This window comes from Gordionus sp. m RMFG-2023, chromosome 3, assembly GCF_954871325.1.
Source record: "Gordionus sp. m RMFG-2023 chromosome 3, tfGorSpeb1-WG-v2, whole genome shotgun sequence".
Taxonomy (NCBI): domain Eukaryota; kingdom Metazoa; phylum Nematomorpha; class Gordioida; order Chordodea; family Parachordodidae; genus Gordionus; species Gordionus sp. m RMFG-2023.
Window position 1 is genome coordinate 51,767,274 of NC_088777.1, and position 72,089 is coordinate 51,839,362.

General features: G+C 28.0%; 3 protein-coding genes across 4 annotated transcripts; all 3 read left to right on the plus strand.

The window, feature by feature from the left end:
* Window positions 1-16,590: 16,590 nt before the first annotated feature.
* LOC135927697 (cytochrome P450 10-like) lies at window positions 16,591-26,185 on the plus strand. The gene is made up of 10 exons (XM_065463863.1): window positions 16,591-16,735; window positions 19,093-19,491; window positions 21,343-21,539; window positions 22,129-22,319; window positions 22,894-23,114; window positions 23,202-23,333; window positions 23,389-23,555; window positions 24,296-24,374; window positions 24,658-24,909; window positions 25,107-26,185. The coding sequence occupies exons 1-10, from the start codon at window positions 16,730-16,732 to the stop codon at window positions 25,212-25,214; spliced, it is 1,752 nt and encodes a 583-aa protein (XP_065319935.1). The 5' UTR covers window positions 16,591-16,729; the 3' UTR covers window positions 25,215-26,185.
* Window positions 26,186-30,142: 3,957 nt separating this feature from the next.
* On the plus strand, window positions 30,143-43,222 carry LOC135927097 (cytochrome P450 10-like). The gene is made up of 7 exons (XM_065463033.1): window positions 30,143-30,253; window positions 37,730-38,137; window positions 38,941-39,137; window positions 39,535-39,725; window positions 42,054-42,274; window positions 42,384-42,509; window positions 43,121-43,222. The coding sequence occupies exons 1-7, from the start codon at window positions 30,248-30,250 to the stop codon at window positions 43,220-43,222; spliced, it is 1,251 nt and encodes a 416-aa protein (XP_065319105.1). The 5' UTR covers window positions 30,143-30,247.
* Window positions 43,159-44,992, plus strand: LOC135927194 (cytochrome P450 10-like). Of its 2 annotated transcripts, XM_065463148.1 has the most exons (4): window positions 43,159-43,288; window positions 43,370-43,448; window positions 44,173-44,424; window positions 44,725-44,992. In XM_065463148.1, exons 2-4 carry the CDS (start codon window positions 43,404-43,406, stop codon window positions 44,836-44,838), a joined length of 411 nt encoding a protein of 136 aa, XP_065319220.1. In that variant the 5' UTR covers window positions 43,159-43,288; window positions 43,370-43,403; the 3' UTR covers window positions 44,839-44,992. The 2 variants fall into 2 exon arrangements, with proteins under 2 accessions (XP_065319220.1, XP_065319218.1); XM_065463146.1 differs by lacking the exons at window positions 43,159-43,288; window positions 43,370-43,448 and adding an exon at window positions 43,984-44,073.
* Window positions 44,993-72,089: the final 27,097 nt, after the last annotated feature.

A 72,089-nucleotide genomic window follows, 5' to 3' on the forward strand; every position in this document is an offset into this window, starting at 1 on the left:
TTTTTTTTGCGGAAAAATTTAGCGTTCTTCGAACGGCCCGGTTTGAGCCGATATTTAAAAACGTAAGCCTCCATATTTCGATATTATATATATCTAGACCTTTGTTCCTTCTATGAGCAAAATCTTCAAGCTTGCGTTATATTTTTCTGGATGAAATATTGAGTTAGAGACTAAAAATCGCCTCAAAACGAGGCGTTTAACGACACTCGAAAAATTTAGATTCTTCCCCCCCCCCCCACTAATTTATCCTATATTATTAATTTTAATATAAATCAGAAAACCCATTTAAATCTTTTTCCCTGCCATTTTGTAAAAAAAAAAAATTTTTAATAAAAAAAAAAAGTAATAAGCTATTCTCAAACGACAATTTCTATGAGCTGGAATCTAAATCGTTTTAGCATACCATACTTTTTACAGTTGGTGTTATGACACGTTAATTTCTCATTAACCATATTTTGTATGCAGCAGATTCTTTAGGGTCTGAACCCCTGGTCTATGCACGTAGTTCGTGCTCAGAGCTGTTTTAGTAGATTTTTAGACCCAAACTCCCCAATCAATTAACAACACTTACCTTGACATCTAATTTATTTAATAAATATTTTATTTTTTTTAAAAAAATATTTATATACGAAACAATTTTATTCTTACTCTTATAATAATAATTTATACCTCACTCATTTTAAGCATTCAAAAAAAAAAAAACTAGCCCCAATGTGGCGCTGAGTTATAATAGATAATTTCGCCAATGAGTTATGAATTGAAAACCTGGCGATTATTCGTAACAGTTAAGTTAACAATAATTGTAAAAAATATTGTTTCAATTCAAATTCATATTTTAACTTTTGTTAAATAAAAAAAATAATATATATTCCCATAACAAAATTTTTATTTATTTATTACCTCTATAATATAACGTATAATAAAAAAAAAAGGAATTTTAAACTTAAATCCAAAGTAGGCTTTTATAAAATAATAAAAATATATATAAAATGGTTATAAAAATTTTATATAATTTTTAATATATATAATATATGCACTACACACATTAAAGATTAAATTTGTATCATATTTGTACTGTTGTGTCCGTTTATATTTTGCCTTTACATCATGTTATATTACATATATAATAACAATGACATAATATATATATAAAGAGATAATAAATACAAATTTTCCACTGTATTTCCCCTTTGAAAACAATTTTTTTTTTATTGTTAAAAGCTATAGTTTTGTTAAAAATATTATATATATAACTATTATGTAAAGGTGGCATAATAACGGCAATTTAAGTTTCTCTGAGGAGAGTAAGAAAAAAGGAATTTGGCGAATGTTTAGTTGTCAAATTTTAAAATCGTTTATATTTTATATAAAAATAGAATTGACAAAAAGAAATACTCCAGTTATATCTTATATATTGTAGTATACTTATGTTTACACTTCAAAAGACTTCCACTGTTGTTTGTCGATTTATAATTTTATAACAAGATTGAATTCATATGTTTGAAAAAATTATAATGATGACAATTAAAATGAATATATAATGATGATTTAGTTTTATAAAATGAAACTTCAAAAGTATCTTGGCTAGCTTTGAAAAGTATCGAAATTATTGTTATCATTATAGATTTACACAAATTTTTTAGCTAAATTTTAAATATTCTGTAATTTCTCAATTTTAGATATCAACGAATGCAAAAACAGTCCCTGCCATAACATGGCATTTTGTACAAACACCTTAGGCAGCTTTTACTGCACTTGCTTACCAGGATTTACGGGGAATGGTTTTGAATGCAAAGGTTTAAAAAAAAACATATAAATTATTATATGAATTTGCCAGTTTACTTTAAAAATTTATTTTATATTAGAAATAAACTATTAAACTGTTATTCATAGTTACTAGAGTTGTTAAACTCTCAATTTGAGCAGATTTTTAAAAACTATATATATTTCATAATGATTTCATATTCCATTCAAATGATTGTTTCTTGTTTTCTAATATAATATATCTTATCATTTTTAAAATTTCAATAAGCTTAAAAACACTGCCATTTAAACCATATTTTTTTTATTTGTTCAATTAGTTTAATCTTTTTATTTAAGATAATTATTAGCTGAGTAAAATCCTCACTATTATTAATATAATATCAGAATTTTAATAAGTTACTTTTGAGGGGTTATAAATCGTATATTGTTTTATAAAAAAATTTTGATCAAATATTAAAAAAAAATGACAATCGCATTTGATGTAAAATAATCAACCATGTTTTACAAGATTTTCAAGATCACAGAATTTCTAGATTCCTTCATGATAACTCTAAAATTTAATATTTTGTTTTCGAACCGATTAGAGATTTGTTCCTTAATAAATTAATTCTTATTTTGTGAAATATGTTAGAGTCATTAAAAGAATGAGTTGATGGTCTGTGACCGAAACGTTCTAGATGAAAGATGAGATTTTTGACTGCGGACATCTGATAATGATCGATTCATGAATCGTAAAAAAAACCGTCATTTGTTTATCGTATTAGTTTTTTTCTAAGCAAGAGGGACAGATTTTTTGGGTTCAAAAAGAAATATCCATTATTTTTGAATATAATGCCGCGATAACGAATCTTTCTTTCTTTCTTTCTTTCTTTCTTTCTTTCTTTCTTTCTTTCTTTCTTTCTTTCTTTCTTTCTTTCTTTCTTTCTTTCTTTCTTTCTTTTCAAAAACGGATACAAAACGAAAAAAAAATCCGAAACGTTTGTGAGCGAATAAAGTTGAGTATGAGAAGTAGTTTTGTTAAAACGGCTCGATTTTAGCCGATTTTTAAAAAACGGCTAATTCAATATGCTAGCCAAAAAAAAATATTAGCCAAGCCCCGAGATCTAATAGATGTTCAACCTTTGTATCATCTATGGGAAACAGAGAAGAGAAGAGAAGAGAAGAGAAGAGAAGAGAAGAGAAGAGAAGAGAAGAGAAGAGAAGAGAAGAGAAGAGAAGAAAAGATCTTCAAGCTTGCGTAATATTCTTCTCGATAAACTTTTTAAAAAATCGGCCTAAAATATGGGCCCTTTAATAACACCAGTGAGAAAAGCCATGTTTTTATATTTTTGCGCCGATCAATTAATCAAAATCTATGGGTCGCTAATCCAAGCTGGCAAATTGCTTTTTTGAATTATTAATTGTAAATTTACAGATTGCATTTAAAAATTAACTTTGACAAATGAAGAAAAACGAAAAACCTTGAACTTGTATTATTTAGCGGGGAAATAAATAAAAATAACCGGAAGGGCGCTTAAAACGAATAAAATCGGAAACTGATGCGGAAAAACAAATTATCCGAAATCGAGAATATTTAATTTTTGCGTTAATTAAACCGGAAAAAAAATTAAAATGGCGCGATATTTAATTTAGCATTCAAAAAATAAATAAATAGCGGTAGTTAATATAGCTTTTAAATTGTTTAAAATTAACGGTAGGTGGGGGGGGGGTGGGTGGTTTGATACAACAAAATGAACTTTAAAATTATATTATATATTAAATTTTTTTTTCTTCTTTCCTATTTTTAGTATTTTTAGGAGTGGTTAGAGCTATTTTAAGTAATTTCCTTCCCTTTTATAATTGCTCGTACAACTTGACATTTTTTTTACATGTTATTGACATTTGATTCATGGAGCTCATTGAAGCTTTAAGCCGATCTCTCTTCCGTTTACCAATCACTAGTGTTGTTAAACGGCTTCTTTTTAGCAGCGATTTTTAAAAACGGTGAATTCAATATATATTTAGTAAGAAAAAGGTTGCCTAAGCCTCAAGATTTTGCTAATAGATGTCCAAACCATTGTTCCTTCTACAAGCAAATTAGGTTCGCGTAGTATTATTCTAGATGAAATATTGAATTAGTCGTTTTGAAAAAATTGGCTTAAAACGAGCCGTTTAACAACATTACACATCACTACCCAAAACCTTTAACTTTGTTTTTGGGATATAGTTTTTTGGGGTCTTCTTATCCATACCATCTTAGTGCGTATACAAAATTTATGTTTTTTTGGAAAAAAAAATGGTATTTAATATGTATTTTTTTTTTTTTTACTATTTTACAGATCATTAAATATATCTAGATTTTTTTTAAAAAAAATAATGCTAAAAAAAAAATAAACGATATATTTAATAACCCTCTCTCCTCCCAAAAAAAACTGAAAAGATATTGACGAATGTAATAACCCCATAACGGAAAAGGATGTTCAGCATCATTCTTCCAACATCAAAAGACACCACAGAAATTTTCTGACTCAGGGTTCAGTTTCTTCCCATAACTCCATCATGAATCGACATGTTTTCTTGAAGGATAATGTAAACAAAGTGGATAACTCCAATCTATCCCAGCTGTTTTCCGATCCCGTCCCCACCAAAGCATGCGCGCAAAACGGCAAATGTTACAACGTGCCCGGTTCGTATTACTGTGAGTGCAATCCGGGATTCGAAGGAAACGGATACATAAGTTGTACCGGTATGAGAATATTACTATTAAGTTATTCGCTTATATTTTATATTGAAAAACCTAATTACCTTGGGTTCAAATAATACAAGATGGGAAATGCTATTCATAGCCATAGATTTGTTTATAAAATATTTCTAGAAACTCCATGAATTAAAAAAAAAAAAATTTTCTACATACATAAAAATATTGTCGTTTTAGATTTAAATGAATGCGATAATCCCATCACTTGCATGTCCATCAACTATTCGAGGTGCTTAAATACCATTGGAAGTTACAGGTGCGAATGTCTACGCGGTTTCACCAATCAGAACGGAGTATGTAGAGGTTATTCGTAAAATAAATGCTTTTCTTTTTTTTTATTTAAAGTAATTTTTTAAAATATTTAAATAAATTGTCATTGTAATAATCCTTTTAATTTATTTATCATACCGATTAAGACGTAGACGAATGCAGCGCTTCCCTAGGTAAATGTCAGCCTAAAGCGCGGTGCGTCAATATACCTGGATCCTTTCAATGCAGATGCAAGAAGGGATTCGTGGGATTTGGAAAGTTATGCCAGGGTAATATTTTATTTAAATTATTCTTATTTTTTAAATGACATAACCATTTTTCATAATTTTCATTTCCAATTTTGAGTATAATTAATTAGAAGTAGATTAGATTAGATTTTCGATAACTAACATTAGTTTGAGCCCCCCTTAAAACTTAAAGGTTTATTAAGCTTAAGTTATAAATGTATAATGTGATTATTCAGATATCGACGAATGCAAAGAACCGAGCTTAAACAGCTGCGACATCAATTCCGAGTGCTTAAACACCGAAGGAAGCTTCATATGCTACTGTCATGCCGGGTTCAGATCCGTGGGGGAATTTTGCCAAGGTAATTTTATAATAATAATAACTTGTTGAGGGAACGTAAGGAGAGAGATAGGGTTTGTAAACATGTTAAATTAAAATTTCAGTGAAAGTGTATACTACTGACTATCATCTGTTATATCCTAGAATGCTAAAAATTTTATATTCAAAACTCTGATTCACGTTTGTACGTTTGTTCAAAGAAAGCAAGGATTTTTATTTTTAAAAGGTAGCATAGTTCTTTTAATATTATGTTATGTTGTGTAGTGTTGTTTGATCACCTGACTTTCACCAATTCCAAAATGACTTTGTCAAGTTTTTATCCTAAAAAATTAGTTCCAATATTAAGGTTTTGGTTTAACTTAGAGATTTCAGTCTATTCTTAATTGGAATTGGCTTAAATCATACATGAGATGAGACACAACAACACTAATGATATGGCATGAGATTAAAATTGAAATTTTGAATGATATATATATTACAGACATAAACGAGTGTGAAGAAGTTGTTAATGCGACCACGGGGATAAATTATTGCCAGCATAACGCGAAGTGCGTCAATAATCCCCTAGGCGGTTATACGTGTATGTGCCCTAGCGGGTATTTTGGGAACGGCGTATCTAGCTGTGATGGTAAACAGTATATAATGATAAATAAAATATTGCCAATAAAACTTAAACTGCACACCTTTGAACCTTTATCATATACAATCACATAAGACATTTGAAATATTTAAATATCACTTTCGTTTATCAAAAAAAAATAAGCACTATTGAATGATGTATACAATCATTGGATTTAAAATGATTTTTTTAAACAATCCAACTTTTATAGATATAGATGAATGCTTATTATCTTCTCACAATTGTACGTCCCCCGCTTCGTGTGTCAACACGGAAGGTTCTTTTAATTGCGTTTGTCCGTCAGGATCTATCTCTTCAGAAGATGGGTGCAGGGGTAAACCAAATATTAGATATCTTAAAATGACATATCTTATGATTTAGTTGATACATTTAATTCATAAAAAATAATTACTACATCCTATTCTACCTTGGTAAACTAAATTTTGAAAAATAATGATTAGAAGTTATTAATAAAACATCTGCTTGGTGGCCATTTAATCGTTAAAACAAACCTTTTAATGTGCACTTCGTTCTTGATCATGTGTCAACTGCTTTTTATGTTGTGATGGCTCATTCTCTACACTAAAGAGAGTTCTAATCGAGAATTAGAGAATAGAAATAGACTTAAACAAAATTTAGTACTAATGGCTAATGGAAAAATAAGGAGGGAAGTAAGGAAGAGAATTTAGCTTTTTAATTAATTTATTTTAAAAAAAATTCTTCATTTGAAAATTTTGGTATAAAAACAAAACCTATTATTCATATTGCTGATAACATGCAAATTTAGAATTGTATTATATTTTTAATTACCGGAAATAAAACACCAAAAATTTTTTTTACTAAGACATAATTTTTACCAATTCTAAAATGACTCTGACAAGGTTTTATCCTAAAGAATTAGTTCTAATATTTAAGTTTTGGATCAACTTAGAGATTCCAATCTATTTTTTTAGGCTAAAAGCTTAGCTAGGCTTTATTAGAATTGGCTAAAGTTTTGCGACAATAACAACACTACTAAGGTATACATTAAAATTAAAAATGGAGTAGTTAAAAATTGCAATGATGGCGTTTTCTAAAAAGATTTAAATTTACTATTTAATCATATATTTCAGCCGATGATCAATGCGATCCCAGCAATTTAGGAAGCAATGTATGTAGCCTTAACTCAGAATGCACTTTGATCGATGGAACATTCAAATGCATATGCAATAAAGGTTTTGATGGCAATGGAACTTTTTGTTACGGTAAACAAATAATACACTATAATATTAAAAATTAATATTTTAAACCTTGCTATATATATATATTAGTAAAGTACATTTTACGCATTAGAATAAAAAATTAATTATAAATTTAACAATGAAATTTTCAACTACTCTTTCTTAATTTATATATGTAAGGATTTTTCATAAATTAAAAAAATATACAAAATGCATGATGATATTGTCCGAAATTTATATTGGGTAAACACAGATCGGGTAAAATTAGATATTTTTTTGGCCTAAGTTAGCTTATTTAAAATTGGGAGATTTCTAATTCTCACTTGAGGATTTGGGTTAATTCGTTATTCCCAGATATATGTACGGTGTGATAAAATGTTGATTTATATAAAAAAAAAAGATGGACTCAACAAGAATCAAAACATTTTATTTAATCTATATTCCGTTAAACTTTCTTTAAGATAATTTACCCCCCCCCCCAACCCTTAACTAAGCTGCTCACAGTTATTAATTCTGCACCATCTTTTTAGCTCTAATTCCTAAGTTAGAGCGGAAATTGGAAAAACTAATAAATACATCAGCATTCCCTAATATTGCTCTAACCCCCATTATTTCTGGCACAATCGGGGCTTTTGAGCCCCAGAGCAAAGGCTTTTTTTCGAGGCACTCGTCCAAAAATTAGCTCTTAATTTTGGGTGATTCCCAGGAAGGTGTTTTTTTTAACCTACTTGAACGAATTTCAATTTGAAATTTCTAGGTCTCTTAGTATGTCAATCCACTGTGCCATAAACCTAGATGTCCCTCCTCATGTTTTTTTATTTATTTTAATACATTACATTATTTTATTATACCCTTTTTCTTTTAAATAAATTATATATATAATAATAACATTTCCATACCGTCAATCCCAAGTTAGAGAGACGATAAGAAAGTATTGTATATATAATCGCTCATTAATTTCAAAAAAATCATCTATAAGGTGGTGTTTTTGATCAGGCGAGGGTGAGTCTAAAATTATAACAGTGATAGTTAGAATAAAAATTATATAGGGGATAAGTGGCATAAATAACCATGTTTGATATTTGGCCAATGCATCACCCTTTAACCTTTATACATATTGGAATAAAATGAAATAATTAAGATATTGATGAATGCATCCAAACTCCGTCATTATGTCACCCCGAACGTTGTGTGAATTCGATTGGAGGATATTTTTGTTCAAGTATAATAAATATAATGCAGTCTTATATATAATATAATATAATATGTTTACAAATGCCAAATCTATATTAACAGTTCAAGGCAAATTCAAATATGAAAAATATAAAATTTATGAATAGTATTTTTGTTAAAAATTAATTTTTTTTATAGCAAATAAATCAGGAGATCAGCCAAGAAATTTCTTTTGAAATCTCTGCCCCAATTCCTACTTATTTAAAAAAAAATTATATCATTTGGTATTATAAATCCAATAAAATAAGCTTTTCTCAAATTAAAAGAAAAAAAATGTGTTTAATCTATACCCTATAATAAAAAGAACAAGAAAGAAACGATAATTTGATCAACGAAGTGGCCCGGCCTATGAATATGACGTCTCACAGGTTTGATGGCGCTGAGACAGATTCCTTGATTCAAAGATTAGAAAATAGCGATAGCATAATGGCACAAGATTTAACGCAATACAAAGGCCTGCACAGGACATTGGACATCAACCCTAATGACATGATTCAAAGTAAAAGGCCAACTTTGCATCAGAGGCAACGGCCGTTAAATTTTTTAAAATTTATTTAGAAGGAAGCTCTGAGCTCTATCTGCAGTATTTGTCAAATATATTTTTTTAAAAAAATTTTAAAATATAGTAGGGGGTAGTGGAGTGGAGTAATATTTAAGGGCAATAAGTATACCCCCTATTTGACATATATGGATTATATGTTCATCTTTAATTTTATTTTTTTGGGGGGAGTACATCTAGAAAAAAAAATAATTTTTTACAAAGTTTTTATTGGCTAAAAATACCTAATAACATCATAAGCTATGACATCGCTGAGGAAAAGCCAAGGCGTGCTTCTAACATACATAAATAAATTTTAAAAAAAAATCACTTCAAAAGGCTTAATTATTCAGATATTGTTAGCTCTTCTCAAAGAAAGAAGAAAAGAAAAAAGAAAGAATTAGACGCTATATTATTATAATATGTTGCAATGAGTAAATTTTGATTTAAATATATTATCCTCATTTTTTCTGCGTAAAATTTATTTTTATATGTTACTACAAACTTTACACATAAAGTTCTCATAAATATTTTATATTTGAGACATAATTTGTTGTATTTCTAAATTCAAATCCTTCATGAAGGTAGGGTGGTTGGAAGGAAGGGCTAATAAAATCAGTGTTCTTTCCACTGGTAATCCTTACTCCGTATTGCTAACCAATACGCGTTTGCCTTTTTTTTTTAGAAAGAAAGTATAGGGATACTACAAATATGTATTTTAATGTAATGATTAGTTACTTGCAAGGCCAACGGTATCGATATGAGAATGGACTTTTCCAAATTCAATCCAAATAAAGCCTTCAACGGAATCATGTACGTCAAAGGAAATTTCAAGATTAATCAATGCCGAAAAGTGATTACCGGAAATAGGGACAATTTTCGTGTCAGCAATTTTTACGTGAAATACGGCGATTGTTCATTCGACATCAACTTAGTTTTAAAACAAAACAAAAAAACAACATAAAATATTTGTTTCATAAATGATTTCTATGATATTTTTTTTATCCTAAAGAAGAGTTTTACTCCCTCCAGAAATCCTTAGAGATTTTATCTTTCTAATTTTTAGAGATTTATACTCTCCTCCATACGGTGATTTACAAATCCTTTTTTCTTTAAGTTAATTTCCTGATATTATTTTTTAAAATAATTTTTGCAACATATATTTTTTAGGGCTTCATGAACATGTCTATGTATATTTTTTTATAAAATTATTAAAATACAAAACCATTAAACTCACAAAGGTTTAAGAGTTTGAGTGACAATTTTTTTTTATGCCAGATTGACATGTTGAGAGGTGTTCTTATTTAAAAGATTCTGTATTCTCCCTCCCTAACCTACACTACTAATATGATTTGCCGTTAAACCATTTCATAAATTTTTGACAACTTTTCTCTAAAATTATTAAGCTTGATGTAATGTAATTGTTATTGTTTCTTTTCCTTCAAATTATATCAACCAATTACGGCAGGTTAAACAATCTTACAAGAAAACTGTTAAAAATATATTGAAATCTGTTACAAACTAATCATATTAAAGTTAGTATTATATAGTAGTAATTGTGACTATATTTTTTTTTATAACGCGATTTCTTCTATTGTGTTAACAAGTTTTCTAAATTTATCATATTACCCTTAGGCTATGAACGAATACAGCACGATAATTGTATTGCAACCACATTTGACCTTGCTGACTTACGATGCGAAGGCATACAAGGTGTATTGCTATTACCAAGAAACCGAAAGAATGATATCAAATGACCTGAACGTTAGGTAATGAATGTTTATCATTAACAAATCAAATAAAATAAAGAGAAAGAAAGAAAGGAAATATAAGGAGTATCGTTTCTACTTTCTGAAATATAAACAAATAGAGAAAAATAATTAATATGTTGATAATGCTTTGATATCCCTCCAAAACGCAATATATAGGGCTATATTAAAGCTCTTCTATTTATAAAGAGTAGTTCCAAATTTTAATAGTCGATGAAGTTATATAACGAACAAATAGAAAACACTAGCCATCTATAGTTGGTAAATTTTTTATGATTTAGCAACCCGACCTGGAATTTCTCTTGGGTTCGTGTCTGTTTTATTGTTTATTTTATGTTCCGCACTAGTTTACGTTATCACCTAAGTCTTATTTTGTACAGTCATAACTTGAGATACCGGATATGGAGACTTTTACCGGATATTTAATTAAACTTTATTTTGGGGAAAAAAAAACAATTGATAGCACGATCGAGCCTAATCAAATCTTGAAAGCGACAGGAGGGCCCCCTCCTTGTCAAATGGAAATTCTTGATTCTCTAGGCCATCCCATTACAACCACCGATTTAGGCACCAAATTACAATTAAAGATCAGCTTAGCTTCCAGTCGTAAGTTGCCCATTTTATCTATTAAGATTTAATATGTTAAAAAAATAATTAGTGTTGTTTATTCCTAAAAACGGCGAACTCAATATTTTATCCAGGAAAATATTACTCAAGCCTGAAGATTTTGCTCAAAGATGGCACAAAGGTCTAGACATCTACAAGCGAAATCTGAAGTCTTAGGCAATATTTCCTTTAGCTAAAAATATTGAGTCAGCCGTTTTTAAAAATAGGCTCAAAATCGAGCCTTTTAAAAACACTAAAAATGTATAGTTAAAACAAGCGCTATTTTATTTTTCGAGGTATTTTTAAACGCATATTTTAAAAAAAAACAATATAAAAAGCTAAAACCAATAACTACGGGCTAATGGCTAAAAACTGTATAGCTAAAACGATAACCGAAGATTGGGAATACGCCCTGATAGATTCTAGAGGTTGTTCGACGGACGATAAGTTATTCGAAAATTTCCAAGTTAATTCTGATCGCAGCATCTCAGCCTTTTTCAGCGCTTTCAAGTTTCCTAATTCGGTGTACATGCGTTTTAAATGCGAAGTCAAAATCTGTTTTGGCTCTTGTGAGCCGGTAAGCTAATCTAGCTCAATTTTTCATCATCATTATTATTTTATTTTTTAAAAACCATTGTATACTTATTTTGCATTACGTTCATAGGCTATGTGCAATGGTTCTAACATCCCACAAAGACTGTATAAGCGAGATATTCAGCCTAACACAAATAAATCTAACATGGTCATAGAAAAAGTTGAGAGCCGTTTAATGAAAATTAAAGTGAGATCTGACGAAGACTACGATTACTTTGAAGACATTGGTAAATTTCTTTTTTTTAAAAAAGGTCTAATTAAGATATCAGGATGCATTTAGTGTTCTTAAGCGACTCGTTTTGAGCCGATTTAACTCAATATTTTATCAGGAAAAATGTTATGCAAAACCTTAAGATTTTGCTCATAGGTGTCACAAAGGTTTGAACATCTATTAACGAAATCTCGAGGTGTAGACAATATTTTTATGGCTAAAATATTGAGTTAGCCGTTTAACAACACTAGATGTATTGGTTGTTTTAAAAAAACCATCTCTTTATTTAAAATATAAATACCTTATCGTAGAGGAAGATGATATATACGTTTACGAGGAAAATGGATACCACAAAACTGATCAGGAATTAAGGGGTCAAATGTCCAACACAATACCCAATTTAAAAGAATATACTGGAGGTAACCTTAAGGCAATAAACAAATTGCGTAAATCGCATATCTACAACAATCCAACGGACCACAGTCTTAACCCTGTAAGACCTTTAACCTGCGTTTCTAAAGTAGGATTAGCCACGGGGTTATCTTTAACGCTAGTACTGACCATGCTAGGAGCTTCGATATTAGCAGTTTCGGTCAAAAGGCAGGTCCGTTCCTATCCGCAATCCACCATCATGGTCTCGCCCACCCTTATATCAACGATGCAATCCCCTCTGGGCAGCTGTGGAAGCAGTAATACAAGCTACATCTGTACACCTTCTCAAATTATCCGTCAGAATAAACTGGATAGCAAACTAATGAAATTGAAAGCAAAATCTTTTCATCAATCGTTAGAGGCCGAAGATGATTGCGAGAAAAACATTAATTTTTATCGAAGGGGACACTTGCCAGAGAATGGAACGTCTTTTAACACCGATTCCTTTTCATCCAACATAACTTACACTTCTACATCTATCGAGCCATGTACAGACTATGGATCCTCAAGAAACGAAGCCATAGTAGAAAGAGATCACGGCATTAGATCCTTTTACAATAACGCCTTCGAAAATTGAAATTTATTATCCAACGGGGAAGGGATCCAGAAAATAGAATACAGAATTTTCTCTGGCAAAATTTAGAATGATATTTCTTCGCTATTTAAATTTTATTTCGTAAAAAAAATAAGATTTTTAAATAAAGTTTAAATATAAAATAAAAAACACGTACGATCTGTTTTTTATATTTATTTATTTTTATAGTCCTTAAAATTTAATACTATAAATTGTCATATATTTTTTTAATCGTAAACTCTATAACTTAAAAAATGTAAAAGTAAAGCAAAATGTTACAATTTAGATGTTTTTCCAATATTACTATATAATTATACAAAAAATATCCCCGTTATTAACAACAAAAAAATGAAAATTTAGACCCTAAGTAAATAATTAGACAATTCAAAATTAATTAAATAATTTTTTATTTTTTTGTAATATTATATGATATAGACCGAATTTTTTATTTATTTCTTATGTAATTTGGGTATGAAAAAAGTGTATGATTAATAATTATTTATATTTGACTCGAAAGAATAAATTAATGTTTAACGAAAAAAAAACATATTTTATTATTATTATAAGCGTTATGTTGGTTAATTATTTTGATTTCTTTCTGTTCTAAACACAACTAGTGTTTGTTAAACCGTACGATCGATTTTTAACAACGGCTAAATTTAATATTTTAGCCCCAAGAGAATATTGTTCTAAGCCTAGAGATTTCGTTAATAGATGTACCAAAACTTTTGTGTCATCCAAGCAAAATCGTTAGGGTTTGCATAATATTCTGAATAAAATACTGAGTTAGCCGTTTAAAAATACTCATTTTGAGCCATTTGACACCACTAGGTAATTATTTTGATTTCTCTATCTAACAACCTTCTCTGAAGTAAAGGATGATTTTTAAATTGCTACATTTTAAATAAATCAATTTGCTATGATCAATGTTTTCTATTTAAATTAAATAATTGCTGTCTTTAATTTTTTTTTAAAAAAATATATATATTTCTTAACTTAGAATGTGATATGCTTTAAGTGCGTATTTGATATGAGGATATTTTCATAACAGTTCATATCAAGGTAATTACATTTATTAACAATCTATCACCACTTTCACCTTTTCCAGCTAGCTAGATCAGTTCAAAATAGCGAAGAATGAAATAGGGTGATGATTTATTCATTATTTTCGATATAAGCATAGGTGAATTAAGTGGTTTTCCAAGATGTAATTCTATCTCATGTAGTGGAGATTATTAGGGTAAACTCTCCATTTAATATCAATTAGGGGAAAAAGATTAAACATAATAATAAATGCAATCGATCCAATTTTACTATCTGAAACGGACAATGACTGACCATAGCAATCAAACTTAGGACTAACTATAGTCTACCAGTTATTTTTTAGCTCATACCTAGTTACGGTAATACATAATATTTGGTTTAAGCTCCATTAAAAACCATTTGTGTTTTATAGAAGCATAGAAATTTATTTTAAACTTTAGAAAATCAAATTAATTCCATTAAAATTTACAATTTGATAGTAGTATAATAGCTGTTATATTTATCTAACGAAAATAAAAGAAATTACCGAAAAAGTCAAGTAATAATCGTGTTACGGATTTTCGATGTCCGAAATAAGACTATGATGTGTGCTGTATTGAATGACTCTCATTTGAGTATAATAGACAAGCAAAAATTTTCCAGGGTGAAACACTTTGTGGACGTTTTCCTTTAAATATTATTTGGAAAGATTTATCCGCACTTCTTTGAAGGCATTTGGAGTGGTTTAGGCTATAAAATTTCAAAAAAAAAAAATTCAATATCTTACGATATCACATTCATTAACTAACTATCCCCCTCTCCCATTCAATTCCGATGAAGATCTTGCAATCATACCCTACTCCCCTCTCCAATTCATTTTCTATGGTAGAAATCTCTGTGCAGCTTTAGAACACTTACTAGTCTGGCGTGGATAAATTTCATATATATATATATATCAGTTTAGTTAGGTTTAAGTCTGGTGGGATTTCTTCGTGCAAATTCATCACCCACCAGGAGTTCGAGTGAGCATGTATCTTCACATAATATATATAACCTACACATGACGTCTACCCGTTTTACTATAGCGGACGGTACCACTATGTAGGTACCACTATGTAGTCAGTTAACATAGTAATGGAAGAGGAGTGAATGAGTCGTCGGTCGAGGTATTATATATGTCATTGAACACAACACATCCACCATTTTATATAACATTATAAATTATAGATTTTTGTATAATTTTAATCATTTTTAAATTTGTCATTTAAAATTGTTTAATTCCTCAACATCATTCCACAAATTTCTCAATTTTTGAGTATAACATGTGATGTGCCGATAAAATAACTGTTTTTTTTACCAATCTTCAGGAAGGAAATATGAAGGTAAAAATATTAAGGGATTTTAAGAAATTCATAAATATTTTGGTGTGGCATTTTATTTTTAACCTTTTATTTTTCAAAAATTTAATTTTTTTTACTAAAGACCAACTCTAACTTTACAAGATATAATTTTTTGAAAATTAGGGGAATATAAATTACAATTAATTCGTGGAATAATCTAAATTTTATCTCCATTTAAATTTATGATCATTATACATACCATAAACAGCATCATAAGAACTAATGATTGGCATGAAGCCTAATTTTTCAAGCCCAGCCCGGCCCAAACCCGAAATTTTTTTTAAGAAAGTTTACGGCCCCGGCTTGGACCGAACTTATTTAAATATAAAATTAATTTTTTTTATAATTACTAAAAATAAATGACATATGTTATATGGCATCTAGTTCTATAAATAAAATGAAAATATTTTTATTTTACATAAAAAAATTGATATATAAAATTGATAAATTTAAATATATATTTAAAAAAATTTCCAAAGCCAGACCTGGCCCGAATTTTATTTAAAAATATTACCCGAACCGGCCCGAATCAGATATTTTTAAAGTTCGGGCTGGGTCGGGCTGGGTGTGGATCGGAGCTACTTTGCAGAATTTTTTAATAAGAACATCTACCATCATTTTTTAAAGGTTTCGATTGGATAATTAACAACCTTGGATTTAAAAAAAAAATATATATATATTTCAAATATACTTTTATTCAATCTATCTTTCATTTTTAAAATATTTTATCTTTTATAAAATTAAGACAAACACTATTTAAGTTAAATAAATAATTGTATAAAAGCAAAGGAGAAAAAAAATATATTTAAAAATCTTATACTAACCTTGAAGCCGAGGTATAATTATCATTGGCTAAAAAATCTTTTATTTTTCATTTAATTTTATTAATTATCGTTTTTTTAATTGTTTTTACCATTGGCTTATTTTTTTATCTTAAAGATAAATTACATATGCATTATCCTTTATTTTCAATTATAATATACTATATATATTAAAAAATTTTAATTTTTCTTTAGATAACAATATATATATATAAAGAATTATTTAAAATAATAATTTAGTCTAAGAAATCAATTTGTTAAATTTATGTAATTGATATTCCTAAAACAAATTTCTTTAACAGAGGATAAGGAGAAGTATACTATTATTTTTCTAATAAAAGTGAAGAAGTTATGAAGGTAAAAAATAAGATAATATTTTAAATAATTATATGTTTTAGTAAAATAATTTATTAAATTTATATTTAATAAATATTTTTTTTCCTATTCCAAATATATAAAAATATCATTAAATTTAAGTTATAACAATTATAAAAAATTATTAATGTAGGTAAGAAAAAAAATATAAAATAGGAACACCATGCGTGCTGGACTAGGAGGGAAAAGGGAGTGTTTCCAAGAAACACTTGCTTTTCTGCTTTAGGATTTCGGTTTGGATTTGTTGTTTAAGAAATAGGGACTCGTTTTTGACCCCTGTCCTTAATGAAATTCTTATATCCAATTAATTTAAGAACTATGGGGATTAGAAATTAGGGGAATAAAAAAGAATTAGGGAGAGATTTTTTAAACTTATTGATTTGAGCTTCAAGGGGTTCGGTATTTCCGTTAGCCGGAAAGGAGGTAACACCCGGCACGTCCCTGACAAGTCTTTTGCCACCGTGCCAAGACGTCAAAGACATGCCGTCGGGACGCTTATCGTCAGCATTTAGGAGACTAACGGCTCCAAACTATTGGGGAAACCGGCCGAAATCAAGGCTTTGCCGATTAACCTATTTAGGTTGTCGTGCCTCAGAAAACGGCCACTGACTTTGAGACAAGAAAAACAATGTCTAGAGAAGGGATCAATCTGTTTGCAGCAGTCAGCACAGGTGTCTACAGAAGGGATAAAGCAACCAAGCCTATGGCCAATGATAGTTTGAAACTCATCGTCTGTCAGGTAACGATTTCTTTTTACCACTCGGAATCGCGTCTAGTCATTCATGGCCGTTACAATTTTATTTTGCGTTTCTGAGCAGTTGCAGATCAGTTAGATGCGGGACACAGACAAAGTTTTTCAAATGCGCATTGAAGTGTAGGAACCCCAGGAAGCTCTTTAGATGACTGGAATAAAATTTTAAATCTCACAGTATACATATCGGAGATCCCGGATTTTTTTTATTAATATAATATTTTCATTTTTATAAGCTGTGGTTTTAAAATTTACAGACGGGTCGGAGTATTTTTTAGCAAAAATTTTTTTAGGCTCGGCCCGTATACCCTAGGGTGGGGCTTCAGGTTCCTTTTATATATATTTCAAGCCAAAGTCATGCATGCAATATTTTTTAAATTTAGATTAATTTTTATCGGATTAAGATTGTAAAAAAAAATATTTTTTTTGTGTAGACCCTGAGAGGTCTTGCCATAGAATGGGCTGAATAGTATGATTTTGGATTAGGGACTAAAAACAAAATTATTATCGATTAGTGAGATAGTGTTGAAAAATCCTTATACTACATATCTTTCAATTTCTCCTTGAAACAATTTGTAAAATTATTTTAAAAAAACATAATTTTTTAAAAATTCAGGGTCGGTTCGTTAAATACAAATCGGACCGAACCTAAAATTTTGAACATTTAACGGATTTCTTCTTTTCTTAGAAAATCACAAAGTTTGGTACTTTATATTATTAAAGGAAATAGATTTATTTTAAAAAAATGTGTGCCAATTTAAAGGCATAGATAAGGGAATGGGAAGTTGAAATTGAATATCATAAAAATTTAAAATTAAGAGAAAAAAAATGATATTTGTGGTGCAGGGTTGGGCAGTATCGCGGATATTTGTAACTAAGATACATGTAACTTGTATCTTATCAAAATTATCAAAGTTCTGGGTAAGTGTACCGTTAAAGTCGAGGTAAAAAAAAAAGGTATAGTTCTAAATTTTTTACCGATTTGGTAGTAGTTAAAATGGAGATAATTCTCTCAGTTTTTCTGGAATGCCTTTTCTTAGAGAATTTATAAAGCTTTCCGGAAGAAGTTTGGGATAAATAATATAAATATTCGATTTAAAAAAAAAAATCGTTTCTTACCTTTTAATACGATGGCCTCAAAATTTTACTCAAAACCAAATGCATCAACGTGTAGCTTTTACAAAGCAATATGAGTTTCATTTAAGCTGTGTCAAACCGTAGAAGCAACGTCTAAAACAAAACTAAAAAAATGCTGTCCAATTTAAACGAATGCGTTTAAAAATGCATAATTTGCGTTTTGAAAATCTGCGTTGAAAACGTAGAATTTATGCGCATTATTAGACTACTACATTTCATTTGCCTATATATCTAATTTTTACTATTCTCAATGAGGCCATAGGTTTTAGGTCAAGATGTGGAAACCTTCCATATTTCAATCCAAATGTAAAGAAATTTTTTTTATCAGAATGGGTGATGGTAATTAATCTACACTCGGTCATACTGTAGAAAAAATTTAATATTATTTTTCAAAATTTTAAACTTTTATCAATATTACAATCTTTTTTTCTGTGTCCAAAAATATATTAAGACACGCGTTATTACAATTTTGAAGCAAATTTTGACCAAAAATGTCAATTTATCGACCTCTCTTAACGAGTGCCCATACAAGGTCTCAGAATATGTCGATCACAATCCTAACCCAAAACTTAGCACTTCACTGGCTGATACTGTAGATTCCTTAGGTTTCGAATCGGATCATCAACCAAATATCGTTTCCGCTGAAATGGCCTCTCCGAACTTAGAAATTAGGATTACTCCAAAAAAACCCGAACAGCTGGCAAAATCATCTATCAATGATCCCACTATAAAGACTTCTGCTCAGAAATCGTTTCACGAAATACCCGGGCCTAGGGGCTTGCCTTTTATCGGAACTTTGCTAAATTACACTACCAAAAATTCCACTTACAGCTTAAATCATATGTTTTTGGTAAAAAAAATAATTTATTTAATATAGCACAATACCTTTTATTCTTCTCAAAGACCGGTGGCTCCCATAACCGGGTCCATAAAGGCTGGCGAGATATTTGTACCCAACCAACTCTTCTATTCGTGCTTGGCTTCATTTTTTTGTTTATTTGAACAATAACCTTGCCTCAGCTGATTATCATATTGTGAATCATTTAACATGGATTTTACGGTTTATAACGAACCCCTCCTCATCAATAACTTCTTTCTTTCCTTCTTTCTTTCTTTCTTTCTTTCTTTCTTTCTTTCTTTCTTTCTTTCTTTCTTTCTTCTTCTTTCTTTCTTTCTTTCTTTCTTTCTTTCTTTCTTTCTTCTCTCTTCTTTCTTTCTTTCTTTCTTTCTTTCTTTCTTTCTTTCTTTCTTTCTTTCTTTCTTTCTTTCATTCACAAAAAAAAACTCAATGAGTAAGTTAACTAATTATTTTTTGGCGGGAGGCGAGATGTTATATTTTTTTTGACAAATTGGCATATTTCTTTCTTATAATTTTAAGTCTAAAATTGCGGGTACAATTTTATTCAATGCTATTTATTATATCTTATCAATTTTTTTATAATATGAATAAATGAACACTCATTACATATATTTACTCGCCCTAAATTCAAATAGAATCTGAAATGGAGATAAACAAGCTGCCGCCAGGAATAGAAAAATACTTTGGTTTAAGGCTAACTTAAAATTTTTGGGTCCATTTATAAAATGAATTTTGAAAAATTAAAAAAAAAACTAGTATGTAATATTAAAGTATTTGGTAGCAATTTTCGTATTTTATTCTCGTTTTTTTTTCATTTTTTTGAAATTTTTTACAAAACTTTAATATAAAAAAAATGGAAGATTTCGGACATGGTTCATAATTTTATTAATTTTGCGAAAATTTATAAATTTTTACGTTTTTTTTTCCAAAACATTTTGACACAGCCTAATATATAATATTTAAAAAAAAAATTCTTCCTAATTCCTCATAATCTTTACATTATGTATAATAAATTATCAAAAGTATCAGGATATAAACAAATTAAAAAGTTTGAACGATGACAAAAAACAAACAAATTTGGAACCAAAATCATCAGCCACCACAACTGGGAATGATCTCAGGAATCATATCTAAAACCCTTTTCAGTTCTAGCAAAAGTGGCAACTTATAATATGATTTAAAGCTTTATTTAGTCCGCATTGTTTATTAACAGAGTTTTGGAAAACCACACCCAAGAAACATCGGAACCAAGTCAAAAATCTAAGGACTGTAAATTTCTAATCCATTGATCTATAATTTTCTCATCTCACCGTATACAAATATCCTCAAGATACACTTAAATTAACTTAGGAAAACTGTTATAAATTAAAAAAAAATTTATTTCTGTGAACTCCGTGAAAAAATCATTGTTAAACTTTAGGGATCTTATTATAACTTACTTTACAATAAAATATGGCGACTTAAAAAATTAAATTCCAAAACTTGAATCATATGTTTTTGATAAACAAAAAAATAATTCTATCATTAAAAGATAGGCACAAATCTAATATTCTGAATTTCAAATAATTTATTCTATTCTCTATTACCGTTCTTAAATTTTTTTTAAAAAATCATTTTATAAATAATTTTGTTTATATTTCGTAAATCGTTTCAAAATGAGCAGCTGATGAAAGTTTGAAAGTTAAATGATTCATATATACCTACTTCCTGTCCATTCGTCCCCGATTCTGGGTCAGGCCCGCAGGTCTTTGATTTGAGTTAGATACATTTGATAATACATTTCTAGAATAATATTACAGTTAAGAATTGCTTTTTTTAAAAAAAATACAACTTTAAAAAAAGTCTCAGCTAGAAAGATCTAAGCAATTCGGACCGATTTACAAGGAAAAGATAGGACCCAACTCCGCTGTTTACGTAACAGATGCTAAGATATATGAGAAGATTCTCAGAGTCGAAGGGCCAACACCTTACAGAATGATATTAGAACCCATGTTAATATACCGAAAGAAAAGGAAATTAGCTATCGGAATGAGCAACTCGTAAACACTTTCTTTCTTTCTTTTCTTTCTTTCTTTCTTTCTTTCTTTCTTTCTTTCTTTCTTTCTTTCTTTCTTTCTTTCTTTCTTTCTTTCTTTCTTTCTTTCTTTCTTTCTTTCTTTCTTTCTTTCTTTCTTTCTTTCTTTCTTTCTTTCTTTCTTTCTTTCTTTCTTTCTTTCTTTCTTTCTTTCTTTCTTTCTTTCTTTCTTTCTTTCTTTCTTTCTTTCTTTCTTTCTTTCTTTCTTTCTTTCTTTCTTTCTTTCTTTCTTTCTTTCTTTCTTTCTTTCTTTCTTTCTTTCTTTCTTTCTTTCTAACTTTCTTTCTTTTTATATTTTATCTAAGTTTTGGAGGCAATTACGATATAAAGGCCTGGTCGGTGGGTTATTGTTTAGTTCACATAAAAATGTTTTTTGGAAGGCGTTCCGGAAACGTCTCGACACATGGGCGGGGCGGGAACGGAATTTCTTTTTTTTGGTTGGAACAGGAAAGCAACAATGTCTTCGTTCTGGTTCCCTGATTATTACATTATATACACATTTAATCTTTACAATAAATAAAATGAATACAAGAAAGCTATCTATTCATATTAAGGCAAGGCGAAGAGTGGAGACGTAACCGCGTGATACTCGGGAAAAAGATGCAGAAACTGAAAGAGGTCGAAAAGTATATATCGTGGATGGCAGGGGTTGCCGATGATTTGTTGAAGCGCATTTCATTTATTTCGGATAAAAGCCACATAGCTAATGGTATCGAATTGGAGATCTGCAAATGGTCTTTAGAATGTAACAAATTATTTTTTTTTAAGAAAAGGGTCCTAAGATGAACGCAGTTATCACGTGACTTGTCCTATTTTCTTAAAATTAATTACTGTGTCGCGTATGTGCGCATCACAAATTAATTTAAAAATTCCATAAACTGATTTTATGAGCTAAATATTTTTTTTTTGCAGGTAATAGGTCTAGATTACTCTTTATCGCCAATAATTATCATTTTTTACTCCCTGCAATCTAAGATATTCCTATAACATCTAACCCTTGTATAAAGGGGGTAAACAAATAACCCCCCCCCCCGATGTAAACACTCATTCTAAATGCTATATTTTTTACTCCCCACCATCTATGACACCCCATAGAACTTACCCTATATACATAGAAACCAATGACTCCTAAACGTTTATTAAGGCGTTTTTTAAATTTGAAAAACTTTCTGCAGAAAATGTATAAATTTTAAATAATTTAGCGAGATATTACATATAGAAAGGCGATATTCAAAATTAACTGATTAAGCAAGTTAACTATAATAAATATATATATATTAAATTATTTTTGACTATATAATTTCTGTACAAACCTACAGCTGTGTGTACCTTTCTATACGACGATAGGATTGGGTGCCTAGATACACCACCTAACTCTCAAGCCAAGTCCTTCGTCGAAAGTGTGGTGGGATATTTTGGAAGTATGCACCCCCTGATATTCGGAGCACCTTTCTACAAATACTTTTCCACACCCCTGTGGAAAAGACATATAGCTCACGCTGACAATATGATAGCTATGGGGAAGCATTTTGTTAATAAAGTATATGAATTAAATATTTGTTTAAAAGCCAATCATTTATAATGTGTAACCAAAGAATAATTTGTATTAGTTTCATTTCATTTAAAGTTTCTACTGGAAAAATTCCAAAGCTTATCCAACAGCTCATCCCTTTTAGCTTATTTGATAAACTATCCTGGATTACATAAAAGCGAGATCAACTTAACCATTGTAGATATGATGATGGGATCCATAGAAACGGTAATTTTTTTTATCTATCCTTCGAAAATATTTTACAAATATTTCTTGACAAAAGACGACGAACACAATGCTCTGGCTGCTCTACGTTTTAGCTAAACATCCAAGTCAGCAAAATAAGCTTTACGAAGAAATCCTTAGAGTCTACCCCAAAGATGATGTATTTACGTCGGATACTTTGTCCAATTTCGTTTATCTCAAGGCTTGTCTAAAGGAAACATTAAGGTTTTTTCTATCCGCTTCTAAAAAACCAGAGACCTGCATATAGGATCAAAGTTTGTCCAAAAGCGGCAAGCCCAGACTGGACCTAAAACCTTTTCCCACAATATGCAGATTTAAAAATCTTTTACTTAAAATACGAAATATAAATAATCCAGGTATATAACAAAAAGAAAATGAATTGAAGGGTATAGGAATGTGATCACTACATATTGTTAGAATTAAGATAGATTTTATATCTGAAAATATACGATTTAGTGAGAAATTGATAATATAAATGTATTTATTTAAATATCAATATACCAGTATCTTAGAACACCGATAAACACTTTGGTAGTTTGTAGATATCTGCAATTTTTGAAATTGAAAATTTTGAATTAATTTTTTTTTGTAGATTCTTACAATAGACAAAGTCTATAAGATAATAAGTAAAGTGATTTTACATTATACAACGGTTAGAAAATAATATTTTCTTTTTGTATCCTAGCCAAGCCTAAAATTTTCGTCCTCTGCAGTTCTCTGGAAAAAATATCTCTTATTAAAAAATATAATAAATATTATTGATAATTATCAGAGTTGATAAAGGTATCACAAGATATAAAAATGTGGTATCTATATCTGTATCTAGATAGATTTTTGATTAAAATATCGGTATCTAGATATTATTTTAGACGATGTAGATCCATTTAAAAAGTATCTTTTAACAATTCTGATAATTATAATTTATATTAATAACTCGATTTTAGATTATATCCTATAACCTATGCGACTAGTAGAGTGATGATAAAAGACGTAGAATTAGGTGGATATCACATACCAGAAAAGGTTAAACGCTTTACAAAATTTATGTTAATATAACCTTTTTTTGTAAAAAAAATCACATGTATAAAGGTTATATGAAGCTGTCGTAGATTAAAACTTTAATCATGGATAAATTGTTTGGTAAATTCTGATTTATTGATTCCTAGAAATTGATAATGATTGACCAAAAATTTGCCTGCTTGTCTAGGTTTCCTTATAACGAAGCATTTGTCTTAAGCATAATAAACATGGAATATAATTTTTACAATATAAATAGATATTTTTATTTTTAAAAAAAAATTGAAAGACACACGTTCAAGGTTGCTTATGGGCCATGGGGAGAGATGAAACGATATTTACTAACACACTCAAGTTTAACCCTGAAAGGTGGATTAAAACGAAATCATCGCCTAAAGAGAATGAAATGTCAATCGATAAAGACTCGACAACAAACTCGGATATGGCACCGTTTGTTGCTAATCTGGTTTGGGGTCACGGAGCAAGACAATGTCCCGGTAGACGGTTAGCGGAGCAGGAGATTTATATTACATTAGCTAAGGTTTACAAATTTACCACATATATATATAATAAAATCTTTAAAAATTGATTAAATATTTGATATAAGTATTAAAGTTAAAAATTATAAAAATTTACTCTATATTTTGTCAATCGATAATTTGATGACGAATTTATGTAATATATAAATAATAATATAATAATAATAAATACCCCTTAAAAATAACCTATTCAATTAAGATTATAAAGAAATTCGAGTTGAAATACGGCCAAGATGAGGTTAAACCAATCATGAAGCCCATTATAGGACCTGATAGACCATTGAAAATAATATTTGTTCCTCGTTAAATGTTTTTTTTTATATGCTATATATACATTTTTATATATAAGCTGAACAATTGTATATCTAGTCTTGTTAAAGGGCTCGATTGGAGCCCAGGCCTGAAGATTTTGCTAATAGAAGGAACAAAGGTCTAGACATATATTATCAAAATCTCGAGATTTATACACTATTTTTCTGGATAAAAGTTAGCCGTATTTAAAAATCGCCTTAAAACACTATGTATTTCTAAAATTTTTGGCTATATTTAATTTTACAGTTAGTGGCGCATCAAAATTTTTCTTCATATACTTTCTTATGTTCGTATACCAGTTAAATTTGAGAATTTGAAACATGCGAATCATTTATTATAGCCCTTTAAAATGTTAATCTTTTTTTTCTCGCTAGAGTTATTTCAAATTGATATGTCCAAATACTATTATTTTGCCTTTTATTTTTAAGTTAATGACATGATCAATCTCTCGCAATAACGGCGTAAAATGGAAAAAAAATGTATCTGTTAGCGTCAATGTGTTTTTTTTCTCGCCAATGTGTTATTTTTTTTCAACTTTTATATCATTTTATTTGAGCATGTGAGGAAATGTATTCTATCATGTTTTGTTGTTAAACGGTTAATTTTGAGCCTCGGCAAATCAATTACTTTATCATAAAAATATTAACTCAGCCTGAATATTTAGCTCATAAAAGAAACAAGGGTTCTAAGCATATATTATCGAAATCTTGAGGAATATAGGCAATATATTGTTGGCTAAAATATAGAGTTAGTTGTTTTTTAAGAATCGGCTCAAAACGAGCCGTTTGATAACACTAATCACGTTTGGAATACCTATATATCCTATAAGTATCAGACAATTTCTCCAGGAACTTCTGCACTAAAAAATGATCTAAAAGTAGGAAAAATAACAACATTGAAGCTAACATATATATAATTGTATTATGGAATACTTTTTTTTTTACAGCGCAATTATTTATTATATTTAAATCGTATTTTCAATTTTAAAACTAATTTGATTAAAATTTGTAAATCGCAAAAAAAAACTTAATTTTGTAAATATTATATATATTAAAAAAATAATGATTTATAAGCATTTTTTTAAAATTCATATATAAATATAATATAAAATGTCCCTTTTTTTGTATTTTCAAATCAACTTTTTTTTACAAATACATAACATAGCTTCCTATCAACATATAAATACATATAAATAATATTAATTTATAATTTTTTTCCCCATTTTTGTAACATATAGTTGGATGCAGAAAGTACTTCCCTTGACATCTCTCAAGATTTTCTGAGTTAGAAAGGGATTTTAATTTATTGATTAAAAATTATCAATTTTTTGGCGACCTTTAGAAGCATTATCAATTTTTATACTATTTTCATAATTCGTATAAATGTGCACAATCTATGATATTATCATAATTTCGAATTTAATTTTTTTATTATAGTAGTCTTAATAATTTTATATATACATATATACATTTTAAATTTATACGCTCATTCATATGAAAAAAATATAATTTTCCACTCAATTATTTTTATTTATATAATATAAAAAAAGCGTTTAAATAAAAGTATATCAAAAAACAGATACAGATTTGCTTAAAATAATATCTAGATATAGATACAGATACTTAAAATTTTTTTTTTATCTAGATGCAGATACTATATTTTTATATCTGGACACTTTGAAAACTCTGATAATTTTTATCATTTATTTTTTCTTCCCAGTTTCAATAATATTATACAATAAAATAATTTAAATAAAATGATTAATTCGCTTCACTAGCATTTTTTAATTTTATCAAATAAATTTCTCACATATTATGAGTATAAATATTTTTTTTTTCGCTAACCCTAGGAAAGTGGTCTTATGAAATAGTTTTCAGATTTTTCACTTAAATTGGTCATGTAAAACTGATATTTGGACACAAATGTAGGATTATTTTATTTGAAATAAAGTTTTTTCAAAAATGTCTGAGCCAAGATTCCTCATCTAACCATTCCCTTCCCTTCTTCCCCGAAAGAAAGAAGGAAGGAAGGAAGGAAGGAAGGAAGGAAGGAAGGAAGGAAGGAAGGAAGGAAGGAAGGAAGGAAGGAAGGAAGGAAGGAAGGAAGGAAGGAAGGAAGGAAGGAAGGAAGGAAGGAAGGAAGGAAGGAAGGAAGGAAGGAAGGAAGGAAGGAAGGAAGGAAGGAAGGAAGGAAGGAAGGAAGGAAGGAAGGAAGGAAGGAAGGAAGGAAGGAAGGAAGAAAACAAAACAAAGAAAGAAACAAAGATTCTTATTAAAAATTATATCTCCCAGATTAGTTTAGTTTATGTAAATTATTAGAAAAAATTAATAAAAATTTCACAACTCTTAAATTTCTATTTAAAAAATAATTTTTGAGGTTAAAATTTACCACATTGTCCTATTGACTAACGATTATGTTTTATAAATTCGTTTATAAAATATCGATCTCTAATACCATTAGAAAAGTATTTAAATGCAGAAAAAAATTGCTAAGATTAGTTTAAATAACAATTTTTTGTTAAGTCATCGAATCGCATGGTAATCTATAATATTTCTAACAGATCAGCTGGTCCGGCCCGAAACTAAACCCCGGATTTTATCTACCCAGACCGGACACAAAATTTCCTGGGCCGGGCTTAAAACCCCGAGTTAGAGACACTTGGCGGTATTCTTCGCGGATGAGAATTTTTTTTATCGGGATCGTGGAATCTAATGGAATCTAACGTGGGACATATGGCACGGCTAGTTTGTAACGACGTAAAAAGCAGATTTTTAAAAAATAAATTTTTTTGCAATTGAAAATTAAAGCTAAAAATTATTTTTTTATTTTTTTAAAAATAAAACCATTATATTAAAAAAATATAAAAAATAATATATTGTTATGACAAGTTAGTCCTATTTTTCATTATCAATATCCACAATTTTTTATTTTACCCTTACGGATATTTTTTTTTTTTTTTAAAAAAAAACATATAGATTACATTTTAGAAATTCGCTTCAATTAAGGTAATTACTACACCGTAACTTGTTTTATTTAATTTTTATATATATAATAATAAAAACAAAAATAATTAAAATAATATTACAAGTATATTATAGTGTCGTTAAAAATGGCCCTTGAAGTCGACTTTTAAAAACGGGTCCTAATTGAGATTTTAACCCAAAATATTGATTCTGTAAACCCTGGAGATTTGGCTCGTAAGTGGCTAGAAAGGTTTTGGAGGACCTCTATTTGTCAAATTCTAGGGGCTTATACAAAATTTTTGGGGCCGTTTATGGATCTAAATAGGGGTCGTTTAAACAACACTAATTGTATATTCTTCTTTGTATCAAAAACAAATATTTCATTTTTAACCTATCTCAAAAATAATTATTTTTTTTAGTTTTAACCTTTTACTATAAATTATAAATATATATATATTTTGACTAGACTATGTTAATCGGTTTAAAATCAAGTCTCGCCATCTTAAATGTAAACTTGTTTTTTTTTTGTAAAGCATAAATAAATACGTAAAATAATCTAATAAGGATATTTAAATTCTGACAAAAAAAAAAATTAAATTTAAAAGGATGAACTTGGTAAAATAAAAAATAATTTTTTTAAAAAATCTATTTTTTTTCATAATTTAAGGGATTTTTTTAGGTTGGTTAATGAGGTAAGGCATTTTGTGTTAGAATTCCTCATTTGTGTTAGATATTATTTTGATTAAAGAATAACTGGCTTTATACTGATCCAGAAAAATATTATGCAAGCCTAAAAAAATTTTCTCATAGAATGAGCAAAGGTCTAGACATATAGTATCGACATATCGAGACTTACTCGATATTTTTCTGGCGAAAATATTAATATGTGTAAAATGGCCATATTTTTTTTTTATTATAAATATAAAAATATTTAAAATATAAAATACTTGCAAAAGAAACCTATTATAGTAATTTAAACTAATTTAATTAGTTTTTAAATTTATCATCTTATATTTAATAATAATATTATAAATTAACTTTTTTTTTTCACCAAACAAAAAAAATAATGTTTAATCTGATTTTTCTAAAAAAGATATTACTATAAAAAAAAAGAGTTTATTTTAAAATATTTTAGGTATAGGGTGGTGGCCAGTCATTAACCATGGCTATTTACGTTTTTAGAAGTAATTAATTAGAATATTTTTTTTACTTCAAAAAATAGTTGCCTTAACTACACTTGTAAAAAAAAATATATTAGTTTTTGCATGTTGAATAAGTAAGCATTGAATTTTTGCATATTGAAAAATAAAATTTTGTATAAGCACAATTTTTTCTCGTAAGTCGAATTTTTTTTTGGTCAATATACTTTAGAAAGCTTACTACTACCACACAGGGCTTTTTATATGCCTAAGTCCTGTCCATTTGATGTAAGGCATAAATTAATGATAAAAATTTGATAGACAAAGAACAAAAATATTTTGATTATTTTGATTAGTTAGCCTGTTTAATTAATAACGTAAATATTAATTTTATAGGTAAGAAGATTATGCTAATTGTTTAGGGGGAAAAATAAATATTATATTTTAATATTTTGTTTTTTGATAAAGGAATAATCTGATCTTTCACACTGATTATAATCATTTGGTAAAAAAAAAAAAAAAAAAAAAAAAACTTTATTGTTTTTTAAGAGTCAATGATTGTATTAATTATTTATTAATGGTATTCCATGATGACTTTTCATTAAAATATTATTACTATACATATATAAAATTATTATCTATTTTTTTTATAAGGGATAATTTTATATTTTTTTTTATTAAAAAGAAATAAATTATTATTATCACAGATTTTTACTAAAAAATAAACATCATTTAAATTTACATTTATATTTAGCGAATTTCCATAATTTTTTTTTATAATGAAAATCAAACAAAAAAAACTTACCATTTAAATAGGTATAGTTCGGATGGAAATAAAATATATATATGTAAAATAAATTCAAAAAATTCCTAAAAATTTGGTCTAAAATAAAAGGGAGTTTTCTAACTTTTTTTCCCGGAGAATTATGAAGGTAAAAAAAAATATAAATAATTTTTCATGTCCATTAAAAAGGAGTTCTAGATCTAGTGTTGCTAAACGGTTCGTTTTAAGCCGACTTTTTAAAAAGGGATAACTTCAATATTTCATCCAGAAAAATACAGAGCAAGCCTGAAGATTTTGTTCCTAGAAGGAACGAAGGTCCTAAACATTTATTAACAAAATCTTTCTGGCTAAGCCGTTTAACAACACTATAGATCTAAATTTTGTTAATTTACAAGATAGGCTGTAATTGTTAAAAAGACTAATTTGGGGGGGGGGGGAATTTTTTTTAAAAAAGGGGTCCAATTAAGATTTTTAAGTTTAAATACATAATTATTGTAAAAAACCTCAAGATCTAACGAATAGAGGTTCCTACCTTTTATGCCCATATATGAGCGAAATGTTCCAAGATTACGCATTATTATTTAGGCTAAAATCTTAATTAGAGCCCTTTTTAAAAAGCGGTGCTTCATATACTAGGGCCTAGTTTTGATATAATTGGAATAATAATAACATTTTTTTCCTTTTTTTTTTAAAAAAAAAATAACATGTCGTGTGGTGATTCTGAATCTATTGATTTTAAATTCTTTACCGAGGGTTAATTAAAAAAAATTTATAATCCGATTCAATCAGAAATGCATTCTATCATGTGTAGGTAGAGAGTATTTGCCCTATAAATATCAGTCAAATTCAGCCATAGACATTTTTTAGTTTTTTTTTTTTATAATTTATTATGAAAAATCCATATAAAAATTGATATAAATTTAGAAGTATAGTTCTTAAGTTCATGGCAAAAATTGTTTTAAAAATTACAGTTTGGGTACGACTCTGTACATGCTGAAATATAATTCCTTTTAGAATCAGATTTTTAAAAATCCAAAAATCGCCCTTAGTAAAGGATTTGTAAATTGAGAGATTCCGAATCTTCATTACGACGTATATAATATACATTAGGAATCATATTATTTTAAGAGCTAGGGTTAGGGTAGGGGATGTTAAACTGGGGTCATTTGATCAATATTTTTTACGGTTTGCTATATAGAAACTTATAGGACTTGCCTTAGGTTAAAACTGCTATGATAGCCGCATCACCCAGCTATAAAATATTGTAAAACTCCCCAGAGCTCAATCTCTTAGAGTTTAGGAGGCAATTCTCAAATAAGTAAGGAGTGGCCAAATCTCCAACAAAGTCTATTTCGTGTTTTCAGATAAAGTTTTGAAAATTTTCAGAATTAAATTTTTTTTTTTAGTTTATAATATACAGCCTTTTACAATAAACAATTTTTAGAAATTGGAAATCTAGATGAATATATACATAAAACATGTATATAAAAATATAAATATTTAAAAAACTAATCAAAAAAAAGTAACTAATAAGTAACTTTTTGGCGTTACATTTCTAAAAAAACAATTTAACTAGTTTTTAGTTCTAATTAAATGATTGCAAATTAAAAGGGAATAATACTGGATGGATAGCTTAAAAATAGTATATTTAAAAATTGATGAAAAAAAACATATGGCAAAAGCATTTTTTATTAAAACCCTAAATATTTTCTTCAATCGTTTTTTTTATATGTTTTGCAAACAAAACATAATTATTTTTATAATCGTTTATATTTTTAGAAAGAGGGATGTAAATATTTTGAATTATATAGATGAGTTTTAATTGGATTCTATCAAATTCCAAATAAATTTGGTATTTTAGGTAAACCTTCATTTCAAAAATTATGTAATTTTTTCCAACTCTATATAAACTAACTGGTATTTTAGAATAGTGTGCTAAATCGTTAAATGTTAGGCAGGCTAATGCGAACGGGGGCTCTGGTTGGCAGAAAAAAGACTTTAAGAGCCAGTAATTTTGTTTAGTAGATCACAAATTTCACTCTTTTCACTATCCATAATTTACTTAAACATAGTTTTTAAAAAATAAACCAAATTTATCATTTATTTATAAAAATAACTTCGAATATTATGATTAATCTACTTTTGTGTTTAAGATATAAAAAAAACGTTCATCTAATAGAGTCTTCATGTAATATACATAGACTTTTTGAGTGGGTTTACTTCAAATTTACCTTCTTCTAAATTGTTGATTATCCTAATTAAGATTTCTATAATATTATTAGATATTTAATTATATATATTTTATATATATAACACTAGTATTAGGGTATATCTACCACCCTTTAGGGTTAGCAAAGACAGCTGTTATAGTGAACTCCATATCAAATCAACAAAAAAGAAGTCGATTTAGTTTTAAATAAACCACATTATCACTTCCCCCACCAGGGTCATAACCAGGGTTGCCAGGTCAAAATTTTCAAATTGTGGGAGAAATTCGGTATTTTGTGGGAATAATATAAAAATTGTGGGAGAAATATGAAAATTGCTAAAAAAAATTATTTGCAGGCCTTCGGCCCGCAAAGGCCCGGCCTGCGGTCGGGATTTAGAATTGACTTAGTTATCCGCTTATTATTTTTTATAAATATAAAATAGGTAATTATTTTTCAAAATAAAATAGCCAACTATTTTTTAAAATAAAATAGCCAACTATTTTTCAAAATAAAATAGCCAACTATTTTTCAAAATAAAATATCCAACTCTTTTTCAAAATAAAATAGGTAACTATTTTAATAAAATACGCAACTATTTTTCAAAATAGGTAATTATAATACGACACAAAATTTCTTAAATACTATCTTTATTATTAAAATAACATATTGATTTATTATAATATATTAATTTTGTTTAAAAATAATAACCAACGATCTTTTTTAAATACAAAAGAATGTAAACAAGATAAAATTTTATAAAAAAATTGTAATTTTACAATGTAAAAAAATATATTTTATGCTAATGTATAAATAAGATTTTATAAAAAAACAAACAATTTTAAATTTACAATGTAAAAAATAATTATAATCAGTGCGGGGAAGTTGTTCTACAGTATTTAGTTAATACAATGGGGGAAGGGGATATGATATTTTGAGGCATCAAAAATCTTCAAAGCATAAATCAGTACAGGGCTGTCTATCAACATCTATTGCAAAATTAAAATATTCTTCAAAAATAAGAAATAATACAGATGCAACTACAGTTGCGGAAATGGTAAATACCTATCATGCAGTACAACATTCAGAGAGAAACATCACAATGTTGGTAGAATCTTTCCCCATAATATTTAACGACTAATATAAATGAAAAGTATACTTTGTAGAACACAAATGAGCAAGGCTATCATCAATGTTTTAGGATATAAATCCAGAAGGTCAATTCTTAACGATTTGAAAGATGTGCAAACATATGCAATTCTAACAGATGCATCTAATAAGGAGATATCAAAACATTTCCCTTGATCCTCCCCTATTTCAACAAAATTAATGTCATTTCAATAAAACTATTAAAAAAAATTTCTCCAGATATGAAATATCCAAAGACATAGCTAACCATATATAATTGTAAATATGGCAGATTTAACATTACCAATGAATTGCATGGTAGCTTTCTGATCTGATAATTCCTCAGTGAATTTGGCAAAAACCACAGTGTATTTACAGAATTGAGTCAGCATAATGTTGGTTGATAGGTTCCTCCTAATACGCGCCATCGTATAATTTTAAAATTTTACAAACCTTTAAAAAATAAATAGATTATAAAAGCTGTCCTAATATTTTGAAAAAAATTTTCAAAAATAAATGGCAGAAGTATATTTAGGAATTTTACATATAGGAAATCTACTATATGCTGTTAATATGGAGTTGCAATCAGAAGAATATAATTTAATAAAGGTTCACTAAATTATGCTGCAGAAATACCAAAGTAAGAATATTATTACTATTATCGGATAATTATTAATAAGATTTAATATGATGTCATGTTTGAGGAGATTTGCTTCTTTATTTTTATGATTTGCCAATATATTCAAAATATTAATTTTACAATGTAAAAAATAAATTTATTTGATTTTATGCAAATGTATAAATAAGATTTTATAAAATATAGAAAGTCAAATAGTTATAGTTAATTATATTTTATTTAAGATTTAAATAATGGAACTAAACGTTTACCGTCGTTATTAAGATATTTATAAAATTCCTGGCATGACATTTTATAATTTTGTTTAACCATTAACTCGGCCTCTAATGTTGTTAAAGCTATTATTTCTCTCCTTTCTCCAGGCAGTCCTCATCAGGCTAAAAATGCGCTCCGATGAGGCATTAGAATGAGGTAAGGAGAAAACATACTCGCAAATTTTTTCCAAGCATGAGGATTTATCGTTATTACGAAAAAATTCCACCCATTTCTCCTCTGCTTTTAGACCATCTAACTTTAAGTATTCTGGCTAATCATAAAAAATGGAAAAAATTACAATCTCTTCAAACAAGGCTTCAATGTCTATCGGTAATTTTAATATATTTATTAAATTACAAAAACCATCAAATGATGGTTTCTGTTCCAAGGTCATAATATTTATACACTTGTAAATAGAGTTATTAAAATCAAATCTTGATTGTAAATATTCCAAAATTGTCTTAATAAAAATATTTGCTTCATTTAAAAATACGTTAATTATAGTAATATTTGAACATTTTAATATGATATTTTTAGCAATAGCGCCATAAAATTTATTATCTATTTTTAACTGTAGAGATGAACAGAGCTAGCATGATTTTGTGAATCTTTATCAATAAAGAATCTTCTGATTGCAACTGAATATTAACTACATGAAGTAGATTTCCTACATGTGAAACTAATCCCAAATATGCTTCTGACATTTCATGAAAAAATTTTTCAAAATTTTAGGACAGCTTTTAAAATCTTTATTTAAGAAGTATTTCTTTAAGGGTTCGTAAAATTTTAAAATTCTCTTGATGGCAGGTATTAATGATAACCACCTGATAGGTACATATCGCAACAACTCACACCATTCCAAATCAGACCACTCCACTAATTCTTTTAATTCAGTGACTCTTTTAGTTGATGAACTAAATTCGTTAAAACATTTCATCACAATTACTTCGACATCTACCGATAGTACATTCATTGCCTTCTTGCAAGAATTATGCAGTATATGGTATATACAGCCAATTGGTATTAATTCATTATTGTGCTGCCTCAATTCGGTAAATACACTTTGATTTGATTAGAATAATATCCACTTCTAAAAGTTCTATTCTTCTAACACAAAAATTTTGAAAATGTCGAGTGGAGTACTGCAATTCTAGATAACGATATAAAATATATTAAGTAATTTAAAATATATATATAATAATTATACATACTGTTCTAACTTCTATTCTTTCTAACACAAAAATTTTTAAAATGTCGAGTGGAGAATTGGAGAATTTTATAAAAAATATATTTTAGAGCGGAAAAATAAAATAAAAGAACTAGACATATTTTTCGAATAAATATTTAAAATTTATTTTAAAAATATAAAAATAATCAAATACTGTCTCTCAAAATTATTATTTATATATTAAAAACATCAAAATGCTAAAAAAAAAATTGTGGGAGAAATTAAAAAATTGTGGGAGCTTTTTGTGGGAGATTTCTAATTGTGGGAGTTTTGTGGGAGTGAGATGTATGTGGGTAAACTAAAAAATTGTGGGAGACTCCCACTGATGGGGGGAGACATGGCAACCCTGGTAGCATTTAAAATAAAAGGGTCTGGAACTGGTATATTATATAATATATATAAAATTAAATACTTAATAGTCGAATCCAAATCTTAATTAAAATATAACTCAATCAAGATTAAAGAAATTAAAAATAGATCAAGCTTACAATGGAATCGATAAGAATACTCCGATGGGATATTCTCGATATACTCCGGTGTGAGATCAAGATGGCCTCGATAGTGATAATCCGGTGGGAGATCCATCAAAATTGCTACTCCAGTGGGAGAATGAAAATGAAAATTTTTATGTCTAATTGATTTGAAGATATGATCTTGCCAATATTCGTCTATTTACTAATAGTGAAATGTATATTGCCCTGAAAATCATCGAATTAAAAATGTAATTGAAAATGTAAGGAGATTGAATAGACAAAATTCATTAGGAACCTTAGTTATATAAATTATTAAAATTTATCATTCTCAACTGGTCGTTTACAATTTAACATTTTCGGGACTTCATAATAAAACTATATTTTATTCAAATAGCACCATTCTGAAAATTTATTTCAATATTAATACAGCTATAACCCTTATCTTAATTACATGTTTTTTTGGTGAAATCAAGCAGATGAGATTAAAATTGCTAAATTTAGCGTTATAATTATGAATAAAACCAAGTAGAGTTGATACACTTTTCAACCTTGTCAGACTCACATTTAAAAGAATTTTTAAGATTAGCAAATTGTATCCTAAAATATGCAAAAAACAGTAAATTTTGCTTTTGCACAAAAATAAGTATTTTTAACTAAAATTTATCCGAAAATTCTGTTAGAGAACTTGATTCTCTGTTGTAAACTTCTTTACGCAACCACTGGCATAGCCTTAGCTAACATCACGCCTTCACCCCTATATATTTATATACAATTGAATTCCTTTTATTTTAAATGAATATAAGTTTATATATAGGACATTGACAACCTGCCTATATGGTAGCATAGGAATTAGCTATAAAAAGTTAAAATTCGTGAAAATTGAATATTTTAAAAAATATATATTTATTTTTTTTGTGAACCTAGACTTTCCATAGGTAACATATACTTTAATTTACACGTTTATATAAATAACATATAATTTAATTTACACGTTTATATAAATAACATATAATTTAATTTTTTTATTTTGAACCGTATTAAAATGATGATAAGGAAATAATTAATCACGGAACTCATCTGTGTAAGAAAAAAAATATACTATGATAATTGATTAAAGGGAAATGTTCATAAGCATTTAAGGCTAGTGTTGTTAAACAGAACTCAATATTTCATCCAGTAAAATATTAAGCAGGCCTGAAGAATTTTTGCTCATAGAACAGCGGTCTAGTCATATATTAGCGGAAACCTCCAGGACTTAGGCTATATTTATCTGGCTAATTTATTGAGTTATTATAGTGAGCACAAATTGAAAGCTTCAACATCCGGTTCAAATTGGACAACATTTCCGTTTTGAATTTTTTATTTATTTGCGTTTTTTTTTAAACGTTTTTTAAATTTTGAAGTGATAGCATGATTATAATAATTATATTAAATGTTACTAGTGTAACACTAACTTAAGGGCTAACAAGCCTAAGTTCGCAATTAAAATTATGCGATTTTATTAGAAAAATAATTAATGTAAAAAGTAATTTGCAAGTGTCCAAAACAAAAAAAAAATAATCGCCCTAATTTATTCGGCGAAAGAAAACCATTTCGACCCGAAAAGGAAGTGAGAATTGTGTGCGATTTTGATTGGTCGTCAAGGGCATAGCCACAACCTTGATCATGGTATATATTTTTTGTTTTGTTTTTTAAGGCACGCATTTCCCCGATTTTGAGGCAAATTTTCACTAGGAATGGCAATTCGTCGATCGCCCCTAACGAATGCCCATACAAAATGTCAGGATTGGTCAAACAGAATCCTACCCCGAAAGGCGAAACTTTTTCGCCGGAAGTACCCGCCGATACCTTTAATTCTCTGAAACAGGATCCCCAGCCAAATATCATTCCTGTCGAGAAAGTGTCTATGGGCAACGCGATTGGAATCAGCCCTAAAATGATACCGGAAGAGTTCAAACCAAAATCATCAAACGATGACCGTATGAAGATTTCTTCCCCAAAATCGTTTCACGAAATGCCTGGACCTAGAGGTTTGCCAATCATTGGAACTTTACTAAATTACACTTCCAAAAATTCCCCTTACAGCTTAAATCACATGTTTTTGGTAAATCTTTAAATTTTATTTAAATATTTATTCTTCCTTTTTTTTTTTACCCCCGTATATTTAAAATTTGTCTCTCTACATTTACATTCCATTGAGGAAGATCGAAAGAATAATAAATTAATGAACAAAGCTTCAAGAATAAGAAAAAGGAACATGGGATGGGAGTCAAAAAAAATTATTGGAATCAAATGCTAGTGTTGTTAAACAGAGCCGCCAGGGTCCGACATAGTTCAAGTCCGGGTCGGGTTCGACACAGATTTATATTTTTTTTTAAATGGCTAACTCAATATTTTAGCCAAAAAAATTATTTGTCTAAGCCCCAAGATTACAGTAATATATGTCCAAACGTTTGTGCCCTCTATGTGTGAACAAAGTCTTCAGGCCTAGCGTAATATTTTTCTAGATAAAACATCGAGTTAGCCGTTTTTGCTAACCGGCTCAAAATCGAGCCGGTTAGCAAACCGGGGTGATACAATTTAAATTTGAACGGATAATGCGTTACCTATGTAGTGTTTGTTAAAATGGCTTTGATTTTTTAACGCCGCTAAAACCCAATATTTTGGGTCAATTATGGGAGTGAAGGGGGATTTTATCCCCTAGATTTTCGGAAAAGGGGTTAGGAACATCTATTGACGAAATTAATCTTGTGCTTGCTTGATATTATTTTTTGGCTAAAAATCTTAAATTTCAAAATCAGCTATTATCTAATTCTTAATAGCAACGAATACTGACCGATATACTAATATGGCTTTTAAACTTTTTTATTTATGATTAAACGTTCTCTAAATGGGATTTAATCGAAGTCTCAAGTAGATAGATCCATAGAGTACGGTCCGATTTACAAGGAAAAAATAGGGCCCAACTCCTCAGTCTACATCACCGACGCTAGGTTATACGAGAAGGTTATCAGGGTAGAAGGGCCAACACCGCACCGGAAGCAGCTGGATCCTATGCTATACTACAGGAAGCAACGGAAACTCGCTATAGGCATGACGAACGCGTAAATAAATAAATAAATAAAATGACCATTTTATATTTTCTACGAAACGATTTTCTAATATGAAAAGGATATCTTGGTCTCTCAAAAAAAACAGAAACAAAAATACAGAAATCTGTTTGATTTTTCAGGGAATATTTTTTTTAAAATAAATTACTAAGGGTTCGTGTAGTTTTAGCATTCTAAGTTAGACTTCCTCTTAGAAGTAATAGGCTCTCTAGATTTACCTTAATAATATTTACTTATTTAATGTATAAACTCTTAAAAACAAAACCATAATTTTGGATGTCCTAATTCAAAATCTTGTTGTTTAAAACCAAGGCTTAAACAGGAATAAGTTTCAAAGATGAGACAAACTAGGAGATCGGCCTAATCACTTTTTTATGATTGTTCTCATTAGTCAGGGTGAAGAATGGAAAAGCAACCGTTTGATCCTCGGGAAAAAGATGCAGAAACCGAAAGAGGTAGAAAATTATATACCTTGGATGTCCGGCGTTGCCGATGATTTATTGAAGCGTATCGCCATTATTTCCGATAAAAGCCACATAGCTCACGGTATCGAGTTAGAGATATGCAAATGGTCCCTAGAATGTAAATTCGGCTATTAGTTTATATATTATAAATGAATTAATTATTACAAAATTAAACTTTAATTCGTTCAATGTTTTTCAATATTTGAGTTTGCGTTATGTTATAAGGTAAATTGGTAATAATCCAATACAATAAGTACATCCAGTATTTTTGCTAAGTGGTGGGGATAGGGGGGCTACTATAAGATGTGGTTTTTCTTTCCCAAAGATTTTATTGTAGGTTCTTTGGGTCCCATCTATTATAATGGGCTATTTTCAATTAACAAATTTTTTTTTTTGAACCAATCATTATCCCTCACCTTAGACATATGTCTTTAAAAAATAAATATAAGCGGCAAAATAAGAGGCTTACATATAACCCCAAAGAATTATACAAATTTACCATTTTAAAATATAATTATTCATGTTTCTGTTGGGGGGAAAAACTTGTAGTCTCACCTACGTTTTTCTAGAATGAGTCTAGTGTATGCTAAACGCTCGATATTTTAGCCTGAAAAATGTGGCCTAAGCTCCGAGATTTCGATAATTTCTAACGAATCAAACCGAATACTGTTTTTATTTTATCGCACGAATACAAAATTATTCGATTTATTCAAATAGGACCCTTGTTCCTTCTAATGAACAAAATCCCGGACTAGGGCCTAATTTTATTTAAAATAATCGGAATCGGCGGTGGAAATTTTTTTAAATGTATCTAAATTTATCAATTTTATATTTAATTTTTTATGTTAAATAAAAAATATTTGATTTTATTTATTGAAACGAAACGACATATTAAATATGTCTTTTATTTTGAGTAATTATAAAAATTAATTACTATATTTAAATAATTTCTGGTTCGGGCCCGGCCGGGCTAAGAGTTTATGCAATAAGCAAAATCAAAATTAACCCAAATATAAAAAAAAATCTTAAATAGCTTAAGCTGGTACATGATTGGGTAAAAAAAAAATTTTGAGATTAATTTCTGGCCAGGTCGGTAAATTTTATTTAAAAAAATGTCGGATTTGGGCTAGGCCGGCAAAACTTTTTTTAAAAATTTCGGGCCGGGCCGGGCTTGAAAAATTAGGCCCGTAGCAGATCACTATTTTGAGTATCATTTTATATATTAGTAGGAATTATTATATAATTGATAATATAATAATAAATAAATTATAATGATATTTCAGAAAAACAGTAAAATTGTAGTGTTAGTTATTAACCTTTACTAAATTTTCTTTTAAAATTATCCTTCTCATAGCGATATATTGTATACATTCTTGGGGGGGGGGGGGGATGGAGGGTTGAGAGGAGTATGTAGGATGTAGGATGTAGGGAGGGGGGATTTTTTTTTATTAGCTTAAAATGATATTTACGAACAAATTTTCGGTGGGGTGGGGGGGAAAATTCCATCATCCCCTTGGATATGCGGCAGGTATAATCATCGATCCCTTCTTATATGCATTTTATGTTATGTCCTGCTGAAATGCATTTCCGGTTAAATCGGACCTTTTTTATTTTGTTTTTTAAAGTTTTTACAAATAAATGAACTTTGTTTTAAATTTGGTTTAAAATTGATCGTTTAGTGAGAGGTGCGTTTTAAACAGCTGATGTTGGCAAAATTTCAGTATTTATAGAATCAAGGCTGGGCAGTAGGTGGTATTCGTAAATTAATTCCACTTTAAACAAAAATAAACGATTGTTGATTATAATATATTAAATTTTTTTCTAGCATCCAATTACTAAATTTTGTAGTGTACAATTGCATTCATATTTCCAGTGTTTATTTAGAATGAAAACAAAATAAAGAAACCATTATAGTGTTTCCAGCTCAGGATATTTACGAAAAAAAAAATTCTGAAATTCCTAATCGCCATTTATTTTTATTTTTCTTAAGTTGTTCTTGTTAGTTCTCTTAGTGTTGATTAACGACTCGATTTAAGCCGATTTTTTAAAAACGGCTGACTCCAAATTTTAGCCGGAAAAATATCGCCCATGGCTTGAGATTTAGCTAACAGATGTCCAAACCCTTTGTGCCATATATGAGAGCAAAATATTCAGGGCTCGCGTAATATTTTTCTGAATAGTATATTGGGTTAGCCATTTTTAAAAATTCGGTTCAAAACGAGCCCCGGTTAACAACACGGATACTAATATATATTTTTTTTTATATTTAAATTGACGATGTTAAAATAATTTTTCAAAATTATAAATATTTTATGTGTATTGATTGTAAAACAGATTAATAAAGAATAAAAGCCATAAAATCTTACATTCCTTATATCGATAGGCATTTTTTCCTGATATATATATGTATATATATAATATATTTTCTATAAATTTTATTTCCTAGCACTTTGCACTTTCATATACGAAGATAGAATCGGGTGTCTAGACACTCCTCCTAACCCTCAAGCCAAGCTATTCGTCGAAAGTGTCGTAGGTTATTTTAGGAGCATGCATCCCCTGATATTCGGAGCTCCTTTCTACAAATACTTTTCTACGCCCCATTGGAAAAAGCATATAGCCCATGCGGACAATATGGTAGCCATGGGGAAATATTTCGTGAATAAGGTATAAATATATTTAAAAATATATAATTTTAGATATTTTTTTCGTAAAGCATTTTATGCCAATTCTGAAATTATATATATATATATATATATACTTTTATTTTAAAAAGTTTAAGAAAAAGTTTGAGAGCGCATCCAATTCCTCGCTTCTCGCCTATTTGATAAATCATCCCACCTTGGAAAAGAACGAGATTAACTTAACCATTATAGATATGATGATGGGATCCATAGAAACGGTAAATGTATCTATATATATATTTATGTTAGCGCGTCTATATGTCACTTATAAAATGATATTTTTTTAAGCGCGTTTTTAAAAAAAAATTTAAAAAAATCTGATTTTACCCGGGAAATGTGTGCCGTCATGTTTGGAATACCTGCCCTACGAATTTCGTACAATTTTTATCCAAGAACTTTTAAACTTAATATTATTTATATTTATAAATTTTTCATATAGTATCATGTTTTATATAAAATTATGAATGACCCGAAAGTTACCAGCAAAATTTTTCTACATTTCTTAAGATAAGGGGTATTCCGAACATGATAGAATATATATTCCTGAATAGAATCAGATTTAAATGATTTAAAGTTGTAAAAATAACGCAATGCCGGAAAGAAAACACATTGACCCCCCCCCCCAACCTATCTCATTAGAGGCGCCTCTGCCCCCATCACCCCCTTTAAGAAAATATGAATGCAAACTGTTCCCCCCCCCGATACTTCTTCTAGAGGTAACAAGTAAACGGTAACGCGTCTCTTTTTTTTTGGAGTAACTGTAAAACAAAACGTTACTCATCTTTGAATAAATATTTATAATAATATTATTTTATTTTTTTTTATAAAGACGACAAATACGATGCTCTGGTTGCTGTACGCCTTATCCAAAAATCCTAAGCAGCAAAATATACTTTACGAAGAGATCCTAAGAGTTTGTCCCGAACTATGATACAATCAAACCAGAGTATTTGGCTAGTCTCGTATATCTCAAGGCTTGTTTGAAGGAAACTTTTAGGTTTTTTTTTACAAACTTTATAAAATAAAATAAATGTTAAAAATAAATATAAAATAAAATGTAAAATAAAAATTAAAATAGATTATATCCCATAGCTTATGCTACTAGTCGATTGATGGTTAAAGACGTCGAATTGGGTGGATATCATATACCGAAAAAAGTTGAGTGACGTAAAAATTCTTGTCGATGATATTTTTGATACTATTATACATGGGCCCAAAATTTTTCTTTCGTTAAAGTTTACAAGGAGGTGGAAGGGACTTCTCTCCGAGACCTCACCCTCAAGGACTTTGCTTATGTTTTCCATTCTTTCTCTCAATTTGCAATTATTTTTTTTCACTCGAAAATATCCTACACCCTTGTCTGATATATATATCTTTCTGTATTTGACTTTGTGGTAGACTTCATCGACCCTTGTTAGAACCCATACAATCTTTCCGAACTTCTTCAACGAATACGCCTTTCATACGCGTTCTACAAACAAATTTTACTTTGCCCTTTGTAGTTATCCCTTTTTGCAATTCCCTTTTTAACCCTCCAACAAAAGTAGCATTAGACTGATTTTTCTTACAGCACATTTGCCTAATACGCCTCATGGGTAAAATTCTCTTCGTATATGTAAAAAAAAAAATTTTCATAATAATACTCAGACACACGACACGTAATATAATGACATTCAAAAAGCGAGCGATACTAGGGGATCTTAACGCATCCAGCTACCAGATTTAAATATGCTACGACTTTTAATTAGGATATGCCCCCAGTGTTACTTTCATCGGATAGGGGTCTAATTTCTCTTAAATTCATGGTTATCTCCTACCTGTTTACTATCAAACACATAATGTTTTCCTTGTATTATATCTTATTTTATTTATTTTTGAAAGACCCACGTTCAAGGTTGTTTATGGGCGATGGGAAGAGATGAAAAGATATTTACTAATGCTCAAGAATTTAATCCCGAAAGATGGATCAAGACAAAAACGTTGGCTAAAGATTGTGGCAAATCTGTTAATAAAAATGTCCCGCTCAATTCCGATATGGCGCCATTTGTAGCTAATTTAGCTTGGGGGCACGGAGCTAGACAATGCCCCGGGAGAAGATTAGCCGAGCAGGAGATTTTTATTACTTTAGCGAAGGTTTTTTGCCTTTATATTTCAAATTAAATAATCTTATTATTGTATATTATGCTCTACGATTAGTAGTGTACGTTAAGCGGCTCTTTTTGAGCCGATTTTTTTAAAAAACAGCTGACTCAACATTATAGCCTAGAAAATGTTATCTAAGCGCCTAAATTTCGCCAAACAGATGTTCGATCCTATGTGCCATATATGAGCAACGTCTTTAGGCTTGCGTGATATTTTTCTGGATAAAATATTGAGTTGGGCACACTTTCTACAATTATTTAAATAATCGTCTTTGGAAACGTATGTTTTAAGATAATTAGAAAATTCGAATTGAAATATGGTGAAGACGAAGTCAAGCCTATTATGAAGCCCATTATAGTACCTGACAGACCATTACAAATCATATTCAGTCCCCGTGTAACATAATCGATATATATTTATTATTGTTTTTTTTTTAACTCTTTAGAAGAAAAAAGTAATTAAATTAAAAATATTTTCATATCTTTGTCCAATGTCACATATTTTTATTATATAGCGCACATAGAAAATTTGTATACGATCTATATTTTATAATTAAATTTTTCTAATCTCAACCAATATTTTGATAATTTATTTTCGGAAAGAAAATACTACCTTGTAAGAACTTTACAAGATTATAATGGATATTTTTTTTTTTACAATATAATTCCCTTTCCATATAAAAAAAATGAAAACTGAATCTGATATACCATTATGCCAATATCTAATCGAGAATATTATTTTGGAGAGCAAGGGGAGTAGTGTTGTTAAGCGGCGCGTTTTGAGCCGATTTTTAAAAACGGCTAATTTCAATATTTTAGCCAGAAAAATATTTTCTAAGCCTCCGAAATTTCGCTATAATAGATGTCGAAACCTTTGTTCCTTCTACAGAACAAAATCTTTCAGGTCTTGCGAATATTTTTCTGGATGAAATATTGAGTTTGCCGTTTTTAAAAATCGGCTCAAAACGAGCCGTTTAACATCACTATCCTTCATTATTAATTTTTTAATTAATTTTTTAACATTTAAAGAACATAAGATTTGAAAAAATTAAGATGATTCAAGATTCCATAATCTCTAGGTATTCAAGAAAATTATTAGTCTGGAATTTTACAGATGCGTGACATAAATTAGAATCCTCTCCCTCTAGTCACAAGAAAATCCTCAAATATAATACGTTTTTTTACAAAATATTATTATCCTTGATCAGGATATTCTAAGCTGGTAGATTTAGACTCTGACTTACATTAAAACGTTACATCGCATATCCGAATCAATTAGAATATATGTCATCATATCGCTAATAAGAAATATAATTCTAACATTTAAAATTAATTGCGGTTTTTTTATCAAGTGATAAAAGATAAAACGGAAAAGTTTTGGGCTTCCAAGATTGAACGCTATATTTATTTATATTTGATTTTTTTAAAAAGAATTGTGTAGTCTGATAACCTTATTATAAAAAAAAATAAAATATTGATATTTTTATACTTTTTAATCAATAAATGATTAATAGTTATAAAATATTAACATTCATATTCATTGTTCAAATAATAATTATTCAAATTAAAGATAATTAATAAGCTGCAAATATAGGAACAAATCACAATTGTATTAAAAAATTAATATTTATATGAAACATTGGTGGGATACCAAAATAGTGTAAGGAATAGTGACCAAGCTACACTAATAAAGCCTAGGATAATTAAAATGTATTAATAATAGATTTCTCCTTGATTGTTTTCTAATACTAATCCTTATATTTTTGAATAGATACCAGAAGTATAAAATATTTACTATTCAAACATGCTCAAAGTTTAAAGCATTTTTCATTAAAATAAAATATTTTCTCTTACTTCCTTTAATGCCAATGCAGGTTTATCCAAATAAGTTAGTTTCCATCTGATTTTTCTTCCCTATTCTTGTCGGTACTGTGCATCAATATTTGTTAGATTCATTTTTTTTATATCCGCCTTTATCACCTTTATCTATGTCATCTTAGACCTCTCTCAAAGTTTTGATCATCCTTCTTCCGTCGAGGTGGATCTCTTTACACAATCATCTTTTGCTTTTCGTTCCATATGCTTAAATCATCTTAGTCTGTTTCTTCTCATTACCACTCCAATCTCTTCTATTCCCATCCTTGCTCGCAATTCCCTGAAAGTTAACCTATCTCTCAATGATACCCCACACATCCATCTAGTCATCTTCATCTCAGTTCTTTCCAATCTAGCTTTATGTACCACTTTCAATTGCCCACATTTTACAGCCATAAACTAAACAACTCCTCACACAGCTTACTTAAGCTTTTCCATTAACTTCAGATTGATTTTTTAATTGTTATATTAGATGACATCTTGAACTTATTTGAATTATTCAATTAACAACAGAATTCTCACCTCCATCTGCGTTTAGCATGTCAGCGAAATAGCAAAACATTTCCCATTTTATCAGGGTTCACACATTGCCAATCCAAACATTTTTTTTCTACAATATCAACATTATGTATCCTTTTTACGCCTGTTTTCAGTATTGCTACATCAGACTTCCTTATTTTCCACTTCCCCTTTGTATACAGAGATAATAATTCTTCTTCGCCAATCCTCAGGTATAGTTTTTGTGTGTGACAATTAGATTCCAGAAATTCGTTAGTCATTCAATCCCCAAGTCATCGGAACCTTTAAACATTTCTAATACTTCGTAATTTCATCCTTACCAGCCTTCACCATACATCTTTTACCTCTCACAAATAATTTTATTATCCCATTCATTCTTTGTTCAGAAGTTTTCCAGGTAGGTCATACAGATGTTCTTAATTCTATTATTATCGATCATCATTTTTCCTTCATATATTTTTCGCATCTGCTTTGCCCGGATCAATTTTTCCCTATCTTCTGCTAATTCCATGTCATTGGTATTACTTTCTTGACATTTCTCTTCGATTCTTTGTATGTATCTTTGTCACTATTTTTTAAGCTATTATATCATTTATTGTAACGTTTCCGTTTTTCGTCCATAGCTTTCGTTGCCACGGAATTCCACCACCTGTATTCATATGTTTAGGCGGCCCTTTTGACTATCCACATATATCCTCAGTTATCCTCAAAGGCTTTCTTCATGGGTTCCCGCTTGTCATTTACCCCAGATTCTTGTGCAACCTTCGCCTCTCTTATGGCCAATGTCGTATTAAATTGACGTCAACCACTATCCTCCTATAAATTTCAAACTTTCAGCCTTGGCAAAACTTTTTTTTACTGATTTTAGTGATCCTAATGCCTTTAAAAGTACGATCACTTATAACTAATCGGTCCTGTTTAATACATTATTCCCCCGGTATTATTTTAACAATTTATACTATGCATCTATCACATCTTCTTACTAACAAATAATCTAGCACTACCCAATTTGCAAGTAGGGAAGACCGGGGTACATTGAGTACAGGGGAACGTTAGGACATTCTAATTATAATTTGAGCTATTATTTTATAAGACTGGAAATTTGAGCCTAACATAGATAATTTTGTCATACATGATTGGCTAAAAAAGATTTGAAAAATATTTAGTATTTTAATTTTTACAGAAGAAAATGTGTTTTGGCATACCAAAAGTAATAAAAAATATTTGCAAACTTTATCGTTTATATTTATAAATAAAGCTTGCCAGATTTTCCCCACCTTATTCATAATTCAATAATATTTATAATAATATTTTTAGCCTTTATTTACTAATTCGCGCTTATGAATATTTAAAGAAGAAATAAAGGTTATAACCCAATTTTTATTTTAAGTTAGGTATAATATTATAAATAAATTTTTTAAAAATTGAAATAAATTTAGTGTCAATTTTTTTTATAAAATTGGCTTAAAAACTAGTTTCAACTAAAATCATAATAAATAGATTTTAGGAAAGCCTAAACCCTATTTTCCAATCTGGCAAACTTTCAGAATCAATAAACATGAATTAATATGATTTTGGATGATATTTATAAAGTTAGTGGGCTCGGTCATAGTTGGTCATAGTACAGTTGGGACACGCCATTTTAGCTCATTTTATAAACAATTTTATAATTTTATTATTAATTTAGTATTGTGAATAATAAATAATTAAATACTTATCTTTCACTATGTTTATGATTAAAAAAAAAATTTTTTACATTTTTTTCTTTACAATTTTTTTTTCGCCAAAATAAATTTCCTAAATTTTGCTAAAATTTTTTTTTATATAGTTATTGATTATGAATTATAATATTATCAATAAAATCATATGTGTCATAGTCTCTAGTCTTACTGGATTACTGATTTTAAATTTTTAAATTTATTTAGACCTCTATTTCACGAGTGTCCCAACTATCACATATGTGTGTATACAGATTAGTCTACTAATATTAAAATTACTAAGGTTTGAACGAAAAGTGTCCCAACCATCCCCGCTCTCCCCTACATCAGCTTCTGATTATTTCTTAAATATCGTATTAGAAACAATCAAATCCATAGCATTATCAAAACTGTCTCCCCTTCCAGATTCCTCGCCCGAAACTAAATCTCCCATGTACTCAATCATAACCCAAACTACTCGCTCCCACATTCCCATTTAGATCACCAGCTAGATCCTCTCTTTATGACAGTCTCGATGTCGCCTCCAATCGACTGTTACAAAATGCATTTTACACTTCTTCACTTCTGCCAACCTGAGGCTTATATTGAGATATTATAGCATAGCTTTTTACCAAAGATCATCTTGATAATCATTATCGTGCTACTTAGTCTTCCTACTTCTATTACATTGTCCATCCATTTCTCAGCAACAAATTAATCAACGTCAGTTTTACCGTCATTATTTCCTTTTCGGAAAACTTTCTATTTGTTTGTCAATCATTTTTGCACCATTACCCCATCTGGTCTCTTGTATGCGACATATTGCAATCTATGCAGTGTACATCGATCACTTCTCCCGCCCTTCCTCTCATTCTCCTTGCATTCCACATCGCTATTCTTCCTTTGACTAATAGACTGGTTTCTTAACATTTTACGGTCGTTTATGGTCTTCATTAGGGATGTAAATTCCCCGGGAAACTATATTTCGGGGAAATTTCCCGGGAAATTTGGGGAAAAAACGGGAAATAATGGGGAAAAAACGGGAAACTATCTTTTTTATAATACTTTACAGGTCAATATTGATTTTTTTTTATGTTTTATTGAAAATATATAGATTATAAACATTATAATTAAACAAATATAAAATTATTTTCAACTAATTTGCAATTACTTTACATGTTTTATTTGAAATGTTATATATAGACTAAATAATATTTAAACAATTAATTTTGAATAGTTAATTATCTTCGTTTGAAGATGAAAATGATTCCAGATCAGAGCTTGAAATTCTGGAATCCAGCAATTTGTCATTTTCAGAAATTTCCTTTCCCATAAAATGTAGATTGGCTCTTATATAAACTAATTTTTTTATTCTATTTCTAGATTTAGAATGAATATTTCCAAAGGGGGACCATATTCTTTCGGATGCTGCACTTGTTGGTGGTACTGATAAAATTCGTATGGCTAGGGTCGATATGTATTGATTGCAACATAGACCTAATAAAATATTAAATAACATAATTTTAAGATTAGAAAAAGAGTTAAGTTATTGTTTACAGAAATATAAAAGTATTTAACCTTTCCACCAACTCACTGGATCTGTAAATGATGCGCCTTGCCAAAGACTTGCTATATTAAAAAAATCTTCCCTTGCACGATATATGGATAGGTTTCCTATTACTCTTGCAATATCTAAATCTAGATATCCAGAAAATCGGTTAATAATATCCAACCCCTTTGCTACTTCATTGTCTCTTAAATTAAATCCGTAAAACCTTGGGTCAAATATATGAGCAGCATAATGAATGTCCCGACAACAAAAATTTTTTCGGCTTTCGATAAACTGCTCTATTATCTAAAATCTAGCTCTGCCACAATATATTTGATATGGTTTTATAAGCGTTAAATGTCTCCCTGACATGAATAAACGCTTGAGGGACATCAGATAATTAACATGACTTAAAATTTCATATATTATTTATAATTTTCATTGGTATTTATTTATAATATAAATATACTTTTCAGACTAGCTATTTAATTTTAACAAGTATCTTCTAAAATTTTGCAAATGTAAATAGGGAAATTGACATAATTCAAAAACAAAACACAATTATAATTTATGATATGACACGAGGAAAAAATGATTTTATAAAATCTAATAAAAATCGTATTTATTTTATCATAAGATCATTTTCAAAATTGGGAAACTGTTAATATTATAAAAATCATGTTGATTTAAGCAAAAAAAACCTATTATAAAAATTGGGGAAACTGGCCCGGGAAAATTCCCGGGAAATATGGGAAATTTCCCCTGTCTTACATCCCTAGTCTTCATATGCTTCGTTTTCAAGAATCAGTGTTTCACAAGGTTTCCCATCTTTTTTTTGTCACATAATCATATTCTATCCAACCACAGGAACACTTCAATTTCTATTAGCCGCTAGAAGGCATTGTCACTCTGCCACTGCAATGAGGCTAATGATAAGATTTTGGAGGAGTGTATTTGACTAAATATATTGTTATATTTGAAAACTTATTTTTATTTGAATATGATATTTATTATATTATATTAAGGTTCTAAGCTTTATTATCATATGCCTTATAATTTGAATAGTTATTTTTTATCACTTTGTATAAGAAATTAACATATTAAATTTTGTCTATAAAAGAACCAGTATTTAAAACAAAGTCATTGTTTTACTTCAAAATATTACTGATTCAAATTCTATTACTTCTCAGTGTTATTATAACAAATTGGAGATGAGAGTTAAAAATGAAGATAATTACAAATGTTCAAATAGCACTACAGGAGGGAGAAATTTTGGAAATAATATTTATCTAGATTTAAAAATTTTTGTATACCCGTAAAAATAAGTGAAGAGATATAAAAATTTTCCCTATTTCTAACTAGCCTATGTCTAAAAACCTATTGAATAATGTATGATATCTCTGCACCTGCTGAGCCAGAAGAAAAATCTTCTAGAACTAATTGATATTCTCAAAAGATACTTGATTTCAAAAACTAATTCTATAATCCAAAGGTGAAAATTCGCGACCTCCAAACAAGAGGAAAACTAATCTATACTCAATTTGCACAAAGACTAAAACATTTAGCAATTAACTGCTCATTTGGTGATACGTTAGATCATGCTTTACGATGCAAAACATTTTTAATCAGATTGAACAACAAGATATTCTCTATAATGGATATGAAGGATGCATATTTACAGCTCGAACTAGATGCCGAGTCATAAAATTTTATCCGTGATTAATACATCTTTTTGCATTTAGCAATATAATAGATTACCATTCGGAGTCTCGTCTTCTCCTGCCATATTTCAAAAAGCCCTAGATTCATAATTAAACAACGATACAGACACATGTGCTTTTCTTGAATGATGTTATTGTTGGAGGAATAAATTCCGCCGAACATGATGTAAATTTACGGAGAGTTACTAAAAATACTACAACAATAATTGGAAATGTTTTTTAAGGCAAAGGAAATAGAATATCTAGGGCACATAATAAATGGGGATGGAATACAACGAACAAACATGTAACAGCTATAATGAATACGCCTAAACCAGAAAATATAAAAGAATTACAAGCATTTGTTGGACTCCTTACGTAATCATCGTTTCATTCCGAATTTTGCAACAAAGGCACAGTCACTATATAATCTATTGCAAGAATAAATATTTGATGGATCTGGTCAGAAGTTCATGTTAACGCATTTCTGGATTTAGAAGACAACTTCCTTGACGCTCTTCCCCTAACGCCTTATATTTAATCAGGTCCATTAATTCTTGCCGTCGTCAATTTATGGCCTGGGCGAAGTTTTATCTCATAATTTTACCGGACAATTGGGCCTATTGCATTCGCTCCAAGGGTACTCTAAAAAGCTCAACAAAATTATTCTCAATTAAAGAAAAAAAATATTAGTAACAAAAGTTTAAAAATTATGTGCAAAAGAATTCGAGAAACAATTTCCCATATCGCAATACTCTTACATGCAGCAACAGCAGTTACTCTAGCATCATTATTAAAAAAGGAGTCCTTAGGACCCTTTTCGAAATTAAAACATGAAGGATTTAAGGACAAATTAGTAAGCAAGGAACTAAAAACTTTTCAAGATAAAGCTAAGGTGTGGATAAAGAATTTAAGAGTCCAAACAAAAAAAATAGCCAGTTGGTTACCAGGAGAAATAAGATCGAGTTAGTTCAACCAAATATATTATATCGTCTTAAGGGATAGAGATAAGACTTTACGAATAAGGATACTACGACACTAACCAGGAAAATATAAGGAAAAAGTGTGTTGAGCTCCCAACTCAATTACCTGCAACGGAATTACTGATAACGAATGAACATCATGCTGAAATAAGTAAATTTTTCACGTTCCACCCTACAAGAAACCGAAAACTACCGCTAAGATTTGATGAAGAATATAATGTTATATTTGAAAACTTATCGTTATTTGAAATATGATATTTATTATATTATATTAACGTCCTAAGTTTTATTATTGTACATATACGCCTTTATAATTTAAATAGTCATTTTTTTATCATATTATTTTAAATACCCGAGACAACTTTCCCTCTCTGCCTTTATCCCATCTCGTCTTGCTGCACAATCTATCATCGATAATGGATCCACTCCTTCAGACACTGACCTCTTACAAGCCTTCACCATCTGGGACAGCAACTGCTCACCCACCCTTTGTCGTCTGGCTTTCAGCATTCAGAAAGACTGGGATGCTCCTCTGATCGCACATTCCGTTGAATACCTTATTTTGAACAGGCCCTTTGAGGACAATCCCAATAATTTATATGCAAGCTCAGGTTACGAATGGCTTGAAGTCGTCCCCAGTTCCAACCTAGGCCTTCTCTTGTCTGGAGAACAACTACGCATTTCCATAGCCTCCGCCTTGGCTGTAATGCCGTGGTTCTCTCCATTTGCATTGACTGTGGCCATCCCATTGAATCAAAAGCTTACCATCCCTTGCACTGCAAGTTCTCCCATGGACGACAACCGCGCCATAAATCTATTAACAACATCCTCCTAGCTGCCTATTAAAAAGTTAATATCCCATCCATCCTCGAACCAATGGGCCTCTCAAACGAAAACGCCATACGCCCTGATGGCATATCTCTCATTCCCTGCACTAATGGTCTCCCACTTGCTAGGGACCATACCTGTGTCGATTTTACCGCCAAGTCCAACCTCTCATTTTCTGCCATCGAAAAGGCCGAAATCCTAAAAAAAAACAAAGATGCTTGCCTCACTAATACCGTGTTTATCCCCAATCGTTACCAATACCCTTTGCATGTTCGGAAGTGATGCTCTCAATTTCATTAAAACTATAGGAAAAAAAAATAATAAGGCAGATCTCAGGGGACCCCAACGAAGGATTTTACCTTTGTCAGCTGATTTCCCTGGAAATCTGCCTGTCCAATTTTTTAAGCATTCACTCTTCTCTAGGGTGATTTGTACACTTCTTTTTTTAACATTTTATAAATTTTTTTATCCCATTTCTCTTTTATACATACATAATTCATATTTTTTATATATTATTAGTTTTTATTTATATATATATATATTTTTAATTATAATTCGTAAATGAAAAATTTGTGAAAATTTGTTTTTTTATAATAATAAAAATAAATTTAAATATTTAAAAAAAAAAAAAAACTTAACATAGTTTAAATTTTATTTTATAATTTGAAAATATACATTTTTTTATTATTATATCACTTTGTAATAAGAAAATTGACAACATAAGTTGTGGCTATAAAAGAACCAATATTTTACTTCAAAATATTACTAATTCAAAATCTAATTACTTCTCAGTTTCTCAAAACATCATATATATTTTATATATTATAATACGAGTTTTATTAAACAATTAATAAATGTTTTTTTTAAAATAGGAATTTTATCAAAAAAATGCACAAATGGATTAATTTTAACACTATTAGAGTAAAACCACTATTAGAAATTACATTTAATTTACGACCTTGAAATGGAAAATAATAATAATTTTTTTTCATCCTTTTGAAAATTTTAATATTTTCTCGTAAGGGGCGCTGTGCAAACAAATTTTGCAACAATTACATTATAGAAAGCTTTTCAATAGAGGTATATTTATTTTTAAAATTATATTTGGTAAAATTAAAGTGTAAATTTTTCTTGTTTATAGATTTAGATTAATGAAAAAAAAACTAAAAATTAATTTGCGATATTAAAAAAAAAAATCGTTTATTTTTTGAAATTCAAAAGATTTTAATATGATTTACCGATGATATTTTGATTTTAATAAATTATTTAAAAAATTTTTCTCCGTTATCGCTTCAAAGATTTATCGAAAACAATTTCTATAGATTTTATTCGTAAAATCTACAAAAAAGAAATACAATTTTTAAATATTAAATTTACATTAATCAAAATTATTAGCAATTTTATCTAATAAAAAAATATTATGCATGTTCACCCATGACACAAAGGTGAGCCACCCTTTTATTTAACCGAAAAACATCTAACCCTATTATCTATTTATTTTTGTAAATAAGAATAATATTATACCAAAATTATTTATAAACTTAAACGTTGGAATTACAACAAGTAAACTCTTATCATCCCAAGAGGAAGTTATATAGCTTACTTACACACTAACTATCCACTCGTTGAAACATAAATAACACCTACTATATAAAGAGACTATAATTTAAATAATCCGATTACTCCTCAATGAGTCCCTCATTACTCTCCAATGAGAAAGGAGATATAGGGTGTATCGAATCTCAAAGAAAAACAAAAGGAATTTTATATAAGAGATTAATTTGAAGGCGACATAAATTTGGACGCTATATAATTGAGGGAAAATTTAACGGGAAATAAGAGAATGTTTTATCAAAAAATATTTGGAAACTTATTTATTAAACAAAATATGATTCGATTATTTGATTTATTATCTTCGTGGATAATAACGGGATTTTGGATATATAAAATAGAGCAATTTAAGCTTGTGTGCAAGGTAATGTAAGTCCCGGCAACACAATTTTTCCAGTGTTTTTTTTTAAAAAATAATGTTGTTCGATCTCTATAATTTCGTTTCGTAATAGAATCTCCCTAATAGGAATAAATGCCTTGAGGAATGCCAAACAAATTTGATTAATCTACCTCCCGCTAGCTCTATTTGTGTAGAAATAACTTTATAAAATTGTATAACCTTTGCAAGTATCATTTTTTTTTTTAAACTTCATTATCAAGATGAATAAGTCTCTCATCTTCTATAAAATATGGAGTTATTGCCTCAAAAATATTTTCATATTTAACAGACTATTAATCACCAATACTATACTTTCCAGACTCGCTAGGCAAATTTAATTAAAAAATCCTATTTTTTATCTTTAAGTTGTTTATTTTTTACTTGTATGTAAAAGAGTGTTAAATTTTACGTATTTTATAATACTTGGCATTTGCTTCTAAAATTTAAATTGGCAATACTTGCTACCTTCTTTAAATTCAAAATAAGTCCACGAGTTGCAGACCCTATGCATTTCGATAATTGGATATTTATTTCTCGAAAGTGGCCCAGTCTTTACTTGCATTATCCTTTATTATGATGTTAACTTGTGTTTCCTATTTCCTCATTTACTTTAATAAATTCACTAGATATATTATATTCTTCCTTATGCATATTGGTACCTGTTTCAATTAATTTATAGAAAATGGGATTTTCTTATAAAAATTTATGATACATTCCACTCTTAAATTTGTCCATCCATCATTAATAAGGGATCAAATTTTTATTCTTATCTTATCTTTCGGTGACTATATCTCGTATCCTTTTATATTCACTGTTCAACAAATTTTAACGAGTGGATATCTTTGAGAGCATTTCAAATGCTCGTTTTTAAAGATTGAAATAATTTGTTCCCAATACACGTTGCCTTATGGATAAACGGAATAATTTAACATAAATAAAGGCTATTGTTAAAATTATCAATATATAATTGGTATTAGTTAAATTAAAATTAGAAGACGAAGTAGTTGGCCTTACCTTATCGTGTATCAACTTTAATCTTTAATCCCACTCCTTATTCCTATTTCAGTGATTTTTAAAAAATTTAAATATTGTTATAAGAGATATAAATGATATATTTGTATACTATCTTTGTTTATTTATCATAAATATTTTTGTACAAGTTTTATTTATAAAATTTAAAGATGTTCATAAATAAGTATCATATCGGCCACTGACTGATTAAAAAAAAATTGAGGGCGGTCTAGGGGGGTCACGCTGCTTATTTGGCGCGAAATGTTTGAAAAGATCGTTGGCGGAGTGCCACGCCACGCTTGAACGAAGCGTAACCCGGAACAGAGAAAAGGAGGTTTGGAGGCGTTTTAAATCTACCAGAATCGAATGATTTTTTTTTTTACCTTGCAACCCTATTCGAGAATATTCTGATGTCGTTATTTTACGGTGATTAGATTTAAATATTACGTTATATATATAATGGAATGATATATTTTATGGGTTCGGTAAAGATTTAGTGTTGTTAACTAATTCAATATTCCATTCAGATAGGTAACAAAGGTCTAGACACATATATACTAACGAAATCTCTAGTCTTAGGGCATTTTCTGGCTAAAACGTTGAGTTAGCCGTTTTAATAAATCGGCTCAAAATGAGCCTGTTTAACAACGTTACTGATAATGATGTAATTTATGTAATGATTATAATAATAATCTTAATAAATAACTTATGAGATTATTTATTGATCTTAATGCTCGCAACTACGAATATCGATAAGGCAAAGGATAAAGTTTCGAGAAAATAAAGTATAAAAACGAGGTATCAACTTTTTTGCCTAGAATTAATAATCATAACGTGAACTTTATTTTGCATTCGCGGTCAGTTTGTAATTTCTAAATTGATCTTATCTTTATAACACATTAATTTTTTGTATAATTTTATTTTGATTATTTATGGGAGAAAAAAAAATACAGTAAAAAAAAAAGAAAGAATATTTTGTATTTATTAAGTAACCTGGTAGTAATGCTTTCATTTGTCCGAGCTTAACAAATAATGTGCTTCTGTGAGGTGAAAATCAATTAGATTATAAATAATTGCAAAATTTTGTAATAATTAATATTACATTTTTTAAGTAATTATTCCCATCTCCGCTAAACCCGATATTTCATAAAAATCTAATTTTCCTGCATTAACACCCCCCCCCCCCCCCACCCTGTTTATTTTTGATGAGGGGTTTCAGTTATGATATTTATATATGATATATTTTCTTATAATTGTTAATTATTATGGTTAAATTTAAGACATCGCTTATAATATGCTACGATTAAATTTTTTTTTTTTCAAACAAATAGGCATATATTTTGATTTGGTATTTTAAAGGTTAAAATTTGCATTTTACCCACTTAAGTAGGTTCCATAATCTTATTTTATCATTATAATATTAAAGATTTTATTTTAAAAAAAAATAATTTAACTAATAAAATTGTTTTTTAAGTTCAAAAATGGATTAGATACATTTTGTATAGGGGGGGGGGGATTAAATAACAAATAACGAAATAAAATCTTAGGCAATTTTATTTTAAACTAACGGGTTACATTTTGAAATTGGCTTATAATTTACAGGTTATTTTGTAATAAAAATATTTTCTTTTTGTGTTAAAGAGAATATTAAATATTTTTATAATTATCCAAAATTGCATTTCAGAACTTATAATAATTCCTTTTTTTTCCAATAAACACATAATTTAATTTAAATTATAATGTTAATGTGAATAAATAGATTGGTGTAGATTAATTCTTTTGTGGATAAAAAAATATATAAAATCTAATCAAATCTAACAAGACAGAAAGGTTGATTTTCAAAATTTAAATAATTCTCATCATTTTATTTATCGCTAAACATAATAAAATATAGTGATTGCTTTTTAGCTTTCTTTACTAAATTCTGATGTTATTTTTATTTTATTTTTTTTTAAAAAAAAAATATTTGCTTTTAATTATTATTTTTTTTAAAAAATAATTATTCGCATTATATAATATATAAATTTGGAAAAAATTTATTTTTATATCGGATTATAAGAATTAATTAAAAGCGAAAAATAGTCCAATATTTTATAATAAATAATAGGTACAAGTTCTCAAACACACAAAAAAAATAAATGTATGTCGATGAATCTTACGTAATTCACTCAAGATACATAACGTACGGGATACTTTTAGCATTATTGATAGGGATAGGTTTATTAGGAAATTTCGTATACTTTTGGTGTCTATTCAAGAATCAAAGGAAAATAAACCCAGATTCATCAACTGCACCTACCAACAGCAATAAAATTATACAAACCGGAAAATCGATTAATACAATAAATGCCAGGAGAAATGTTGTCTCAGGAAATACCAGACCCCTTAAATCTTGGTTATCGAAGAAAAGCAACATATATTTATATATCGTGACTTTAGCCATCTCAGATTTTTTGTTCTGCCTCAACTCTATCGTAATTCCCGTTGTTTATTCGGGATGTTATATTACATGCAGAAGATCTTATCTGTTTTCATGGTATTCATTAAAAATAGCGTTGCCGCTAAGGGATATTTTTACACATTTCGGTTACATATTAAGGGTACTCATATCCTTAGACCGCTTATGGGCGTTAGAATTTCCTTTCAGTTACAGAACAAAAATTTCCAACTCCTTTATCAAATACTTAATCATTCTATGTTTTATCGTTGCTTGTTTAATTACCCTTCCTTACAGCTTGGGATTCATTGTAGTCCGAGATATAAATTTGAAAACGATATCGAATAACCAATGTCATATCAATGAGATGATGCCTGAATTTAAATATTTTAAATTAATCGATGATGGTAAAAATAGTAGTGGAAGGAATGATTTGCATTCGTTGCTTGACAACCAAAATAAAATTACGTATCGTCACTCCCTTAATCCAAATGCTCCATGGTTTTTAACATATAGAAAATGGATTACCTTTAGTATGTCATTCATTCCATTTACGATAACGACAATAGCTAATATTTTCATTATCAGAAAATGTTATAAAATTTCTCACAATAGAAGCAATTTGAAGAGAGGCAATAATAACAATAATAGTGTTTTGGCTAATAGAATGCTAAACATTTTAACCAAATGGTGTTTTAGAATTTCACACATAAATAGTAGAACTAATCATAATGAGGATAACATAAAAATTTCAAGAACAGACATGAAAAGGAGAGAATTTCAAATAACGATTTTAATGTCAGCCACAAATGTACATTTTTTATTTACCACCATTCCTATAACACTGTATGTTTTTATGTATAACTCATTAATTGATAGATTCTCTAATAGGGCTGAATTGTGGTTTCAAAACGTAGCTTTTTTATGCAAATTTGGAAACAATGCGTTAAGTGTATATGTAACTTTATTTTTCGACCCCACCATGAAAGTTATATTTTGTGAGATTCTTACAAGATTTTGTCGCTATTTTAAAATAAAATAGTTTTCAAAAACAACATAATACGAAATTTACCTAAATTTATATTCATTTAGCACTTAAATATATTTAAATGAATTTACACTTGATATTTTCGTCTTAATTTAGCACATATTTATATTAATTTATTATTAAAATTCGCACATCAATATAAAATTAGATAATATTTTTATTAAAATAAATAAATAATTATCATTTTTAGTATTTAGTATTATTAATTTGTTACACGGAATATCATTTTTGTACAAGGCTAATTACATCTATTTTCCTTATTTTAATTTTAACAATCTATATTTTTTAAATTATTTTTTCAAAAACATTTTTTTTATTTTACATAAATCAATTTTTAAATAGGTAAAAAATTGATATTAAATATCAAATAATTTAAGATGTTATTTTTAATTATAATATTATTGGAAAAAAAAATATATTTACTAGCTTATTACAATTTTAATTTTCAATTACATAATTTAACAAGTATATATCCATAAGAGGGCGTTAAATGCATATATATACATAAATATATTCTTAGGAAACCAGAATAAATATTGGATAGCGCTTTTTTTTGTATTTGGGTGTAAATACATGTGAAAAACCTTAAAAAATTTAATAAAATATAGGTTTCTTTGCCATTTAATTAATGAGTATGTTTAGAATCGAAAAATAGTAGAATTTAATCTTTTGTAAGTTGTAACAATTTCTTATTAATTCATTTCATTTTCAAAAGATCAAATTGAAAACAAAATTCCGATTTTAATTTTTTTTACATAATTTATTTAACATTTTTATTAATTATAATATATTAAACATAAATTAACCATCCTTATTCGAAACTCGAACAGCAATTGTTAGGTCCAAACCAAAAAATTAAACAGTTGGCCTTCTCTCTCTAAAAACTTAGGCATTAAATTTAATTATAAAATTCTTTTTCCTTAATGCGGAATTTGTATTAAAATTATGATTTAATTTGAGTTTCTCTTTTATTGTTTCCAAAATATTATTTAATCAATAAATATTGTGTGTCATATTTCATCATATTTATAACAAATATATTATCACCTCTATGTAGCTATTTTAGAAAAATTTAATAATATAATATTTAAAAATAATTATAATTAAAAAAAAACCTAACCATCTACCACTTAAACCGGAATTTGCTTGTCATGGAAATATTTTAAATTAGTTGAGACTTTATTTAAACTTTATTAGATATTTATATAAATCAAGAATAAATCTAAAAATATTTATGGCTACTAGTATGTACCATAAGGGTCTCCCTGTTAGATACCAGGAACAGAGGCTATAAAGTGAGAGCGGAAAAGGTGGAGTGTTATAATGGCATAGTTGGTATCTAAGAATTTAGATATAATTAGAAAATTTTAAAAAAATATTAACGGAACAAGAAGTTAAAAACATTTTTAAAGTCTAATTTTATACTGGCACTTTAGGAAAAGAAATTTTCTTTAGGTAAAATGTGTCTTGCAGTGATATTATTTGGCATCCTTAATTTTTAATACGATTTCAAGACTTGAGTTTGTAACTCCACTTTTTATGAGTTCACGATTCGATTTCTTAACTTGAATTATCGGCTCGAATTTATAATTTTAATTTGCGACTTTAATCTTGCGTTATCGGGCTAATAATTTTTATTTTCGACAAGAGGTCATAACTTTTACCGCACTTCTTATGAGTTGACAACTCAAATTCGAAAAGTCCAGGGAATTGCGAAAATTTGTATCTAAGATATAAATTACTTAAAAATATCTGTATATTAATCAACTTTTCATTTGAAATGATACATTTAACTTTAAACAAAAAAATTTCTATAATAAATAAAAAATTTAAACCGAGTTTAGATATATTTAAAGATAATGTATGATATATGACGCTGGTCATCATATAGTAATTTACTATGCAATTACCATATTTTATTTGAATCGCCTTTACATCAATCAATTACAATAGAAGTTTTAGGGAAAACAATTAGTTATACCATGCTGTACGAGAGGAAATAGAATATTTGTTAGATTTACAAGTTTATTAAAATTATACCAAAATTTTATGAAAAATTAAAATTTCCAAAACTAAAAGATATTGAAATACAATAATTTAAATGAATATTGTAAATATAATGTCCCCATTGTATTTAGCGATTGACTACAAGGTATAATCAACTTTTATTATATCATCTCCAATATTAAATGTCGTTTAAAAAAAATCACAAATTTAATTCAAACTGCTCTTTATCTTTACAAACCATTAGCTATTGCAGTGTAAAAATCCTTAAATAAAAGATCTAAAAAAGGTGTACTACTTTAATTCAGTAAATCATATTGAACTAGAGGTCCTAAATTATATGAAAGATGATAAGCACAATGTAAATATGTTAAATAGTTTTAAATATATAAAAGAAATATTGATATGAGTGGGATTACCAATTGTTAGATAGATATAAGGTATCTTAAATTTTATATATAAGAAGGAAAAAAAACCTTGTATAGATGAGTGAACAAAAATACGTATATGATTATTTGTAATTACTTAGGGTAGAATGAAACTCATTAAAGTTAGCTTTTTAAAAAAATTTAAATTATAAGGGAAGAAGAGAACAAAACCCTAAAGACTTAGCCTATATGTGACACGAAGAAAAATGGTATGGTTTCAAAAATTTATCAGGACTGAATCCCACTTTTAATATTGTGCCACCATAATCGTTTATTTTGACTTTTAACTCGTTAACATTATTCAAATAAAAGAACTCCAAAGACAAACTACCAGACAGAAATATAATAAATTTTAGGAACACAAAAAATTAATATAATCCAAATTTAACATTGTGATGATTTTATATTTTCAATATTAATTGTTTACTATGGCTCTCCTGTTCCAACACGTTATATAGATGTATCCACTTTTATTAAAAAAAAAGTGATAAATTTGATATGTATTTTTTTTTGACGAGAATTCTTAGAATATTTATATATGATTATATTGGTTTATAGTATATCTAGTTTCGCATAATACTGAAATTAAATATCAAAAGATATTATTTTGGTATTAGACTTTATAAACAAATTTCGCATTAATAAAAGTTATATAATTCGTAAGTTACTAAAGAGAGGAGGCCAATCCCATTTTTTGCTTTGAATCTAACAATGGCAGTTAGAGTTTCGAACCAGGACTGTTAGTTTTAGGTTTTAATGTAATATATTTTAATAAATATAATTTTATAAGTTATAAATGAAATTAGCAATTTTGTTTGGTATCTTCAATTTAATCGTTTGAAAATGAAATGGATTAGGAAGACACCGGAATATATCATGACTTTTTCTACAACTTATAAAAAAAATATAAAACTAACTTAAATAATTTACTAATAATAATTATATTTTATATGATTTATTTATATATTTTTTTTAATAAATAAATAATATTTATCTAATTATATATTATTGGCTAATTTTATAATAAGTTAATATAAATATATAATTGTAAATTATATTTAAATATATATAAGTGATTATAAAAGTGATAAATTAATATAATTATTATAATATTATAAATTCATATTTATGTAAATTTGATATTATGTTGTTTTTGAAAACCATTTTATTTTGAATAGCGACAAAGTCGTCTAAAAATCTCACAAAATATAACTTTCATGGTGGGGTCGAAAAATAAAGTCACATATACACTTAGAGCATTGTTCCTATATTTACTTAAAAAAGCTACTTTTTGGAACCACGATTCAGCCTTAGACGTGAATTGATCTAGCATGTCATACATAAACATAAAAAGTGTCATCGGGATGGTGGTAAATAAGAAATGTAAATTTGTGGCTGTCATTAAAATGGTGATCTGAAATTCACTGCTTTTCATATCTGTCAATGTATTTTTCATCTTCGCAATCTTTAAGTTAACTCTATTAGGATTAGTTCGCCTCTGTATATGTAAAATTCTATAACACCATTTGATTAAAATGTTTAGCATTTTATTAGCTAAAACACTATTATTGTTATTATTATTGCCCTCTCTTCAAATTGGTTCTATTATGAGAAATTTTGTAACGTTTTCTGATTATGAAAACGTTATAGCTTTGTTGTTATCGTGAATGGAATGAATGAAATACTAATATTAATCCATTTTTATACTTTAGAAACCAATGAGCTTTTGGATTAAGGGAGTGAAGATACGTAATTTTATATTTATTGTCTGGACATGCATCCGAATAATTCCTTCCACTCTTATATTTACCTATATCGATTAATTTAAAATATGTACATTCATACAAGCTGTTATTAATATAAAATTGATTGGTTTCAATTTTATTTCTTCGACTACAATGAATCCCCAACTGTAAGGGATAGTCATTAAACAAGTAACGATAAAACCTATAAGGATTAAATATTTGATAAAAGAGTTTGACATTTTTTGTTCTGTAAGTGAAAGGAAATTCTAATTCCCATAAGCGATCTAATGATATAAATACTCGTAATATGTAACTGAAATGTGTAAAAATATCCCTTAACGGATATCTATTTTTAATGAATACCACAGATAAGATCTTTTGCATATAATATAACATCCTGAATATATAACGGAAAATATGATAGAGTTGACAAGGGATAAAAAATCGGAGATAGCTAGAACCTGAATATATAAATATATGTTTTTTCGATAACGAAGATGGCAAAACATGTTTCCTAGAATTTATAACATTGATTGATTTTTCAGTCTGCATAATTTTATTGATGTTGGTAGGTTCTGATGGTAACTCTGGGCTTATTATCCTTTGATTCTTGAATAGACACCAAAAGTTTATAAAATTTTCCTAAATAACCCTATCTCTATTAATGATGATAACAATATACCGTACGTTACGTATCTATAATGAATTACGTAAGATTGATCGACATACATTTCTAGGTTAGACAATTATTTTGAAAATTATTTTTCAACAAAATTTAATCATATTAAATTATATTTTTCAATTATAACATATACTAATAAAATTTAATGTTTATAAAAAATTATATAAAATAAAAATATTCAAGCTTTATTATTTATTTTTTATATTTTATTTTAAGGTTGAATAGATTCTATATATTTTTATACTCACAAAAAGAATTTTTCTACAACCGATTTCTATTCTAACGTATTGTAAACAATATTTCTATTTAAACCATAATAACATTAATTTTTATAATTTTATGTGTTTTTGAAAAGAGGATCGTATAAGTCCCGAAAAACAAAATTCAGATAATTTAAATAAAATCTAATAAATAGTATAATACGCAAGAAAATACAATTGGTGGAGATAACCAGTATTAATAAGTTATTTTTTTTAAAATATCACCCCGATATTAATGCCTGTTAATAAAAGATCTTACCATATATAGATTTATTTTTTTCTTCTTACAAAGGTTTTCTTTTTTATTTGTTATATAATTGTCATTTGCAAAATGTGTCTATTCTATTTTAACAAAAACCTAGGACCTTGAAACTTTCATAAGTGTGGTTTAAACGCGAATTTTATAATATATTTTATTTTATCAAAACTAAAGACCTTTAAATATCAAATCAGAATATAAGTGATAGCTTGAAGAAATGTTTAATCATAGAATGTTACAGCAGTATGCTAAATTTATCAAGGCTGAAACCTACCTCAAAAAGAGGTGTGAGCACCAGGGAGGGCGTATCATATAATTATATTGACGGTTTTAGCAGGTATGGGCAGCTTATTCATGAGCGGGAGGGGTAGGAACAGTTTGCATCCTATTTTTTTGAGGAGGTAGGGTGCTTTAATGGGGGTATGCTAAATTTTTTGAAGGGTTATCTATTAAATTTTGAGATCAAATAGGATAAAATTTATTTCTGTAAAAATTAATACTTTTATTATAGAATTATTATAATACAATTCATCGACCAAATCTATATATTGCAAACAATCATATACATTGTTTTCCAAATAAAACTTTCTGCTATCCTTTGTAATGTAATTTAAAAGGTTTAGATATTTTAGCAAGCTCATAATGCCATAATAATTAATTCATTGTAAATAATAGAGGTTTTAATTGAATTTATTATCTAAACAATAAATTCTTTATACTCACAAAATATCGATAGTTGGTAGTAGAGATAGATTAATTTAAGTTATCCTTTATTAATTCTCTGAAAAGTGTATCAATACATTAAAAAGGTGAAAATAATAATAAAAGGGAATTTTTAGGGGGGTAGGCACAGGTTGTTGAAGGGGCTTGCATCTAGTGAAAATCCTGTCATGTAGACGCTGGGTATGGGAATAATTACTTAAAAAATGTAACTAAATAATTACAATTACTTACAGAATTTTATAATAAATTATAATAGTTAATTTATTTTCTAAAATGATGATTAAGTAATCGGGATTTGATTAAATTTTAATTCCTTTATATCCTAGTTAATAAAATAAATGATAAGGCATATAATATAATTATGCTTTTATAAAAAAATTTTACAAAGAACTATATTAAAATAAGTTTATTTCGCATAATATCAAAAAATTGATAATAATTGTAATAATAAAATATTCTACTATATAGTAAAATATTTAAAAATATTTGAATGGATAAAATTAATATAAGGAAAATCAAAGTAATTAGCCATGTACAAAAATGATATTCCGTCGTACAAATAATTCAAAAAATGATATTAATATACATATTTCAAAATAATATTTTGATATTCATCATAACACTGTTCTACTTATTAAATAGAATACTACTATATGATAAAACATTTGCAAATAAGGTCATATCTAAGAATTTGGATTTAAGATAACTTTAATAACAACCCAATTTAGAATGTACAAATTTAAATATCATTTATTATTTCATCATTATACCCATATACTCATCGCTCTAACATTTATAAATTAGCAATTTATTATATCTATTTTACCTATACGTAATTAAATCAAAGTAGCTATTCACAATAATAAATGGATTCTTATTCATTGAAGTATGATTTATCAATCTATTCTTCTAAATGCACTAAAATTGATTCTTTTTGGAGTCCTCCACTCGACAATTCCAAAATTTTTGAGATAGAGTGGGATAATAACTTATTTATTCCCCCCAATATATATAATAAAAACTAGACTAAAAAAATATTAATTTTTACCGAAGTTATAACTCTGTAAATTTTGCTTCAGATGAAAGGTCTATCCCATTATCTTATTTAATCACGTGTTGTTTTTTCCCTCTTTTTTTAAAAAATTTTTTGCTTTCCATATGGAATCGTAAAAGATTTCATTCGATATCTATTTCCAAAATTATTTTAATGTAGTAAATTTTTTTTATCATTTATAGTATTCTTAATATAGTTTATTTTTTCAAGATATTAAAATAGAATTAAAATTGTATGTAATAAATAAGCATATTAGTTATTTCCTAAAAAAATTTATACCAAAATACTGGAAAGATTGCATTGTTCCTAAGAAAAGGTTAAAAAAATATAAAAAATATAATTTCGGACGGAGATAAGGGTTCCAAGAGTCTATTCACATTACAGGCAAAAAGATTCTTCAAAGGAGTACTTTGAATTAAGTTCTAAATTATAGAAAGAGCTTAATTGAATAATGAAAATTTACTTAAAAAGCAAGTATAATTGTGTTTAAAAATTTCCAATTGAAGTTTTTGTTTTCCTTTGTTATGTTAAAAATTTTTCGTGATAAAATTTAAAAAAAAATATATGTAGACTGTGAAAAATTGCCATCAGTTGAAATGACTATTGGCTGAAATATAAAGTTATTTAATTTTGAATATTTATTAATTATTTTATTCTTCAATTGGAAATTTTTAAACACAATTATACTTGCTTTTTAGGTACATTTTAATTATTAAATTAAGCACTTTTCAGAGCCTTAAATACTATTAATATATATTTTTATTTAGTAATTTTATATATTTTTACATATTTTTATATAGTTGTTTTAATATTTTAGTGTTTTATCATTTTTTTTTTAAAAAAATAACACCAATATCAATATAGCGATTAAATAATATATTAATTATAAAATTACTTTATGATTTATGCTCTATAAAATGGCATGAATTATCATGAATTCCTATCAAAGATCATTATTACATGAATGCTACTACACATGCGCAAGCCTTAGCATGCTGTAATATTATATGCAGTATATAGAATGTTTAATATTTTTTTTAATTAAATATAATTTATATGCCATTAAATAAAGTTGCCCAAATTTTTTACGATTTTTTGTTATCAAATTTAAATATAATTTTTTTTTTAAAAAAATCTCAATCAAATTACCATTCACGTGTAATTAATAATTAATCATTATTATAGAAAATAAATTAGTAATTATCATTGATTATAAATTCATTAGTAATTATTCCTATCCCCGCTGAATCCGCTGTGGCAAAATTACTTTATGATCACTCCCTCCTCCCTTCCTCATGCTCACACCTCTTTTTTTGAGATGGGTCACAGCCTTGATATTTATATTAGATCTATTATCTATTATCTATAATTGTTAATTTAAATTATAGGAGGATTAAATTAGCCATATTGCCGTAACATTTTTTGATTAAATATTTCTACAGAGTATCGCTTATATTTTTGAATTTGATATTACAGGGGCCTATTTTTTATTTATGAAATACAATATTATTATAAAAAATTTTGCATTTTACTCACTTAATAGAGATTCCTAATTCTATGTTATCATCATAATATAAAAATTTTATATATGTGTAAAGCTTGAGATTAAATAATAGTCTTTATGGGGAAAAAAAAATTAATCTATATATGGAATGTTGTTTAAAAAAGTTTTTTATTCAGACATTAATAACGGTTTAAAAAATGGCTTATTTATTTATCGGTTATCTTTACTAAAAATATTTTTTATTTTGTTATAGCGAACAATAGATATTTTATAATTTATTAATTTTGTTTCTATGAATTTATTCTCCTATTTTTCAAAAAAAAAACACTTCATTTAATTAAATTAATATTATTATGATTTAAATCGGAATAAATGTTTCAATAGCGTTAGTTAGATATAGGTTGAATATAAATTATTGCGTGAATGGGGAAATATATAAAATCTAATAAAATAAATAATGACGCTTAACCTGTATAGTTTATTAACTTTGTTAAACATTTATTTTATTAGTTGATTAAATTTTATTTAAAAAATAACTTAGAAAATAAATGCATGTTGATCAATCTTACGCAAATCATACAAGATACATAACGTAAGGAATACTGTTAGCATCATTAATAGGGATAGGGTTATTTAAGAAATTTGATATACTTTTGGTATCTATTCAAGAATCAAAGGATAATGAGCCCAGAGTTACCATCAGAACCTACCAAAAGCAATAAAATTGTACAGATTGAAAAATCAATCAATACGATAAATTCTAGGAGACATGTATTTTCAAGAAAGGGGCCCCTTAAATCTTCGTTATCGAAAAAAAGCAACATATATTTATATATCGTGACTTTAGCCATCTCCTATTTTTTATTATGCCTCAACTCTATCATATTTCCCGTTATTTATTCCGGTTGTTATGTTACATGCAGAAGATCCTATTTGTTTTTGTGGTATTCATTAAAAATGGCATATCCGTTAAGGAATATTTTTATACATTTTAGTTACATATTGAGAGTTTTTATATTCTTAGATCGCTTATGGGCATTGGAATTTCCTTTCACTTACAGAACAAAAATGTCAAACTCTTTTATCGAATATTTAATCCTTATAGGTTTTATCGTTACTTGTTTAATGACTATTCCTTATAATTGGGGATTCATTGCAGTCAAAGAAATAAAATTGAAACCAATTACAAATAACCAATGTTATATTAATGAGATGTTGCCTGAATGTAAATATTTTAAATTAATCGATGTAGGTAAATATAATAGTAGAAAAAATTATTCTGATTCTCGTCTTGACAACCATAACGAAAATACGTATCTTCACTCCCTTAATCCAAAAGCTCATTGGTTTATAACATATAGAAAATGGATAAATTTTAGTATTTCATTCATTCCATTTACTATAACAACAATAGCTAATGTTTTCATAATCAGAAAATGTTACAAAATTTCTCATAATAGAATCAACTTGCAGGGAAGCAACTATAATAGTGTTGTTCCTAATAGAAAGCCGAACCTATTAAAATGGTTAAATAGAATTTTACACCTACATAGTCGAACTAATCACAATAAAGATAATATGAAGAAGAATTCTTTATCAGCTGTGAAAAAGAGAAAATTTCAGATCACAATTTTAATGTTAGTCTCTAATGTACATTTTGTAATTACCACCATCCCGATGACACTATATATGTTTATGTATGACTTGCTAATTGATAGATTTTCGACTAACGCTAAATTGTGGTTACAAAACATAGCCTTTTTAAGTAAATATGGCAACAATGCATTAATGTGTATGTAACTTTATTTTTGGACCCCACCATGAAAGTAATATTTTGTGAAGTTCTTAGAAGATTTTGTTGCTTATTTAAAATAAAATAGTTTTACAAAACAATTTAATATTTATATTAAATTCATTTAAATCTTGTAATAATTATATTTAAATTTATCGCTTTTATATATTTAAATTAATGTATCACTCATATATATTCTTATTAATTTACACATTTATATTAATTTATTATAAAATTCGCACATTACTAGAAAATAGGAAAATATTATCTCTATATTTTAAAGAGAAAACTTAATCATATAAAATATAATAATTATTAATTAGCTATAAAAGTTTATTTTTTATATCTTTTGTAAGTTGTAGCGGTTTTTTCCTAATCCATTTCATTTCCAAAGGACCAAATTGAAGACTCAATTGAACAGATTTCATTTATTTCTTCAAAACATAACTCAATGAACATTATATTCATTAAAATATAATATATTAAAACATAAAATTAACAATGCTTTTTCGAAACTCGAACTGCGATTATTAAGACCAAACCAAAAAATAATAGAGCAGTTGGCCATCTCTCCCTAATAACTTACGAATTGCAGTTATTTATAAATTTTTGCGCTGAATTTGTAATTAAAATTATCATTTTTATTAAGTCTCTTTAATATGATTTTCCGATAAACCATTGCCGGAACATTAAAAAATTATATTTAAAAGTGTAAAATTTTTTAAAAACAATGAAAATTAAAAATATCGGCTCAGGTAATTGAACGCCATAAATATGCCTAGTCTCCTACATATTATATTACTCCACTTTGGATACTTTAAAAATTCTTCTCTTCTTTTCTCTTCTCTTGCCTTATATGTATTTATTTATAAAAAAATGACCAAATTTTGATTAAGCCATTTTTTTTTATTAACTCTACCCCTGTATCCATACAGTCTTTCTTTATCTTATCCTTAGCCAATTGCTCTTGAAAGAGAACTTTGGAGAAAAATAAGTTCAAATGAAAAGGTTATCAAATGGAGTAATCCAACCATCCACCCCGTACCCTTAATTTTACTTATATTCTTACACCTATCAGATGTTATTAAGATAAACAATCATTTTGTATGATTATTAATTATTTATCAAACCACGTGTTAAACTGTTAATAGCGTTGCACCATTACTCCAAGTATGTGCACAATTTTCTAGAAAATGATTCTGCATGTATACAGTGAACAACGGCTGCGCATCATCAATAGCCAAATATCTATTTCAGTAAAAGATTGACATGTGTGGAAGAAATTCATATTTTTTTAAAAAATTCAAAAGTTCTAAGGTATACTTAGAGGAACTGAAGGATCGAGGTAGGAGTCTACCAAATTATATTACGTATATTTATAATATTATTAGGAATTAAATCTCATTTAACCATTAGAAAGTTGTAATTGTATCCATGTCATTGTTCCACAAGTAGCAACATATTATAAACTATTTATTTGAAAATAATTTGCAAACTATTCAAAAAAAATATTTTAGAGAAATTAAATTGATTATTATTTTGTAGTACATTAGCATACACTATTTTGTT

Coding starts and splice junctions, on each gene's coding strand:
- LOC135927697 (XM_065463863.1), top strand. Junction 19,492..21,342: donor GCTTAAATCATATGTTTTTG/GTAAAAAAAATA, acceptor CTTTAAAAAAAG/TCTCAGCTAGAAAGATCTAA. Junction 24,375..24,657: donor GATATCACATACCAGAAAAG/GTTAAACGCTTT, acceptor AAAAATTGAAAG/ACACACGTTCAAGGTTGCTT.
- LOC135927097 (XM_065463033.1), top strand. Junction 39,726..42,053: donor ATGCAAATGGTCCCTAGAAT/GTAAATTCGGCT, acceptor TTTATTTCCTAG/CACTTTGCACTTTCATATAC. Junction 42,275..42,383: donor GGAAATATTTCGTGAATAAG/GTATAAATATAT, acceptor TATTTTAAAAAG/TTTAAGAAAAAGTTTGAGAG.
- LOC135927194 (XM_065463146.1), top strand. CDS start 44,020: ATGCTACGACTTTTAATTAGGATATGCCCCCAGTGTTACTTTCATCGG. Junction 44,074..44,172: donor GTTACTTTCATCGGATAGGG/GTCTAATTTCTC, acceptor TATTTTTGAAAG/ACCCACGTTCAAGGTTGTTT. Junction 44,425..44,724: donor TTTTTATTACTTTAGCGAAG/GTTTTTTGCCTT, acceptor GTATGTTTTAAG/ATAATTAGAAAATTCGAATT.